Source organism: Microtus oregoni, unplaced genomic scaffold (genome assembly GCF_018167655.1).
Source record: "Microtus oregoni isolate MIOR12 unplaced genomic scaffold, Mior012 000001F_ref0000356, whole genome shotgun sequence".
NCBI lineage: Eukaryota > Metazoa > Chordata > Mammalia > Rodentia > Cricetidae > Microtus > Microtus oregoni.
The window spans coordinates 50,625,903-50,697,273 of NW_024543060.1; the positions used below are offsets into that span (position 1 = coordinate 50,625,903).

The window sequence follows — 71,371 nt, forward strand, 5'->3', positions numbered from 1 at the left end:
CTAGGCAGTTTGGATGCTCAACTTACTAGACCTGGATGGAGGTGGGGGGTTCCTTGGACTTTCCACAGGACAGGGAACCCTGATTGCTTTTCGGGCTGAGGGGGGGGGGGGACTTAATTAGGGGAGGGGGAGGGAAATGGGAGGCGGTGGCTGGGAAGAGACAGAAATCTTTAATAAATAAATAAATTTAAAAAAAGAAATAAATAAAAGGATCAGAAGGAAAAAAAAAAGGGTTTCTCCACTAGACGTTCGATTGTGTATAGGTGTGTGTGTGTATGTGTGTGTGTCAGGGCAGGTGTGTGTGTGTGCATGCCAGGGCAGGGGTGTGTGTGTGTGTGTGTGTGTGTGTGTGTGTGTGTGTGTGTATGTGTGTGTGTCAGGGCAGAGGGGTGTGTGTGTGTGTGTGTGTGTGCGCGCGAGCGCGCGTCAGGGCAGAGGTGTGTGTGTGTGTGCGCGCGCGCGCGCACGCCAGGGTAGGTATGTGAAGTGAAGGACAGAGGGATGACCTCGAGTGTCCTCAGGAACTCTTCGCCTTGTCTTTTAAGACACAGGTAGTCCCTCTCTCACTAGCCTGGAATTCACAGGGAAGACAGATAGGCTGGCTATCCAGAGAGCTTGGGGCTCTATTTGTCTTCACTCCCTCAGCACTGGGAGTGTGAGCACGCATCTCCACACCCAGCTCTTTCCCTTTTTCAGGTAGGTACCAGGGATTGAACTTGGCTCCTTGTACTTGCAAGGCAAGCACTTTAAGAACTGGACCATCTGCCCAGCCCCTACAAGTTTGAGTCTTGCACATGGAGGCCAAGGACATAATGCGACCAAAGGTCTGCCTTCCCCACAGACGTGAATGTTTGAGCCAAAGGACTGTGAAAACCTGTGAGGGCCGCCTCAGGCTGGTCCTCTGAGGGACAAGATCTGCAGAGCTGGCCCTCCATGTTGAAGTATACCATCACAAGCCAGAAGGAGATGCCCACGAATGTGGTCGGGCTAGATTTCAAGTGGCATTTAGAGCCTGCTGATGGAAAATAAATAAAGCCCAGCCAGGTGTGATCCCAGCACCCATGAGACTGACGTAGGAGGGCTGCTTCAAGTGTGAGCCCAGCCTGGGTTAATAGCGAGTTTCAGGACAGCTTACACTGCAGTGTGAGAGGCTGTCTCCAAAGCAAACAAAAGCATTGTATACATGTATAAGAGTCTCAAAGAATAGATAAATACAATTTAAAACTAAGTAAACGAATAAGGAGAAAGTCGTCTTTTATCTGGATGGCGTCAGGTGGTGGTCCAGCTTCCACACTAGCTGAGTGGTCTCACCAGATCTGGGAGGCGGTTTGAAGCCGCACCCCTAAAGAAGAGCCCTGTACTGGTTCTCCTTCTCCGCGGCATCACACTCACAAACGGTGCAGGCGAGGCTGGGGAAAGAGCAAGGCTTCCTGGCCTCCCTTCAGCTCTGTAACGAGCTGTATGTTACTTCATTTAAATGTGAACATTTCAGAACTATTTTTTAGTTATTTTTTAAGTACACGGCTCAACATTCCCTAAAATAAAACCAGTCCTTGCAGGAGGGAGGCAAGCGTGTGCCCGCGTGTGAGTGGGCAGAGGGAAGCAAGCGTGTGCCTGCGTGTGAGTGGGCAGATGTAGCGCTGAGGTCTGGGAGTCTGAGAGGGATCAGGGCCGCTTCAGGGAGAGCCGAAGGACCTCGCCTCAGTTACCGTTCTACTGTGAGGAGACACCAGAACCAATGAAACTCATAAAGGAAAAGCATTTAATTAGTGGCTTGGTTACAGTTTCAGAGACTTAGTCCGTGAATATCATGACAGGGAGGGCAGTGGCAGGAAGGCAGGCAGATGCTGGAGCAGTAGCTGAGAGCTCACATCTGGTTTGCAAGTTTCAAGCAAAGGGAGCAACACTGGGCCCAGCATGGGTTTCTGAAACTTCATAGCCCACTTCCAGTGGCACACCTCCTCCAACAAGGTCACACCCCTCCAACAAAGCCACACCTCCTCCAACAAGGCTTTACCTCCAGTACCTGGAGTTCAAGGCCAGCCGGAGCTACTTGAGACTGCTTACTGAGAAAACAGAAAACTGGCTTTTAAATTCCTTGTAGGATCCTTGAGAAAAATGCCCAGAGGATACCTGCCTAAGAACCAATGTATTAGGAGTGCCTAGGGAGGAAAATGAAGATAAGAGCCGGGCGGTGGTGCGTGCCTGATTTCAGCACTTGAGAGGGCAGAGGCAGGCAGAGCTCCGAGTCTGAGTGAGGTCAGGCTGGTTTACAGAGTGAGTTCCAGGACAGGTTCCAAAGCAACACTGAGAAACCCTGTCTCAAAAAACAAAAACAAAAATGAAGCCGGTAGGTGGTGGCGCACGCCTTTAATCCCAGCACTTGGGAGGCAGAGGCAGGCGGATCTCTGTGAGTTCTAGGCCAGCCTGGTCTACAAGAGCTAGTTCCAGGACAGGCTCCAAAACCACAGAGAAACCCTGTCTCGAAAAAAACCAAAAAAAAAAAAAAAAAAACCAAACAAACAAAAAACAAAAATGAAGCCCGGCGGTGGTGGTGCATGCTTTTAATCCCAGCACTCGGGAGGCAAAAGCAGGCAGATCTCTGTGAGTTTGAGGCCTGCCTGGTCTATAGAGCTAGTTCCAGGACAGACACCAAAGCTACAGAGAAACCTTGTCTCGAAAAAACAAAAACAAACAAACGAAACAAAATAATGAAGATGGGGGACCAAGGAATGGGTGCTGAGAAGTTTTGGGGAGTCCCTTTGGGGGCATATGCCTTACTAAGAAAAAGCAGAAACTCACAGAAAGGATCCGGCAGTCTCCTTCGACAGTGTGAAAGCTGACAACGTACTGTTTAATTCTGAGTTAATAAAGAGAATAGAAAGGCAATAACTGTAGCCGAGTGGGCATTAAGGAAAATATACAACCCAACTGAAGTGCATATGTCATGTAAGAATTTTATTACAGAACCAAGTGTCAGCCTGACTTAATATGGAATTGCCCATTGCTTCCACATAATTTTATATATGTTTGTGAGATTGATGGTGCTTAGAACAGAAGAAAAAGGAGCATTGGAATCCACGGGTAACGAGACTCCTCACAGGGCTCAAAGATGAAGGTGGTGGTGTCTTTGTGCCCCATCCCGATGCCCCTTGACTCCTTGGGTTTTCTTCTCCAGGGCCAGTAGCTTACTTTCCCTTTTATGGGTTCACGTATACTTGCTCTGTATTATCCAAATTAAAGTCCAGGCCCCTGCAGCTGGTGGGTGGGCCAACCCAAATGGCCACTGGTGGCTGACAGGCAGGAGGTCACAATTGCAACCTCATGTCTCCATGGTGACCTCTCTGAGCTGTGAGGTCAGAACTGTGGGGTTAGTGCCATCCTAGGACTGAAGCAAGCCCAGTGCCAAAAACAGCCCTGACTACTGTAAGTAGCCCTCAGGCTCCCTGCAGACAGAGAAGACCGCAGGGCTTCACAGAGGGGAGGTATTCCTGGCTGAGGTCTAGGGGGCGCCTTCGACTCTCCTGTTCCCCGGGGTTGGGGGTGCAGCATCCTGGGGGAGGGGATGTCAGAGGAAGTGGATTTGAAAGTTTAGGGGACAGAAAACAAGGATGAAAGATTGAAGAAGAGGTGCCCACTGTTTCTATGAACTTGACTGATTGATTAAAGCAGTGTTGGCCTCACGACCCGCAGTGTGTCACATCCGGAACCATAAGACATGAGTTTTTTGTCTTACACAGGTGGTTCCGGGGAGAAACCTTACCAGGGCCCATGTATGAGCACAGCCACTTTTCCTGACCAGGATCTTTGCAACACCCACGTAAGTCATCCTTAGGTCCATCGGGCTTCTCTCTGGCCCACTCTCTATCTCCTAAGTGACAGAAAGACCTAGTTTCCTTTATAATTCTGATATTCTTTTTTTTATTTCTTCACTTCATATTTACCAAGTAATTTAAATGAAAGCCACCAGGATGCACTCCCCCATTCCAGAAGGAGAGAGGTACCCCAAGGCAGACTGGCTGTCAGCGGGATGACTTTTCAAGCATCTCACCATGTTCTGTTTGAAGTCTCTGGAGCCCCTGCTTTGGGCTCCCAGACATTATGGTCGTGTCCTTTCGGGAGTGAGCATATTTGTTTGTTGAGTAAATGAGGGGAAATATTTCATCTTCATTGTGGGGAAACCCCATCAAACATTCGGTAGTCAAAAAGGCTTACATAATGAACCACCTACTCAGCCTCTTCCTAGAGAACCGAGTGTCCTCACCAGGGTAAAACCAGTGTCACCTTGCAAAGAAAATGATCAGATACTAGACCCATGCCTCCACTCTATGGAGCTCCCTAAACTGTTCCGTCACCACCTGCGTATGAACGGTGGGTGGCACTGGTGGGAGAGATGGCTTTGGAGTGGGATGTTGTGTGTCTAGAGAGAAGAGAGCACCAGGGCACAGTTATAAGATGGAAAGTTGGGTGGGGCTGGCAGAGTGGCTCTGTGGGTAGAGTCCTAGTCTGGCAGGCTTGGAGCCTTGAGCTCAGTCTCCAGCATCAAATAAAATCCATAAAACCAGATGTGACAGCTCGTGCCTGTGACCCCATTAGGGAAGCAAAGGATTCGAGGCCAACCTGGTCTATATGTTGAATCCCAAACCAGTCAGGGGTATAGAGCAAAACCTTGTCTCAAGAAATCCCCTCTTCCCTCTAACAAACATTCAGTTATCCTCAGCTATGTAAGTCCAAGGCCAGCCTACATGAAACCCTATCTCAAATAGATGAGAGAGAGAGAGAGAGAGAGAGAGAGAGAGAGAGAGAGAGAATATGAATATAAGTGGCCAAATAACAATGTGTGCCCCTTTTCAGGAAATGTGCTCTGCTCGGCACCTATGATCCTTGACTTCCTGGCTTTTAGAACACACAGAAAACCATACAGCATGGAGCTGACGGACCAAGACTGCTGCCATTTTTGTTAGCAGTTACCACAAATGACAGCAGACGATAGAGAAAGACCCCCTCTCAAAACCAGGGAAGATGTAGGGACACGGGTCTGAAAGCCCCAGGGCAAACAGCTCTGAGAAGCTGGCTGCTCTTGAGGATGCTCTGTTACAGCACAATGGATGGCTGACTTGGCAATGCTCTAATGCAGGAAGACACCCCAGGGACCTGGTCTAACCCTACCGAAACACAGATGAGGGCAGCCATGAGAACCAAGATCACAGGCAGTTACGCTGACAGTGAAACAGGAGCAGGGACCCCTGACCCTGAGGCCCAATCTTCTCCTGTCCTTGCCACAGAGGAGGAAGTACTTCATCGCTAAGGATGCTAAAAGCTATAAAGGGCAGGAGGGTGGCTCCGTGCATGAAGCACTCGCCATGTTCTGCTCTGTGTCTGGAGCTCACACGAAGGTGGAAGGACAGAACCCACCCACAGAGCTGTCCTCTGACCTCCACATGTGGGCTGTGTGCCTGTGTGCACACACACACGCACACACACACACACACACCGACACGCACATGCACACATACACACAGTAAAATTTTTTTCAAAAGTTCTCCTAAGCACCCACCCAAGTTTAAAAGTACATTTTCACTTTCTGACTACTTTTCCCAGTGTGTTCCCCAGCATGTCATCGTGGTTACCCCCAAGCTCCACTTCTATCTGATTTTACAAGGCACAGGGACCTGAAAACACATTCTTACTTTCCCTACACCCCGCACACACATTTTTCAAAAGGGCGGGGGCCATTCTCTGAATGCTCAAATAAAATCGTAAGCATGAAGGAAAGAATGTGAATGCTTAAGATTAAAACAAGGGGTGTCCATGTGAACAAGAGCTGTGCAGATGCTTAGATTAAAACGGGAGGTGTCAGCATGTCGAATATCTTCGGTCCCGTTTTGATCTCATTCTTCAGGTGAAGCTTTAACTCCACATTGCTCAGGAAGGGTGGAGCGGATTAGATGTCAGGAGAGCTCCCAGTTAAAGAGAACTGGAGCCACCTTGTAACAGTGGAAGGAGAGAACCCACTCCATAGAGTTGTCCTCTAACCTCGTATTGCCAGGAAACATGTTCGCACATACATACGTCATGCACAAGTGCACACACAATAATAAATGTTAAAAAACACTTTAAAGGAAAATACCTCTCTTGACATGTAAAAAAAAGATTTAAAAAAAAAAACTTTGTCAAAGATAACGGAATGACTCTTGCATCTGCTTGCCCATACAAAGGTTTTCCCAATCATTAGTGAGTTCTAAGTACTAAAGAAATGCTAGCGATCACAAATGGAGAGAAATCCAGGCATGGTGGAGCTCACCTATATAACCCCAACACTTGGCAGGTGGCGGCAGAAGGACCACAGTTCAAGATCATCCTTAGCTACGCAGAGAATGTGAGGTCAGGGTGCTCACAGGCTAAAACTCTCATTCTTTTTCTTTCTTTCTTTTTTTTTTTTTTATTTTTGAGACAGGGTTTCTCAGTAGCTTTTGGTTCCTGTCCTGGACCTAGCTCTTGTAGACCAGGCTGGCCTCGAACTCACAGAGATCCACCTCCCTCTGCCTCCCGAGTGCTGGGATTAAAGGCGTGTGCCACCACCACCCGGCAATAAAACTCTCATTCTTAACATATACAGACCTGAGTTCAAATCACTAGCACCCATATAAAGAGCCAGACATGACTGTGTGGTCTGTAATTTAAATGTTGGTGGGGGGGGGGGATGGGCAGCTGCTGAGAGCTTGTTGGCCAGGTGAGCCAGAAAGTTTCTGTTCTGGTTCAAGAGATCTGATCTCAGGGCAAAGGCAGTGGACACTGGAGGTCATCCTCCGGCCTCCATGTGCACATTGCACATAGTGGCACATGCATGCATGTAACACACAAACACACACACACAAACCCCACATACACCTTCTTATTTATTTAATGCCATCAAACCCCAAGTCCCAAACTTAACCAGAGGAAGATTTAACGTGAATCCCATGAATCTTCTTTAGGGCCTTTCCCTGGCTCAGGACCTATCCAGTTGGGGCTCTCTATTACATTTTGTATTTTTTATTTGTTTATTTATTGTGTTTTTTTATTTGTTTGCTTAATTGTTTATAGAGGATCCTCAAATCATATTTAAGATCACAAAAAAAATTAAATTTGTGTCCAGCTTTATTTTCTTTGTGTTGGTGGGTTTTTTTTTAATTTTTGTTTTTGGTTTTTTTTTTTTTTGTTTTGTTTTTTGCTTTTTGTTTCTCTGTGGCTTTGGAGCCTGTCCCGGAACTAGCTCTTGTAGACCAGGCTGGCCTCAAAGTCACAGAAATCCGCCGGTCTCTGCCTCCTGAGTGCTGGGATTAAAGGTGTGTGTCACCACCTGGCTTTTTCTTTGTTTTTTGAGACAGGGTCTCTGTGTCCTCCTGGAACTTAGAAAGGAGAGCACACCAGACTGGCCTGGAAGTCACTCACAGACGTCCACCTTCCTCTGCCTCCTGAGTGCTGAGATCGAAGGTGTGCTACCATGCTTAGCTGAGATTAAAAAACAAACAAGAAACTTGCTAAAATTCACCATTTTGAGCACTGCTGTTGACTGCCGCCCTAGTAGACCACACCACGTAGCAATGGCCTCCCAAAGCCCCCAGCACCTTGACTTTCCTTCCTTAGAGCTCTGTGGCTTTGTTTTGGCCCTTTGGGAGAGGTCCTGTCTATCCCCACCTGGAGGAACGTAGCTGAAGATGGCCTTGAACTATGGGTCTCTTGCTTTCCACCTCCTGAGTCCTGGGATTACAAATGTCAGCCTCCACACCGGGTGACGCGGTCCAGTGGTTTTCCTTAGAGCAAGTCACAGGGTTAAACTGAGACAATGCCTGGGTGGCGGCCAGGCCCATAGGTGCCTCCCACCCCACCCCCACCCGCCTTGCTTCATCCTGGCTGTATGCTTTCCTCCTCTCTACAATACAATATACATGAATCATTTCCACCTTACAGCTTTGGGCTCTTTTCTCCACACCTCCATTTCTTCTCATTTTTCTTCCTCCTCAGCATAAAATCTCTCAAAGACCGTGACCTTAAGGTAGCCACTGCCCCTCCAATCAGTCTTGACCCTGTCCTTTAGTTATCACAGTGGGAAATTATCTTCTTAGTTCATTTGTCCATTGTTTCATTCTCTTCAAAAGACCGTAAGCCTGAGGGTGTGGTAGGGTATGCCTGTGATCCTACCACTAAGAGGGTGGAGGCATATTGTAATTGTGTGCCCAACCTGATTTCTGTAATAAGGCCTCCTCAGAAAGAAAAAGAAATGGAGGGAGAGGGAGGGAACTCTGTCTTCAACCTCCCCAGCATAGCAACGGGGCCCATCCAATATCCCATACACAAATTTCAAGGATGTTCATTAAATACTAATGTAGTTAAATATGGTACAAAGTGCATAGGGTGGACAGAAGGGTGGACAGAAGGGTGGACAGAAGAGAGTAAAAAAGGACAGAAAGGCCCTGAGGCTGCTAAAAGTCTATCCTGCAGTAGCCAGGAGAGTGAGATATGACGTCACACAGGTACTGCTCCTTGGGTGTGCCATTGCAGGGCTTGGGGCTAAGCATATCCGAGCATCCACCCCATGGTGAGGTTATCCAAGCATCCATTCGATGGTGAGGGTATCCGAGCATCCACCCCATGGTGAGGTTATCCGAGCCTCCATTCGATGGTGAGGGTATCTGAGCATCCATCAGACGGTGAGGGTATCCGAGCATCCATCCGATGGTGAGGGTATCCGAGTATCCATCAGACGGTGAGGGTTTCCAAGCATCCATCTGACGGTGAGGTTTTCTGTGAATAACAAAGAAGGCTGAGTCCTGCTGGAGTCACTCTGTCCTTTCTCTCCCCAAACGCTGGCATAGGAATGTTCAGAGGTTTGAGAATCATGAATGCTGTCATCCATACATTCTGAACACAAGTAAAAATTACAGATAAATGATGGGAAAAGATTCAGTAACTGAGGTCAAGATGAATCGCCTTCAGAGTTGTAATGTATTTTAAAATAACTATTGGAATATGATCGCGTGTCATAAAAATGAACCTTTTTTATTTATTTTTTGCTTTGGGTTTTTTGGGGGCGAGATTTGTTTTTTGCTTTTTTGAGACAGGGTCTCACTGTGGGCCTTGGTTAGCCCTGGTAGACCTGACTGGTCACAAGACAAGCTCATAGAGATCAGCCTGCCTCTGCCTCCGGAGAGCTGGGACTAACGTGTCCCTCTGTGTGTACCACCAGTCTTTAGTTAGTTTAAACTAAACTTTAAAAGTTTAGTTATTGCCGGGCGGTGGTGGCGCACGCCTTTAATCCCAGCACTCGGGAGGCAGAGGCAGGTGGATCTCTGTGAGTTCGAGGCCAGCCTGGTCTACAAGAGCTAGTGCCAGGACAGGCTCCAAAGCTACAGAGAAACCCTGTCTCGAAAAAAAAAAAAAAAGTTTAGTTATTTATTGTATGGGTATGGGTTTGCACATATATGTCGGTGCTCACGTGACTCAGTGCCCGTGGATGTCAGGGGACAATTTTTGGGAGTCAGTTTTCCCTTTCCACCACGTAGGCCACGGGATCAAACTCAGGTTGTTAGAGTTTCTGGCAAGCACCTTTACGGTCTGAACTATCTCCCCAGCCCAAGTTCAACCTTTTAAAGTTTATAGCTGCTAGTTTAGGATATTCAGAATTGTACATCCGTGACCACTGCTGTCTTCATGAACCTCTTCGTCACCTGTAACACCCGATTTTGTGTTACACCCTCGGTACAGTTCGCGTGCCACTGTACCAAACGCGAGTCGGGCAAGAGCCTGGAGATTGAAAAGAACACACAGAGAGACCAGGGTCATTCGAAAGGAGATCAGCCGAATGCCCGTTTATTTAGAATTGGGGGAGTCCTTATCTACCTAACTGCTGCACAAGGATCTCCCGCCCAGGCAGGTGGGAAATTACCATATTAACGATGGAGTAAATGCCCTGCAGCTAACCACCAGGCGGGGCAGGGAGAACACAAAAACACACAGAAAGCTTAGTTGGCTGATCATAAACTGTCCCCACAAATGCACCCCAGGAATAAGGGAGACCAGGGCCCTACAGTCACCCTGGTCCTAGATTGCTTTCTGTTACTCAGAATAACCATGACCAAAAGGAACTTGGAAAGAGTTTACTGTTCTTCCTAAATTATGGTCTATCATAAGAGGGGGACCAAGGTATGAACGAGGCGGGGCCTTGAAGCAGAAACCAAAGGGGGGTGGCTGCTTGAAGGCTTGCTCCACTGGCTTCAACTTTCCCACCACTGGCTGGGCTCTCCCACACCAATCGACAGCCAAGAAAACGCCCCACAGACTTGCCTGCAGGCTGTCTGATCCAGGCAGCTCCTCAGTGACAGCTCGCTCTTCCTTGGTGGCTATGGGCTGTGCCCGTAAGTAGACATTTGAGGTAACTATGGCACCCCTAAAAGAAGCTACATAAGTGTCAGTAGTACCCTACTCCCTCACCTCTTCTCCTCCGTCCCGCCCTCAGGCACACAGCAACCGTGCATTCTGCACATCTCCTAGACTGAGTATTTGTGTCTGATGTCGCTTTGTAGAATGAGCCTAAAGCTCACCCACTCCTGGGATGTGGGTTCATCTGATGGTTCTTATCGGGGCCTCAGATAATTGATGAAAATGAAGACACCTCACGGAGGGTAATCTGTTGGTTAATGACAAATGTTAAATCACATTCCTTATAACCCTTCACAGCAGTGGCCTTGCGTTTTACCAGGCAACTGGGTACCGCAAAGTAGCCAACTTGAAAACAAAACAAAATAAACACTAACCATCACAGGACCTTTGCCAAAACTAGGGAGCTAGGCATGATGGCACAGTCCTGTTATTCCAGCACTGGGGAGATGGCAGCAGGAGAATCGGGAGCCTGGCCTCCCAAGTGCTGGGATTCCTGGAAGGAACCATTCCTCCTAGCATCTTGCTAGGTGTTTACAGCTCTCATTTCCCCGTGAGCGCGGTCATGGCACTCTGTAAGTGTTGCTGTCTGAAGGTTTTACCATTATTCTTTGATCTTGTCTAATTCCTCTTGTGACTCAGTTCATATAGCTGCCCCTGAAGGTTGTACTGGTGAATCTCCACATATATGTCAAGCCCTCTGATTCCTTGTATCTAATCTCAGTCTGTTGTGGTCAGAGAGCAGGTGTTTTACGATCCCAACCTTTTAAAAATAGGATCCGCTCTGGACCGTGCCGTGCATGCCCTGGAGGAAAGTGTGTGTCCATAGCTGTTACTGGGTGGCGTGTCCTGTGCAGATCTAGTAGAGGCCCTGGGTTTGCAGGGCGTCTCCTCTCCACTCTGTCTTTTCACTATACGCCCGCTAACCTGTCAGTTGCTGCAAGTGGGCTCTAAAGTCCCAAACTGCTCTCACTCAATTGTCTCTTTTCAGTGGGTCAGGTTTTACTTTGTGTATTTATTTGGGTCTTAATGCTTCTGTATGTTGAAAACTTCTGTGTCGTGGCTGCCGAAATAGACCAGCCAGGAAAGGCACTCACTTGCCGCGGGAGCAGATCAATCCGAGTTCAATCCCTGAAGACGCACAAGGTGGAAGGAGCGAGCCAGCTTGCTGTGCTCTGACTTCCACACGTGGATCCTTTACCTGCTCCATACAGATGTGCGCATGGTTCCTTTTATATATATATTCACATAAAACTTTAACCTGTATCTTTCTCACTGTAATCGAAATAACCCTTCACACATGACATTTTATTTATTTATTTATTCTTTATTTTTCCATTCAAAAATTTACACTTCCTCCCCTCCTCTTATTCTCCTCTGGCTCCCCCACTCTCCCTCCACCCTCCTCCTCCCTCCATAAGAGAGGGCGTGGAAACCTGCCCTGTGGGAAGTTTAAGCCCCGCCCCCCCATCCCAGCCTAGGAAGCTTTGCATCCAAATAGACTAAGGGACCCAAAAAGCCAGTTAAGTGCAGCAGAAACAAGTCCCAGTGCCTTTATCAATGGCTTCTCAGTCAGCCCCCATTTTCAGCCACATTCAGAAAGTCCGGTTTGATCACATGCTCATTCAGTCCTGGTCCAGCTGGATTTGGTGAGCTCCCATTAGAACAGGCACACTGTCTCAGTGGGTGGACTAACTCCTCACGGTTAAAAAAAATGTGTGATTATGTATGTATGTAGGTGCAAGTGTGCCACACACAGAGTTTTTATTTATTTATTTATTTATTTGGTTTTTCGAGACAGGTTTTCTCTGCGGCTTTGGAGCCTGTCCTGGCATTAGCTTTTGTAGACCAGGCTGGCCTAGAACTCACAGAGATCCGCCTGCCTCTGCTTCCCGAGTGCTGGGATTAAAGGCGTGCGCCACCACCGCCCAGCTATTTTTTGGTTTTTCGAGACAGGGTTTCTCCCTGGCACTAGCTCTTGTAGACCAGGCTGACCTTTAACTCACAGAGATCCACCTGCCTCTGCCTCCCGAGTGCTGGGATTAAAGGCCTGCGCCACCACTGCCAGGCCAAGAGTACAACTCTATGGAAAGTTGGTTCTCTCCTGCCTTCACGTGGGTTCCAAGGATTGAACTCATTTGGCCTTTTCCCCGGCTGACCTGAAACTCAAGGTCCCCAGGCTTCAGGTGCCCACTGCACCCAGCTCTCCAGACACCTTTTGTCCTGGAGATGCCTTTGTGTGCTGCAGAGCCGTCCTGTCAGCCTTCTCGTGGAAACTGTTTATATGATGTGTCTTTTTCCATGCTTTTACATTCAACATGTTTGTGTTCTAAGTAAAAACATTAATGTTAAAATGAAATCCTTCTGTTGAGTCTATTTTTATTTCATGTTTAAAATGCAGCAAAGGGACACTATTTAAACCCATTTGCCACATTTAAATGAAGTCACCATCCAGAAAACTCTATTTTTCTTTAGCTCTTGACCAGTACTTGTTTTAACTTTTTTATACTCTGTGTGTGTGTGTGCGTGTGTTTATCTTTGTGTAGACGTCTACAGACATCTTGGGGGAGTCAGGTTTTTTTTTTTTTCTCGTGTAGGTCCTGGGGTTCAAACTCAGGTCATCCCTAGTGCTGGGACTAATGTATGCACCACCAGGCCCCATGTTCAGGTCATCCCTAGTGCTGGGACTAATGCATGCACCACCAGGCCCCATGTTCAGGTCATCCCTAGTGCTGGGACTAATGCATACACCACCAGGCCCCATGTTCAGTCGTGAGCTTTTATTCTACAAGATCAGATTTGACCTGAGCCAACTGTCTTCTAAAGGTCCCAATTCTGTTTTTGTCAAACCAGCAGGGAAAGAAAATTCCTAAGCAAGGAACACCGCTCAGAAAGTGCTGTGCCATGTCTCCAAATCCCTGAGAATCAAGTCGAAAAACTGGGAGCAACAGAAAACACTGTAGGTAACTGATTTATTCAAGTCCTTTAGTTCATCTAAATGAAAAAATACATAAGGCAGCTTTGTTTTTTACTTATTTTATTCTCTCGCAGGGAGAATTCAATAGTAGAACATAAGCCAAAAATGCAAACCACATATTATTTGAGTTCCTAACCAGTCACACTTTAATAAGAGAAACAGTTGAAATGATCAATATGTGTAATATACTTTGTAAATCCGATTAATAGCCTTTAACCCAATATATTATTTGTACATGCTATCAATATAAAATGTTATTAACGTCCTATTGCCTTTAAATTTTCATGTGTATTTTGCTCTTTTTTGTTGTTGTTTTTTGTTTTTGACACAAGGTTTCTCTGTGGCTTTGGAGCCTGTCCTGGAACTCCTTCTGTAGACCAGGCTGGCCTCGACTCACAGAGATCCTCCTGCCTCCTCTCTTTCAGCAAATCCTACCGGCACATGCCATCACAACCGGCACATTCTGCATTTTAAACTAAAGGCACATCTTCTATTGAACCTGATGCCTTTTGTGTTACCAACAGGTAAACACCTGTAATTCCAGGACTGGGAGACAGACAGTCTGATCTCTGTGAATTCTGGCCCAGCCAGAATTACACAATTCTACCCTGCCGCAACAAACAAGACTAAAACAGATAACACAACTACCACTCCTAGCATAGATCTCTTGACATACAAACTTACACCGGGTATCTATTGCTTAATAACCACTGCATATTTGTTTGGTTGTTTTTGTCAAAGCCTTATGTAGACCAGGCTGCCCTCATCTCTCTCTGTAGCCAAGGATGATACTCCTGCCTCCACATCCGGAGTGCTGGGATTACAGGCATGAATCTTCAGACTTCCTTTAAAGCAGTGTTGTCAAACCCAGGGCCTCATGCATGCTAAGCAAGCATGCTACCAAGTGATTTATATCCCCAATCCCTGCATACGTGCAATGGATAGACTGTCATTTAAATATATATCTATATTTAAAATATACAAGCTAAATATATTTTATATTGTATTTAATTAAATACACTGTATTATGTAATAAATATCTATAATATATTTATAGCAGGTACTAAGCAAAAACTTGAAATCAGGCATAGCCTGGGCAAGCCTCTACATAATTTTTATTTCATTGTTACCCTAGTTAATTAAAAAATCAGTATGTAATTTTCCCAAATTTAAGAACTTGGAATGAGGAAGACGTCTACTCAGAATCAAATCCACTATTCACACACATAAATGTGTATATCAAAATAAATCGACTCCAAATTAATGTTAAGAAATGGTCTGACCTTGAAAAAATAATGTGGCCAAAGAATGAATTCTGAGGAAACCAATTCTACAAAACAGTTGTGCTGGCCTCCTGTGGAGAAAGAACTCTGCCAGCACCAGAGGGTCAATCTTTCTCCAGAAATCAGCCAAATTCCATTGTAAACGTTGTGGCTGGCTCTCACACTTCCAAGTGGATCCAGGGGCCTCTGGCCAGAATCTGCAAGCCCTGGGTCGGGGTGATGCAATCTTTAAAATCACCTAAGAGAAAATATTTAAGATTTTCCAAGAGCAGAATCACCAACAAGAAATAAAAACTTCAAGTTAAATCCTATGAGTTGCTGATCTTACCCGCAGGCCACATGCTGTGAAAACCTGTTCCTTAGGGGAGGTAGTGTCCTTTTGCTCATCTTACCTGCAGGCCACAGGCTGGGAAACCTGTTCCTTAGGACACGATTTCTCTTCACCCACTGTCATCCTCGGCCTAGGCAATGCTTTGGACACACAGTAGGTTCTCAGCAGAGTCTGGGCAATAGCCCTGAAATAATCCTGTAGCTGTGAGAGCCAGCCAAGGTTTTTACAACGGAATCTGATTTCTGGAGAAAGTTCCACAACCCTGATTGGGTTCTTTCTCCACAGGAAGCTAGCACATCTATTTTGTAGAACTAGTTTCCAACTTGAGATAATCTTTTTCTTTTCTTTTTTTTTTCCAATATCAGGCCATTTCATACATTAATCTGGGAGTCGATTCTTTTATTTTGATACGAACATTTGCGATTGTGAATGGTGGTCATTATTCTGAGTAGGCGTCTTCCTCCAGTTCCTTGATTTGAGCTCTGTTCTCTCCGGCTTAGGCAGCTCCAGCTAGAAAGGTAGACCGGGGTTAGTGTCCAAGCATTGGAGTGGAGAGAGGAGAGAGTGGAAGACAGAGAGACAGAGAGATTGAGGGAGGGAGAGAGAAGCTGGGGGGAGGTAGACGGAGAGATGATGACTCTCTCTGGGCCCCTCCATGCTGGCCCGCATCAACTCTCCCTAAGATCAGTTAGTTAGGGGATGTCTCAGGACTTCTCCCAAACTTAGAGAGCCAAGAAGTCCCAAACCCCGGGATTGGTCGCGGGGGCCGCGTGAGAGCCTGTGTGCTGCGATCGCGGGCGGAGGGGTGTGGCGGGAGAGTCCCAGGATGAGCCGTCCCTCTCCGGGGCAGCTCTGGGACGTGAGTCACCGGGCAGCGGCGGTAAGGGGCGGCCTGAGTCACAACCCGGGGGTGGTGGAGATCGTAGGGACAGACTGACGGAGGGGTCTGCAGAGGCTGGAGGCCGGAGGGGCCGGCTGCTGGGGCGATCGGGATGGGAGGACCCAGGAGCTCCAAACCCCGAGGGCGCGTCCCCAGCCCGGGCCACGCGCGGAAGGGACTCCCGGTGGCGGCGCCGAAATCTCCCGCGCTCAGGAGCTGGCCCCTCCTCCCAGGCCCGGCCTCACGCCCTTGCAGGCAGCCTGGCCCGGCCGGCTCCGCCCCACCTGCCCCGCGACTCTCCAGAATCCCCCCCCAAACCAAGCCGCGCAGCCGCCCCGCCGGCCGCCACACACACCCGCCGGCCCCGCCTCCCGGCGCGCGCTGGAGTGACGACACCGCGGGGTGCGTGGCCAATCGGCGCGGCCCTCCGGGAGGGGCGGTCTCGGACACGCCCCTCCCAGAGCCGCGAGCCAATGAGGCGCCGGCGCCGGCGGCCGCGGCGGGGTGAGAGGGCGCGAGGCCCCGCCCCGGCCTCCCCTTGCCCCCCCCCCAGCCCCGCCCTGCCCGCCCGGCCCCTTAGCCCCGCGCCGCCGCTGGTGCCGGTCGCCGCGCTGGGCCCGCCCCCAACCCTCCCGCCGGCCCGCCAGCGCGCCTCACGGCTCCCTCCTTCTCTCTCTCACGCCTAGCGCAATGGCGGCGGCCGCGGCGGAGCAGCAACAGTTCTACCTGCTCCTGGGAAACCTGCTCAGCCCCGACAATGTGGTCCGGAAACAGGCGGAGGTAAGCCAATCGGCGGCCCCGGCCGCCCGGCGAGCCGATCCTTCCTCCCCCGCCACCGCCACCACGTCCTCGGCCGGCTCGGCCCGGTGGCCCTCGGAGCTCGTCGGCCGAGCGGCGCAGGTCGGGCCCGGCTGGGCGGACAGCGGCCCCGCAGCCCACGTGCGCCGCTCCCGCCCGGCCCCGGCCCTTCCGGCTCGTGCAGCGGCGGCGCCGGTTGCCTCCCCGCCGCCCCGCGCACACGTGCCGCCGCGCCTGACGCGCCGCCCCGCCCGCTCGGCCGCCGGCGAGCCCCGCACCCTGTTCCCGCTCTTCCCGCCTGGCCCACCCGAGCGGCCAGACCCCCGCATCCCCGGGCCCGGGCCCGCTTCCCCCACCCGTGTCTCTGCCTTCCTACAGCCCGGCCTTGGGAAACGCGCGTGTCCGTCCTGCCTGTCGCTGCCTGGCGGCGGCTTCCCCTTAAAACCCCTTTCTGGTTTCTAGAACGAACTGCAACAAGCCGGTGACTCCAAGCTCGTGGGAAGTTGCCTTTAAGGGATTCTTGCTAACCACCTCGCTCTGCTCTTCCTTCGAATTTTGTCTGATCTCTAGAGATTAGGGTTTATAAATGGGATGTACTGGGGACTGTGGCCGTCTAACTGGGCCAGTACCGTGTCTTTTCATAGAACCCATACAGTTCTCAGTCTTAGTTGTAAGAGAGTTTCATTTCTGACGCAATTGTCAGCCCATTTGTAAGTCAGATTGTTGGTTCAATAGAAGACGGGTGATACATTGTTAATGTTGAGACCGGGATTTTTGTGAGGTAACTTCTAGGAAAGTCTATACGTGATGTTCTTTGCGACCATGTGCCTGAAGTTTTTTGGAGACTCACTGAAGTGTTTGGATACCTTTGCACAACGAAGATGTATTTTACGTGGAGCTAGTGAAGTTGGCATGTCTTTTATATTTACCGATCTCAAGTTGAGAGCTGTCTTTTGAAGTTAATTCTGCTTTTGAGTAGAAAGGGTATTCCAGTCACACTTAGTAGTTTAGTAAGTAAATGTGTTGGAAATTTAATTCAGTATGAAACAGAGCTTTAAACTGTGTCTTTTTTAAAAAATTAATTTTTGGGGAGGGGAGATGACTGGCTGTAGTTTACACAGACCCTCAAACTTGTGACAGTACCCCTGAGTGTTGTTATGCTTCCTTAGTGTTGGGATTACGGGCATGCGTTCCCATGCCTGCCTTATTCATGAAGTGAAAACAGCGCAGTTTTTAACCCATTCTCCACGTTACTATTTCGTGAGTCTTCCTTGGGAATGTAATAAGCATTCGTGTGCACACCAGTGCTATCTGAGTGGGTTTACAGTACACCTTATTCTGCAATTTGGATTTTCCACTCGGTTCATTTTACATTGTCACCGCGAAGACGTTACATTATATAGATAGGTGCATTGTTTATATCAGCATCTCCTTATAACTGGGTGCTTCTAGTGTCTTCAAAGAGTACTGCTCATAGAAGTCCGCGCATACTTGTCTGTGCATGCTTTGCAAGGTTTATTTGTAAGGTGATGTAGGTATTTAGAAGTAGCGTGCTCATGTTACTTGCAACAGTTTGCACTTGGGATATGATGATACTGAACATTTTGATACTTTCTGCAAACTCGAGGAAATTTTTTTAAACCAAAGCAAATTCTTAATCCCACCCTATAATAGAAACTTCCCTGTGTTGCCGAGCAGAACTGCATTGTAATTAGTAAGCTAGTTTAATTCAGCCCCTTCCCTCCAGTTGCTTAAGTCTCTATTGTCAAGCCTGGTGGGGAATCTCTCTTCTATTGAACTAAATACCAGAGTCTGGTTCAGCTTGAATTCCAATTTGGTGCCTGTTGTAAATCCTTTATCTGTTACATCACTTTAGGGATAGTCAGTAGCACTCAGCACATTTTCTCATAAAGAAATAAGTACTGTGAGTACTCAGTCCGTGTCTGTTCCTAGAGAAAACCTTCATATACTGCGCTTTTGCTTAATAGATCTGAGAAAGTAAGTGCTGTGATACAGAATTTTTCTTAGTTTGACAAAAGAGTAAATCTGGGTTGTGGGGGGCTCCTTGATACCAGATAGTCTACGAAGTTGTAAATATATCTCTCTAGAAAAGCAAATATTGGAGGGAAAATTCCCCCCTTTTGCTTGGGGAAGTAAACCTTTTTATAGGTAGCCTAAACAAAATTGAATACTAAGTCTGATAAAAACAAATATGGAAATGTTTTGCTGCAGCTGAAAAATTGACATGGGCTCTGTGAATATATTTGTAATTTACTCAGCCAAAATAAAAATATAAGAAGTCTTGGTTGAGTTCACTTTTACTCATCTATGAAGTCAGGTACAGTGAAAGTCATACTGTTGTGCTTTGTGAAAGACTTGACATCTTCTAGGCTGTTTCTCCATTTGTACAAGATCTACAAGGTCTTTCCAACTTTACAGACAATGTTTCTCAGATTTAAGGAAATGATTTTGAGCCGGGTGTGGTAGCATACACCTTTAATTCCAGGACTGGGAGGCAGAGGCAGTTTGATCTCTTTTCAAGGCCAGCCTGGGCTGTTGAGTTCCAGTCCTGTCAACAAGGGCTACATAGAGACCCTATTTCAAAGCAAAAAGAAAGAAAAAAGATTTTTGAATTCCCGCATGTCTCAGAATACAATATTTAACACAAATAAGCAATTAAATAAATAATTAACAAGCAATTCAAAGGCACCTATGGTATTCATAACTGAACATTTTTATCTGACATATAATGTATTTCTTAATTGTATGTGAATTTTAATCTTTTTTTTTTTTTTTTTTTTGGTTTTTCGAGACAGGGTTTCTCTGTGGCTTTGGAGCCTGTCCTGGAACTAGCTCTGTAGACCAGGCTGGTCTCGAACTCACAGAGATCCGCCTGCCTCCGCCTCCCGAGTGCTGGGATTAAAGGCGTGCGCCACCAACGCCCGGCTAATTTTAATCTTTTTTATTGTTGTTGTTGGTTTTTTAAGACAGGGTTTCTCTTTAGCTTTGGAGCCTGTCCTGGAACTAGCTCTTGTAGACCAGGCTGGTCTTGAACTCAGAAATCCACCTGCCTCTGCCTCCCAAGTGCTGGGATTAAAGGCATGCGTCACCACAGCCCAGCTGTGAATTTTAATTCTTAATACTCTTCATCACTAATATTTATGTTGAAGAAGGGTAACATTGGAAAATATACATTATTAAGGAGCCAAGGTGTTTATAAAGTAGAAGTTCCTTCCCTCTTGCATTTTTTCATGCAGAGAACTGTCATAAATATTTATGGAGTGACTGAGATACTTCTTAACATCTCTCCATTGTGAGCAGGGAGGGGAGCCAAATATCTTGATGTGTTGTATACACATCATGTCATCCATATACAGGTATATGGAATCATAGGGTCGAAATTTCATTTGCCCCAAGCCTGCAATGAACACTGGGCATGGCAGAGTAATGCTAGGAATAGTTCTTGTATTTCAGTGTCCTGGACACTTGAGATAGAAAAAATGAGCAAACTCGATGCCTGCCTTTGTGTATCTTGGTCTGGGCTAAGAAGATAGGCCTAACCCGGCTTGTTCCTTTGCTCCAAGCCCTTACTCTGCTGCTTCTCTGAAGTGGCTGTAACATGTTTCCTACCGTTGGACATACAATGGACAGACCCTCTTTCACGAGTTCCATGACATTCATACTGAGTTTTCCTGTCATGAATTTATCCTGGAACTGTGACTATTTGACTAATGATCTTCATATTGTGTGAGAACTGACATAGTGGCACCAATATCCCCACCTGGGTAAAGATGGCAATCCTCAAATTATGCTGGGCTTTTCAAGAATGATTGCCCAGGGGAGAAATTGTTTTCAATAACCTATCAGAGCAAGGAGATTTACATGTTAATTGTTGGTAGCCTCTGCAGTGGGTCTGAGTGCTAGGTGCAAGGAATCAAGAGATGGTTATTACATTGTTACTGTTCTGTGGGGCTTTTCAGGGGTGGGGGTGGGTGGGGGATATTTTGTCGCTTGCTTACTATTTGTATTTTTGTTTTTTAGGCATCTTTAAATTTTAGAGTCTCACCCTGTAACCCAGGCTGGCCTTGAACTTCAGGCAGTGTTACCTTCAAATTGGCCTTCCTAGTGCTGTAATTATAAGCATGAGCCACCATAACCAGCTCCATGAGACCTTTCTTTAGTGACAGCTTTGCTGGATTTTTAGTTGCTTTGGTGAAAATTAAGTGAAAAATTTCAAGATACATATCCATTTTTGTAATCAGCCTTATGAATATCTTTTACATGAATTATCTCATTTTTTGTATAAATAAATTCAGCCCAGCTTCTCAGTTGTGCATACCTTTGAGCACAGTTTTCAGCATTAATAAATCCATATTTTATTACAGTGGGGCTGTCTGTAGGCCCACCTTCCCTTGTAAAGATCTGGTTTTCCTCAGACTGAGATGGTCAAGGACTTTAAAGATGGTGTGAGCCTATATAAACAGAGGTCTTTGAGTCGGCTAGTACCCAGAATGAAACCCAGAGCTCTCGGTACCAGACAGATTCAAAGGATGGTTGCCTTGGAAGATGAGCTTTCTGTCATTTTACTTCATCTTGTCACTCAAGGTGTGGAACGTGATCCCTTGTCTGTCAGTTTCTCAGGTGCTGGGAAGCCCTTAGAAGGGCATAAGGGAGACATGCGGGATGCGGGTACTAAGTAGGCAATGGGAAGCCCTTAGAAGTGCATAAGGGAGACACGCCATAGGCTTTGTTGTCCTCCTTCATGAGTTTAAAACCCAGTGACAGTAGGCAAGGTCTCCTCCAGACTTAGACTGCTAAGAACTTAAAATCTCCCTAGTAGACGGGAAGAGGTCATCACAAAAGGCTTTTCCAGGTGAGGTGTTCCAGATATGCTTACATGAACTAGGGTTCCAGGGAAAGAGGCCCATTGTCAGGCAGAGCTCTGCACGTGAATTCTTGCCAACATAAGTTAAGACTTGTTTGTAATCTAGTCCAGCAATTGGCTTATTTTTTATTGTTTGGGATTTTAATGTCATTACGTTTCTCGCTCAACCCACCCATGTACCCTTTCCTGCTTCTCCTTCACATTTGTTCCTGCATGCATATGTGTATGTACATATATTCCTAAATATGACTTGCCCAGTCTCTGTGTTACTTGTATGTATGTTCTCAGGGCTGACTGCTTTTGACTGATGTCGTCTACCTTTTTGATTTTTCGAGACAGGATTTCTCTAGCTTTGGAGCCTTTTAGCTCTTGTAGACCACGCTGGCCTCAAACTCACAGAGATCCGCCTGCCTCTGCCTCCCAAATGCTGGGATTAAAGGCGTGCGCCACCACCATCCGGAATCATCTGCCTTTTTAATTGCCAGCAAGTTTGTTCTGATACTATTAAGAGGAAAAGGAAAGCGTTCTGGTCTCACAAAACCTTTTTAAATAGATCCAGATACAATCCTGGTGTTGGTTGAGTTGGGAGGGGGCAAGTTTCTCTCTGGACTACAATTATTTGATGTTTTTAATTATATAATAAGGTATTAGAATAATCCTTCCCTAAAAACACAGCATCAAGGATTTGGGTGCTTTCCCTATTCTGTTGCTGTATCTAAGGTATGGATTTGATGTTGTCATAACTGATTGGCATCAGCGCTCCATAGTCAACAGTGTTGACAAGACAATGTAGTTCCTTACGGTGATGGCAGAGCACGTATTTTGTGGTGTTCTATTATGCTCAAGCTATAATTGATAGTTTTGGATTTTTGGGTTGGTTTTTTTTGTTTTTGTTTTTTAATTATCTGGATGTTTGGTGTCCATGGAGACTAAAAGAGGATGTTGGATCTCCTGGAACTGGATTTGACTGTTGAGGCCCACAGTGTACATACCGATAATCAAACCCAGGTCTTCTATAAAAGCAGTCTGTGCTCTAACTTCTAAGTTGCCTTCTAGATCCAGACTTGACAATTTTTTTTATGATTGTGGGATGTCAGTTTTTGTTGACCAGACGATGTAAATTTTGAAGACACACGAAATGAAGAGGTGAGTGGAGAGCTCCTGCTCACCTGTCTAGAGAACCTCTCGTCACGAGAAGCTCAGCATCAGTCGACCGTCTGCATCCAGTCTTTATTTCCTCGCTGACTTGCTCATTGGATTCTGACATTATGTTCCAACCTTGCATTATCTCTTGTGCAGGAGACCTATGAGAATATCCCAGGCCAATCCAAGATCACGTTCCTCTTACAAGCCATCAGAAATACAACAGCTGCTGAGGAGGTAACACTTGAATATTTGGTTTGAAAATAATTCTCATGAAGTAAATGGTAGTATTAGGTTATGGTCAGAGTCCTAACAAGAATTTTATGTTATTAAATATGAGAATTTCCTTTTAGCTTTATGCATAATTTTTATTTCAATTTGAAATGGGGATCAGTGTATCCCAGGCTGACCTGCAGAATTCATAATCCTCCTGTCTCTACCTAAGTGCTTGACATTACATACACAGTAAATAATTTCTGTAGCTATAAAAATTGGTTTCTTTCACTGAACTATCTCAAATGAAGGAAGAAAGTTCTATTCACAAAGCATTTGGGAAAGTTTTTCAGATTTATTTTGTGTACACGAGTGTGTTGCATGCGTGTATATTTGTGCACCTCACATGTGCCTATGGATTGCTGCGAACCAACCAGCATGTGGGTGCTAGGAATGGAACCAGGTTTTCCTCAAGAACAGCAAGTGCTCTTAACTGCTGAGCCATCTCCAGCCCCTCACATAGCATTTTAATGTTAATCATATATTTTGAAAGTAAATTTATAAGATGTATGCATATGGCCATCTCTAGATGAAACGTGTGTTGAAGAGAAACATGGGAACAGGTTTTAGGGTCTTTGTAGCCCTGGCTGACCTCGAACTCAGACACCTGCCTCTGTGCCCCTTCTCCCAGTGCTGGGATTAAAGGCGTGTGCCACCACACCCGGCTGTTGATATACACACACATTTAGAAGACCCATTTTGGAGTAGATTTAAGCACAAAAGAGAAGGGTACCCAAAAAGAGACGCCCCAGATCCATGTCTTTACGTGTGTGTGTGTATTTGGAGGCCAGGGGCTGATTTGGGGTTCTTGTCTTTGCAGTATGTGCATTTGGAGGCTCTTTAGAATGCGTGTGTCTTCCTGTGTGTGCATGTGCATTTGGAGGCTCTAGAATGCGTGTGTCTTCCTGTGTGTGCGTGTGCATTTGGAGGCCCTAGAATGCGTGTGTCTTCCTGTGTGTGCGTGTGCATTTGGAGGCTCTAGAATGCGTGTGTCTTCCTGTGTGTGCGTGTGCATTTGGAGGCTCTAGAATGCGTGTGTCTTCCTGTGTGTGTGCATGTACATTTGGAGGCCACAGGCTGACTTCAGGTCTCTTCACAATTTCATCTCACTGTCTTTTGAGATGGAACCTCTCACTGAACCTGGAACTTACTGATTTGGCTAGACTGCCTGGTCAGCAAAGCAAGCCAGTCACTTTCTCCTGGTTGTTTCCCAGTACTGGGATTATAAGCATATGTTACATACCTGGCTTTTTACAAGCACTATGCCAACTGAGCCACCTCTTCTCAGCCCACCTTCTTTTTAAAAAAAAAAAGTCTCCACTGTCGCCAAGGCCAGCTTTAATTGTGACAGTCTTCTGTGTCTGCCTAGGCAGGGACTCTTAGTGAATTATCTGTGTACAAGATCCAGATGTATTGGGATTTTAATGCATTTTCCCTGTGGTAAAATGGAGCTATTAACTGGGCTCTTATAGTTTGCTATTCTTGAGTGGTTAGTACCCAGTTTTCATTGTTTCCTACCATAAAGTAATATCCTTATAGTATTGGATTCCTCTTACTTGGAAAGTATTGATTGACCCCCCTGCCTACACAGCGATCACAGAGGCCTCTCTGGAAAAACACTCCATAAATGCTTCTGGTGATGTTTGTTACACTTAGAAAACGGTATGAGATAGCCTCTCCCCTTCCTACAAAATAGGTGACAGCTAGTGCTTCTACACAGGGTGAGCTTGGTTAACAAGACAGCTCCCTAAGATTGTGAAGCAGACAGTAGCTGTGAACTAGCCTCCACGTCTTGATTGTGGCATTTGTCTCCGCTTTTGTTTGCTAAACTTAGGGAATATTCCACAGAAGCCATCTTAGATAAAAAGCACTCCACAGACTTTAGATGTGAAACTAAGAACGTACACATGAGGTCAATCAGCTTTTCAGTGCTGCAGCCCTGTGGGGTTGCTCACACTAGAGAATCATAGAGATAAGGATTTCATAACATTTTACCAGAGACTAAATGAAGTTTACGTGATGTGAGTACTTCCAAACTGAGCAGAAGGTTGGGTAAGAAAGGCCCGTGCTATAGAGCAAAGTCAGGTTGGGCAGGTGGATGACAGTTCTAGTTAGAGTATCCAGGCAGGGTATTGCACTGAACCCTCACTATTGTGACTGTAGAAAGAGATACATGTGTTCCTAAAAACTAAAAGGTGCCTTGAAATGAACTGTAAAAGTGGGACAGGGAGACCGTCCATGGCAGAGGGTCGGAAATGTTTTCTCTGGTAAGACATTAAGGTTAATAACAGTGTTATCTATTTATAGGCTAGACAAATGGCCGCTGTTCTCCTAAGGCGTCTTTTGTCCTCGGCATTCGATGAAGTCTATCCAACTCTGCCATCAGATGTCCAGACTGCCATCAAGAGTGAACTGCTAATGATTATTCAGATGGAGACACAATCTAGCATGAGGAAGAAAGTCTGTGATATTGCTGCAGAATTGGCCAGGAATTTAATAGGTGTGCACAGTCAGAGAAAGGTGTAGCTGTTGCTTGTGTTGTGTGTTTTTTGAGACAAGATCTTGATTAATCTTAAATTGTTCTAGAACTCCCCTGTAGCTCAGATTGACATATAATACACAGTTCCCTGCCCCTTCTGCATACTGGGTTACAAGTGTGTGCCAACATGCCTGGCCCTTTTTTCTCTTCTTTCCTTTCACCTCTTGAGACAGGATCTGTACAGGCCAGGCAGGCTTCCCACCAGTCCTGCCCATACTCCAAACTGTAATATTTTACAAAATGTATAGATACCAAAGAACTGTTCTATCCAAAATGAGTATGATTATAGACTCTGCATTTAAAGCCAAAAATTACAGATGTTCATGAAATCTAATTCTAATGCCTTTAACAAGTTCTTTTCAAAGTACCAATGTAGGCTTTTTTGTTTTTGTGATTCAGGGTCTCATGTAGCACAGGCTTGTTTTAAACTTGCTAACTGCCTCCTCATTCTAGGTGCTAGGATTCCAGGCATATGTTGCTATGCCGATGTTTTAAGGTTTTTTTCCCCCCCTGAGTTTGGAGTACAACCTTGTACATGTCGGAGAATCATTCTACCACTGAGCTACAACTGAAGCCCCCTGGGAAAAGTTAGTGTGTGCGGGGGGGTGGGGGGGGGATGTCCTGTCTTTGTACCTGTCTTATTATGCGTGTAGTCGTCCTTAGGTTGGTATTGTGTTGTTAGGAGTAGTACTTACTAGGATGTTCTGGGCTTAGGATTTAATGCCTTGGACCACAAATGGAAGGAAGAAACAAGAGCACAGTTCTCTTTTTAATTTCCAGCCTCATACATGCTAGGCAAAACATTCCACTATCTTTTTTTTTTTTTTTTTAAATTTATTTATTTATTATGTATACAATATTCTGTGTGTGTATGTCTGCCGGCCAGAAGAGGGCACCAGACCTCATTACAGATGGTTGTGAGCCACCATGTGGTTGCCGGGAATTGAACTCAGGACCTTTGGAAGAGCAGGCAATGCTCTTAACCACTGAGCCATCTCTCCAGCCCACATTCCACTATCTTTAAACTATCCTTGAACTTGTGGTTTTCCTGTCCTAACCTCTTGAATAGTTAGGATTTTAGACCTGCACCACCAGATCTGGCTTAAAATTTGTATTTTTCAGTCTTGTTAAGTAAACATTGACGGCACCCCATAGCACTTACACTGTACAGTGTATGCTGTCCCCATGACTGTATTAACAGAGGACAAGGCCAGTCTGGGACTGTATAGTGGCCCTGCCAGCAACAAACAACTGTGTCAACTCCCTCCGTGGGCCCTGGGACTCAGTGCTCTCTCCATTTGAAAGTGATAATTACTTTGATTTCAAGTTTGGCTCTGCCTAACTGTATTTATGCTTGGATTTACTACCAAATACTTAAGCAAATGAAAGTCCTGCCTCTCTATCGTCTGAGCATAAGCAGTGGTTTCTCAACATGAACCTTTAAATGCACAGTTGTCTTCTCAACCTACAGTGCTGTTTTTATGGTTAGAGGGCTGCTTTAATGGATTCTTAATAGCACGGGGGCATTTGCACTAGAATGCATTTTGATCCAGACACAATGTTTTGAAGTTTGAGCTGCACACTTCATGCCTGGACTTTGTATTGTAGATGAGGATGGCAACAACCAGTGGCCTGAGGGTTTGAAGTTCCTCTTTGATTCCGTCAGCTCACAGAGCGTGGGACTCCAGGAAGCTGCCCTTCACATATTTTGGTATATAATCTGTTCTAAGATTTTTAAGATTTTAATGTCATTAACACCTAAAACATTTTAGCTCCTTGTTTTTAGCCCAACAGCTTTGAGAGTTGAAATAATTTCCTAAGTTGTATTTGTTTTAGAAACAAGTTTGAAGGAGAAGCAGCTGCCATGTCACACTTGGCAGTTGTGTGTTTCTGACAGTTCTGGATCTTTCCACTCATTCATTTGAACACAGGACCAACTGCAACTTTGGGAAAAGCACTTTGGTGAAGATATTTTGATGGGAATGCTTGGAAACTGTTTCCTGGGTCTTTGTGGTCATGTTTTATAATAAACTGTGTGAAGAAGCAGTGATTAGAGCGCAGCATTTGGTGACTGATTGCTCTGCTGTTACATAGCTCTGTTTAAATACACCCCAACAGCTTTAGAAGCCACATGACTGCTGTAGTTGTGAGTTTACCTTATCCAGATTGAGTAAAAATGTTTCATTTAGTGTTTGCTAAATGTAAAGTAGAACAGCTTACATGCCCTGGGTCCCCAAGACTAGGAGGTCAGAGAGATGGGTGAAAGGATAAATCGAGCACAGGACCCTGGAATGTGCAGCCTCAACCACCATGTTGTTTGCCTTCATTGGGTGCCGAGAGAAGGCCACTTAGAGTGTGTGCAGGCACTCTGACGTGGTTTAATGGATTTAGTCCACACCGCAAAGATATGGTAGGTTTTAAAGACTTATTTGAATCTTTTTAGGAACTTTCCTGGGATTTTTGGGAACCAACAGCAGCACTATTTGGATGTCATCAAGCGGATGTTAGTTCAGTGTATGCAAGATCAAGAGCATCCTTCGGTAAAGAGTTCACTTCCACGGTTACTGCCTGCTTCAGGTCTAAGCTGTGTACTGAGTTAGTGCAGTAAAGGCTGTTTCCACTTTTCTTCCCCTTTTCTTTTCAGTTTTGTTTACTCCTGTGGGTGTGTGAGTGTTGGCATGCCCACGCCAATAAAAAGGGGGCACCTTTGAGGAGTTGATTTTTTTTTTCCCTTCCACCTTTGTGTTGGGGACCAGGCTTGTGCTGCAAACAGTTAACCCCCTTAGCCATCTTGCCAGCACCCCCATTTTTACTTTTGTACCTTAAAAATGTGAATGCTGGGTTCACTGACGGTTCAACTTGAGTCTGACACGTGTTCTCATCTGTGACCTCATACGACCTCCATTTTAGATCCGGATGTTGTCGGCCAGAGCTACAGCCGCCTTCATACTTGCCAACGAGCATAATGTCGCTCTGTTCAAACACTTTGCAGACCTGCTACCTGGGTTCTTACAGGTAAGAGAACACCTTCAAACAGACAATCCTGCCTCATGTGGGTTTCCAAGAGATTCAGTCTTCATTAGTTGTATAGTTGTTGTTTGGTTTCTTCAGTGTTTATTGCCTGTAGTGCTGGCATTAGCAACAGTAGCGAGCACGGAGATGGCTCCCATTCATTGTGCTGTGTTCACCGCCCTCGAAAGGGCTCTGGTGTGTGGGCATCAGGGCAAATGGGGATCCAGTCCTTACCTGCTGAGCCTAGCTTTACCTCAGACTCAAATCCTTTGGATTGTTGTTGATTGTTCCTCGGGGATTTTATGGTTTTGTTTTCTGAGGGAGAATCCAAGGTAGACTCTATGTGCCTCTTACTTGCTAGGTAGTCAAGGATAACTTTGAACATCTGATCACCCTGACTCCTGGATTTACACTGGTTGTATGAGGAGTGAGGGTGGGGCAGGGCTTCCCTGCATACTAGACAAGCACTGGGTGAACTACATCACCAACCCCTAAAAGACTTCTTTAGTCCGTAATAACTGCAGCATTTTCTGTTGTGGAGGTAGTATAAACTCTCCTTACTGAATTACCAGATAGCCTATGAGTACAAGAAGCTAAGGTGGAAAGAGAGCACCTTTTCCTGAGCGCTGTCCTGGAAGTGAGAATATCAGGACTACAGAAGGAATGCTTGCTGGCTCGGCCACACATAAACTATCAAGCTTGTGATTAGTTTGCATTGTTAGCTCCCTGTGACAAGTTATTGTTCTAAGGCTGTCCCAACCTCAGTCACAAATCACTGTGATTCTCAGTCTTGTCCAGTACCAAGCTCCTGCATTTTAGCAAATAGATGATGTCACCCTACAACGAAATGGTGATGCGACACACAAAGTGAGTGCGGGTCTTAAATGCCATGTATGTGCCCAACAAGTGCTTAGTCTGTGAGCAGTGCCCAGAGCAAAAATTTTACAGATAGAGTTGATAGGGCCAGTTGGTGGCGCACACCTTTAATCCCAGCACCTGGGAGGAAGGGGCAGGCGGATCTCTAGTTCAAGGCCAACCATGTCTACAAGACCTAGTCAGGATAGCTAACACTGTTAACGCCAAGAAGCCCTGTCTCGAAAAACCAAAACCAACAAAAAAGTAATGTTGATAAATGAAGCACCACTTTGCTTTTACAGTTGGTAAGATTTCTTGACAGGGCCAGGGCAGAAGGCTCAGCCGGGAAGATGCACCACAGTGCCCCTGAGAAGGTGGAGCTGTGGGGCTCAGTGAGAAATGCTGTCTTAAGGTGGGAAGTGATAAGGGAAGATGCCCAGTGTTGACCTCTGGCCTCCACATATGTGAACCTACGTATAGTAGTACTCCCTGCAGGCCCCAAAGTTCTTTGGGTTAAATGCTGTGGAATTTGCATGTGACCCTGTGTGATCTGGTGCACTGGAAGCAAGTGCTGCATTGCAGTTGTGTTGCTTAGGAAGGAGTGGGAAGAAGCCTGGGCTGGGTTCCTGGCCCACTGCTGCATCTCTGCACTTGGGAGACAAGGCAGAGTCCGTGCATGTCCACCACATAACAGTTTCTCCTCTATTTTTGGCTGTAAACGGCTCAACCTGTGGATACAACGAAAGCTAAAATTAAGTTGCTAGATTCTAGGCTTAGATCATGCGATTTCCCAATTTTAGAGATAGTTGGCATTTGTGATCATGGGAGATCTATGATGAGAAAATCTTGTGAATCCCAGAGGCCCTGTGCCTGTCCTTACTGTTCTTGACACATGGGGAGTGAGAACTGTCTCCTAGAGAGAAATTGCCTTCTGTTCGAGGACCACTGAGTTAGGACTTGGAGAAGTCAGATTTCCACATGACAAAAGGTCACTCACAGGGTTTGGTGACTTTCCTCCCAGATTTTTACACTGAAGACACTTTCAGGAGTATCAAAAACTTTAGCTGTGTAACATGCTATTATTATTTTGGTTATCTGAAATTTCAGGTTACTTCTTGAGCCTGTGAATTTATAGTAAGTGAAGATTATTCAACAGAAATTGATAGTAGATAAGAAATACACACAATTTGAATGAGTGTTACAGGGACCAAACTTTAATGAACTGGGAATCAGATGGTAATGTTTCCATATGCTGTTACTGGTGTCTGTGTCTGTGTATACTTGTGCGTGTGAAGGCCAAGTATAGATTGAGAACTGCTTCTCTCCTGGCTTGTCAGACCTGACATCAGACATCTTTGTCTACTGAGACATCTCTGACCTGGGTACTTGAATTGTTTCAGGGAAACTAGCTTTTGTGTGTATGAGAAAGATTACGACACGGGATAAGGAAAAGACAGACTGAGAAGAATTCCATGGCCGTCTTCGGTTTCATTGTGGTTTTACTTTTCACCTAGCTTGACACAGATGCTCATGCTACAGTGTGCCGCTTCCGTGCGTGCGCACAGTTAGATTCAGGCAGAGTAGCTGGCACACTGGTACTATTACTTCTCTGTAGTAGGGACCTTGAAAATCTATCTTCGTTGCTAGCTGTTTTAAACTAACAGATGTCATCAATTTGTTAACCAGTTTCCCTGCCATCACTCTGTAGAACCTGGAAGTTAATCCTTCTGCCCAGTGATAGGCACTGCCCATTAGTCACTGCCCCATCCACCCCTACACAGCTTTCAGGCTCTGACAACCACTGTTGTACTCTGTACTTCTGAGAAGTGAGAAGGTAGTGTTTTTATTTTTTTGCTTTATTTTTAGGCAGGAGTCTGTGTGTGTGTATGTGTGTGTAAAAGGATAATATCATATGGGTCCCAATACATAGCCCTGGCTGGCCCATAACCGTCCACATCAGTAGTTCTCAACCTCCCTAAGGTTGTAGTGAACCCTAGCCCTAGTATTATTTTCATTGCTATTTCATAACTGTATTTCGCTACTCTTATCTTAAATGTCAATATTTTGGGGGTTCACCCAAGGGGTCACCACCCACAGGTTAAGGACCACAGCTGCCTTGGAACTCAGAGATCCGTCTGCTCCTGCGTCTTGACTGTTGTGACTGAAATCTATATAAGATTTATTTCATTTTCTTTGCATGTGCTCACAGAAGGCACGAGTGTTTGTGACTCCCAGTGCAGGCTCTAGGGTTCAAGCTCTAGTACCAAGGATTAAACACCGTGTGCCTTTCGTCACCAAGCCACATCTTCAACCCTCGCCGTGGAAATGACAGCCTCAGTCCTAGCTGTTGAGTAGTAACCGTGCGGTGCAGACAGCAGTCTGCACACTGACTTGTTGAGACTGGAGGTGCTGGTGCACTGCAGAGGGCATCCTAGGCGTCCCTCCTCAGGCACAGTCCTCCAGTAGTTTGTTGATTTTGAAAGATGAGGTCTCTGTAGCTGTGGCTGGCCTTGAACTCTTTATCCTCCTGCTTCTGTCTCCACTGTGCTAGGATTATGAGCCACGCCTTAATCACACTGATGCTTAATTTCTTTATATATACATATACATACATACACACACGCACCCACACACACACACATGCATGCCTAGTGGTAGCGTTGCTACACTGTAATGGGGTAGTGCTAGTGTTGTGGTTTTTGGTTTTGTGTTTTGAGAAAACTCCACAAGTCCCAACCAGTGTCTTATGGTTGTTAAGTCTTTTTACACAGTGAAGATGCTGTTTTCGTATGATTTTGGTTTGCTTTTCCCATGACTTGGGCTTCAGTCTATTTTGTGAATGTGCCTAACATTCCTGAAAAGCTATCCTTTTGACTCCAGGTGGAATATTTGTATTTGCGTAATTGCATTGGTCAAATACTCAGTGCTTCCCAGGAATGTTGTGGCTGATGAGGCGTCCTTTCACACCGTGCTTTCTGTCTTGTCATTTAGGCTGTCAATGACTCATGCTACCAGAATGATGACTCGGTCCTCAAGTCTCTTGTGGAGATAGCGGACACTGTTCCAAAGTATTTGCGTCCTCATTTAGAAGCAACTCTACAGCTAAGTCTGAAGGCAAGTTAAACCCTCAATAAATGTTGGTAGATGTGAATGATTGTCTGAACTACTGAATGTGTACAAATTTGTCCTTGTAGTTGTGTGGAGATACCAACCTCAACAATATGCAGCGCCAACTTGCCCTCGAAGTGATCGTGACCCTGTCTGAGACTGCAGCTGCCATGTTAAGAAAGCATACCAATATTATTGCGCAGACTAGTAAGTCAAAACTCTCCAAATACTTCAGTAACGAGGCAAAAATGTTGAGTAAATTTGCTAGGGTTTGTGTGGTTTCTCAGATTTATTCAGAATATGAGACTGTGTTGAGGATTAGATGGATCTGGGAAGTATTCTGTCCATGTTTGCGTGAACCTAATCTTGTGGATCTGCCTTTAGGACTTTGCAGATCCCTGAATCCTGGTGTTAGGATTAAAACTGGTGTTCTCAAATCATCTCCACAAGTGCTCGAGTGACAGGCAGTGCAGAGAGGCAGGACCACAGCACACGGAGGGAGGGGGAGCTGCCTGTGCCCTTAGCGTGGCTTTGCTCACACACAGCCTCATAGGAGAGGCACACATGTCCGTAGTTATGCTGTGGATATCGTCTTGCTAGAGACAGCCTGGTCCTTTCTTCATAAACTAGTAGGTGTTTGAGCTAGACTCAGGAAGTGACTGTACCCGAGACGTTTGCAGTTTCTACACTGGGTGATGAGTTTTAAAATCTTGTAGGAACAAGGAAAGAACCTCACTGTTAGTGTTTGTATTGACAATTCCAGACGAAGTGTAACATACTCAGGTTGTTATGTGGTGTCAGAACTGATCCTAGGTCACTGCTGTGAGAACACTAAACACAATTAGAGATAATCCCTTAGTGGATGAGAACCAGTTGGTCACCATTCCAAGACGAACCATCCTCAGGTCGATCTGAACACTACACTGTCTCAGTCAGAATTCTAACAGCCCATGCTGATAGACCTGATCAGAGGTACTTGGAGGAACACAGTCCTGAGTAGCCAGAATGGTTTAGATGAACATAAAGGATTTTTTTTCACTTTAAATCTTTTTATTGTTTTTATTGGGCTATGCATTTTTCTCTGCTCCACTCCCTTCCTCCTCCCTCCTACCCTCACCTATGACCGACCCCCATGCTCCCAATTTATTCAGAAGATCTTATCTTTTTCTCCTTCCTATTTAGATCCATATGTGTATCTCTTAGAGTCCTCATTGTTGTCTAGGTTCTCTGGGATTGTGAATTGTAGGCTGGCTTTCTTTGCTTTATGTCTAAAAGCTGCTTACGAATGTGTACATATGGTATTTGTCTTTCTGGGTTTAGGTTACCTCGCTCAAAATGTTTTTTTCTAGATCCATCCATTTGACTGCAAATTTCAAGATATCGTTATTTTTTTCTGTTGTATAGTACTCCATCGTGTAAATGTACCACATTTTCCTTATCCATTCTTCATTTGAGGGGCATTTAGGTTGTTCCCAGGTTCTGGTTATTAGAAATAATGCTGCTATGAACATAGTTGAGCACATATCCTTGTGGTATGATTGAGAATCTTTTGGGTATATACCCACTAGCGATATTGCTTAGTCTTGAGGTAGATTGATTTCTAATTTTCTGAGAAATTGCCATGCTGATTTCCAAAGGGCAGCACAAGTTTGCACTCCCACCAACAATGCAGAAGTGTTTCCCTTACCCCACATCCTTTCCAACATAAATTGTCATCAGTGTTTTTGATCTTGGCTATTCTCACAGGTGTAAGATTTCTCTGATGGCTAGGGATGTTGAGCATTTCCTTAAGTGTCTTTCAGCCATTTGAGATTCATCTGTTGCGTTCTCTGTTTTGCTCTGTACCCCATTTTTTTTGTTGTTGTTGTTGTTGTTGAATTATTTCTCCTTTTGACGTCAAGTTTCTTGAGTTCCTTGTATATTTTGGAGATCAGCCCTCCGTCCGATGTGGGGTTGGTGTACCCTTTCGGTAAGCTGCCATTTTGTCTTGTTGACCCTGTCCTTGGCTTTATAGAAGCTTCTCAGTTTCAGGAGTTCCCATCCATTTATTAATTGTTTCACTCAGTGTCTACTCTGTGCTACTGGGGTTATATTTAGGAAGTAGTCTTATGTGCCAATGCATTCAAGTGTACTTCCCACCTTCTCTTCTATGAGGTTCAGTGTGGTTGGTTTTATGTTGAGGTCTTTGATGCATTGGACTTGAGTTGAATGTAGGATTTATTGGTGGAGGTATAGGAACCAATGGGTGAGATAGGAAGAGCAGAGTATGTGGCTCACATGGAAGCAGATCTGACCTGGGAGATAATTCATTGGGGGTACTGGGACAACTGTTTGTAGAAGAATCTCAACCTCAGATATGCTTTAAAAATGTTCAGGGTTGATGAAAGGCCTAAATATAGATAGGTTTTATAAGTAAATGTTTAATGGGAGTAAGATTTAGAAATACAGACATTGCTATATTTGTAAAATCTAAGAAAAAATTTTTGATCAACCATCTGTCAAAAGACAAGGTTCAAAACTAGCATATTGCAGGCCTACCTGGTCTACCTGAGACCCTCTCTCAACATCAACAAAACCATAAGCTAAGTTAACAAACAAAAAAGCTTTAATTTCTAGAAATATAAATTCATAAGACAAGATTCTGGCTTAGCACTGCTAAGTCTCAATACAAACAAGAATGATTATGAAGTATGTCTTAAGAGTTGATGATGATGATGGTGGAAAGGGAGGGAGCTAGGAGCACAAGTCTCTTCAACTTCCGTCTGTGAACTGGGGAAGTTCCGAGGAAAGTTTGATTATCCTTACAGCCTCTTAAAAAAAAATAAAAGAATTAGCTAGGCAGTGATAGCACATGCCTTTAATCCCAACACTCGGGAGGCAGAGACAGGCAGATCTCTGTGAGTTCGAGACCAGCCTGGTCTACAAGAACTAGTTTCAGGACAGGCTCCAAAGCTACAGAGAAACCCTGTCTTGAAAAACAAAACAAAAAAGTCAAATAAAGAATTAAAACAGTTATTGCCAAAAGTTAAAATTGGAGGGCAAAACCAAACCTATTTTGGGGACGCATGCTGTTGTACCGCGGTAGTCACGAAAGTGATTTACAGCACTCACAGGCACTCGAGGCCCCCGTGGGACAGCTGCATGGCCAGCCCTTTTGTGTCCTCTTAGCTAAAGCACTACTGGACAACCCACTGTCACTGGGCAAACACCTCTCCCCCAGCAGTCTCGCCAGCTCATCATGAGCATTCCTGACTGAGTTTGCTTACACACAAGCATGTGAAACCTGTGTTTATGGAGAGATGGCTGGAAATGTGTTCCCTTGGAGAAAGTCAGTCTCATTTAAAATTAAAGTTCAGTCTTGATCTACAAATTCTTGACTTTAGTTCCTCAGATGCTGGCCATGATGGTTGATCTAGAAGAAGACGAGGACTGGGCAAATGCTGATGAGCTAGAAGATGATGACTTCGATAGGTAAGCACACACCAGACCCTGGGCTGGAGGAGGCTCAGAGTGAGGCCTGGGGGCTCTGAGGCTAGGCCTAGTTCTTTTTCTCTCCTTGCTGCAGCTGAGTGAAGATTTGCCGTTTGTTTGTGTTTGTGTTAATAAAGTTTACATTTTTAATGGGTTTTCAGAAAACTAGTAAATAGAAATTTAAAAGAAACCTATTTTTTCATCATGAAAAATATCCATGGCAACAGAAGTGTTTGTATTAGTCTGGGCTTCTCTTCAAGACTTAAGTTTAAGATTGAGAGGGTGGGGTGGGGTTGGAGGTATAGGTGTTGTAATAAAGCTAGTGCTCACTTACAATAGTTTCAGCAGAATTCCCCAGGAAGTGCCATAGTTCCCATTATAAGGTAAGGTTAATTTCATAGTGATGCAGGGGTGACCAGATTTGCCGTGATTTATTTTGGCTTTGGATGCCACCAAGAATAGATTCATATGGCGAAGTCAGACCAAAATGGGAAGTCAGTGCTGAGAGGTTTGTTTAGGGTCACATAGCCATTTTTCTTGTTCTTTCTAGTTCATCATTCAGTATAAGCTGCCAATTTAACAGAACCGGAGCTCTGCACGTCTGACTCACAGAGTGTGCTGTGTTAGGAGCATGGCTGGGAAGCAGCACCAAGGCTCGGCTGTGTTGCTCTCGGTGTCTGACGTGTTGCTGCTGGCCTCTACCTGCGCTATGAGCAGCACTTAGGTTCAGTTGATTTAAGAAACTACTTTGTAAAATTGGTTTTGGCTTTTTGGGACAGGGTTTCCTTTTGAAACCACCCTGGCTTATCCTGGAATTTACTCTATAGACCAGGCTGGTGTTGAACTCACAGAGATCCGCCTACCTCTGCCTCCCAAGTGCTGGGATTAAAGGCATGTGCCACCACCACCCAACTTTAAAAAAAAATTATTCTTGTTTATTTGTTTTCAAGATAGGGATTGTCTTTATAGTCCTGGCTGTCCTGGAACTCTGTAGTGGCCTCAGTCTCAGAGATCCACCTGCTTTTATCCTGGGAGAAAAGCCTGGCACCACCAAACTGCTTTTTCTGGAAATGATAAAATTGTTTTTTTTTATTTTTATTTCTGTTTGTTCTTTGTTGTTGTTGGTTTGGTTTGGTTTTTCATGATGAAGTATCTCTGTAGCTTTGGAGCCTGTCTTGGAACTAGCTCTTGTAGACCAGGCTGACCTCAAACTCACAGAGCTCCACCTGGGATTAATGGGTGCGCCCCCAACACCCGGCTCCATAAGATATTCTCTCTCTCTCTCTCTCTCTCTCTCTCTCTCTCTGTCTCTCGTGTCTGTACAGAGACTTAGTTTTGAATTAGCTAACTCTTTTAACTTAACCTGTTTTCTCTTTACCTACCCTTTACCTTGGGGCTTTTTACTTTTTCTTCCATATATCTTAATTTCACTTCTTTTAGTGTTTGCTTCTAGCCCCAGGCATCACTCTCATTCTTTCCTCCTTTTCTTGTTCCTCATTTCCAAACCTAGATTTCTCCTATTTATTCTCTGCCCTCCAGCCTTGCCTAGCCCTCTACTGTGTAGCATGTTGGCCGTTCATGTGCCTTATGCAGGCAAGCTGAGATAAATGGCAACCCATCTTTACATAATTGAACAAATGCAGCATAAACAACTGTAACACACCTTTACCCAGCTAAAACAATATTCCACAGCACTTGCATTCATGTGTTGAAAATGTGTAGTGCCCCAGTCAGCACTTGAGCTTGTGGGAGGAGTGTCCCTGTGGTCTGTTAGTGGTGTGCATCCTGGGAATACCCAAGACCTCCGTGGAGCCCGAGTCTCACTCCTGCTTAGTTATTTGCCCTCTGCCGCAGGTGAGCTGAATGTGTTTTTAGGAAGAGAAACACGACTTTCCTCAGTTGCTTTTGCTTAAATCTTGAAAAATGAGCACTAAAAATAGACGGCTAGAGGTGCACAGGTCAGCGTCAGATGCCTACCTTGTGCACACAGTGCCTCAGCATCCGTCCCCAATTTAGAACACAAAGTTTTTATTTACCTGAGTTTTGCCTTCGCTACCTAAAGGATTTTCTGCTCACAATTTTACATACAAAGGCTTAATTCTTCTCGGCTTTGGTCTGATAACATGTTTAGAAGTATTGATTCTGTACTTTTTTGTGCTTATTCTATTGGTGTTGAACACATTGTTTTGCTGTGTGTTTAGCAATGCAGTTGCTGGTGAGAGTGCCTTGGACCGGATGGCCTGTGGACTTGGTGGAAAGCTTGTTTTGCCAATGATCAAGGAACACATTATGCAGATGCTTCAAAACCGTAAGCTCCGTGTGCTCAGATGATGCCGTGGTGATGTTCCCTCTAAAGCTTAGACAGTCTCTGACAGTGTCTGTACTGTTGAGTTAATCTGCTTGTTCATGGAATGCTTAACCTAATTATATTCTACTGATGAGATTCTTCCCAGTCTAAAGCTAAAGAATATCTTTACAGGAGCTGGGAACCTGTTAGGAGCTCTTAAGTTCAGTGCCAAATTAAACTATATAATAAGACTGTCTCAAAGTTTACCTCTAGAATTAGTAACATAACACAGGGAGAGAAATTATAGATCCTAAAAAAAAAAAACACCCTTAAAGCCGTTAAGTGATGTGATCCTCAACCTCTCCCAACCTGTACTTTGATGAACTGAGTGTGTACATAGTGTACCTGCACATGCGCACTATTGTGTGTGGAGGTTCTCTCCATCATGTGTGCCCAGGTTCAAGCTCAGGTTATCAGGCCTGGCACCTTTGACTCACTTAGCCATCTGCTAGTTCCAACCCTAAACTGTTTTATTTAAGGTGCTAGGATCTAGCTGTGAATCCCTGGCTGGCCTGGAACTCAGATCTGCCTATCTCTGCCTCCTGGGCGCTAGGATGAAAGGACACCTGACCACACTGTCACTATATTTAACCAAGTTGGATGTGGTAGCACACTCCTTATCTATTTATGGAAATAACTGTGTGTTTGAGTTAGGGTCTTACTGTGCACTCTTGACAAGCCTGGATCTTGCTAGTAGACCAGGCTGATTGACCTTGAATTTAGAGTAATCCCTCTGCCTCTGGAAGTAAAGGATTCAACACTAGGCCTTGCTAGAAATACTATTATTGTAAAGAATAACTTAATAAAGCAAAGGGAGTGTTGCAAAAATTACTGCATTTACGTGAATACTCTTAAATACTTTAGGTGAGTTCTCTTGTTCCTTACCATAGCTGTCTGGTCATCGGGTTTTACATATAATCTCTGGAATGTTGTATTTTGTTTCTCAAAGGGAGAGCAAAAAGATAAGGAAATAGGTTTGACCTTGTAAAACCACTTGAGAAAGAACTTAGGGGTTCTTTGGCACTGAACCATCCTCAGCATTGCTATAATCGTACTATTTATGTGTACCTTACTTTCTTCTACAAAGAATTTGAAGCTACATAAGCCTGTATTGTATAATGTAATAAACAGGAGTGTTTAGAAATGGACCAGGGTGTATCTTAGGGTAGAGAGCACTTAGCATATGTAGCACTTACTGACCTAGTTATACCGTGTGTTAAACTGTTGTACAGCTTCCCTGCCCTCCATTGCTCAATAGTTTTTAAAATTCAATTCCACTTACTTAGTTAAGTATCAGATGGTTAATTCTTTTTTGGGTGAATATGTGCCTCCTATGTAGGCACAAAGAGCACTTTAGTGGGAGTCTTTTCTTCTATCATGTGGGCTCAAGGAACCGAACTTAGGTCGATTGGGCTTGGTGGCAGGCCATTATCTGGTGAACCATCTTGTTGGACCATCATTGTATCTTTGAGATAGGCCTTGGTATAGCTAAGGCTGGCTAATTAAATTCCTGATCCCATCTCTGCCTCTGGAAGACTGGGGTTGAAGTTGTGTACCACAGTGCCCAGCTACAATTCGTATTTAATAAACCCCAGAAACAAACATGTGGGTCCACTAAAATAAACAGTGCTGAGTTAATGTTCTGTTAACCAAAAAGCAGCTAGCCATAATTACAATAAGATTTATCCAATAGCAATTTTTGGAGAAAGAGTATCTTTCCCCTTGGAGTCTCTTAGTTAGTAAACATGGCAGCTCGTTACATGGAAGTCCCAGTGTTTGTTGTTTACAGTGAATCTTGTAGGAAAAATTGTTTTTGCATTGTTTTGCATTTTTGTTTATTTGGTCTCTGAGTTGGAACCCAGAGCCTCTGTCTGGTGTGTAAGCATTCTACCACTGAGGAAGCTGTAGCCCCACCCCAGGAGAAGTCAGACAGTAAGGTGGGCGCCATGGTATACCTGTCTTCCCAGCATTAGCTAGAGTGAGGTGGGATGGTGGCCAGTTCCAGGCTGACAGTGGCAGTAGGAAAGAGAAGCAGCCAGTTAGGCCAAAGTCCCTTTCTCTGATTTATATATGTATGTGACATTGTTCTAAGCAGGCCCAGCCCTGCTTAGTCTCTGAAGACAAACAAGACGGGGCTCCTTCAGGGTGGTGTGGCCATAGGAAAGATTTTAATATTTTTTTCCAAGTACAAATAATTTTTTACACTTGTGTCTATCAGAATTAGAACGAGTGTCTAATTACTGTTGTTTTGTGTTTAATTCTTTTTCACAGCTGACTGGAAGTACCGGCATGCAGGATTGATGGCCTTATCTGCCATCGGAGAAGGATGCCATCAGCAAATGGAGGGAATTCTGAATGAGATTGTGAACTTTGTCTTGCTTTTTCTCCAGGATCCTGTAAGTACCAATAGTTTTGTACAAACCTTGTTTTAGTTTCCTGTTGAAACTAAGTAATGTTGCCATTACTAACACGGGGAATCATGTTCCAGCACCCAAGAGTCCGGTATGCAGCCTGCAACGCTGTGGGTCAGATGGCTACGGATTTTGCACCTGGTTTTCAAAAGAAATTCCATGAGAAGGTACGTAACAAGTCCTTAGCTACCCTTTAAAGGGAGGGCTTGCATCTCAAAACACTTTCAATTTTCTAGGTGATTGCAGCTTTGCTTCAAACCATGGAAGATCAAGGCAACCAAAGGGTGCAGGCCCATGCGGCGGCTGCTCTCATTAATTTCACTGAAGACTGTCCCAAGTCGCTGCTCATCCCGTACTTGGATAACCTGGTGAAGCACCTGCATTCAATTATGGTCCTCAAACTTCAGGAGGTAAGTCTCCAGATCGTCAGAGCCTCTTCACGTGAGATGAGATTACCTAGATGGGTAAGACCCGAGACAGGGCTTCCAACAAGACCACGGGGCAGAGAGCTAGCGTTCGAGGAAGGCACTCCAGGGTGTTTTCCATGAAGTACTTTTGGTTTGGTAGAGGCATTGGTAAGTACTAAAGTTTAATCAATGTGTGGATTTGGGTTGGGGGGCAGAGAGAAAATGGTGACTAACCAGAGTGCCAGAAATGGCAAACATTTGGACCACAATGCCCTTTTTTTCTTATGATTTTTTTTTTTTTTTTTTTTTTTGCGTCACTGAATCAAGTCCAGGATGGCCTCAAGTTAGCTTCTGTGGCCAACAATAATTTCTGGTCTTCGTGCGCCCGCCTCACAATCTCTAGGATTATAGGAGTGGCCAGTTTTGGAGGTGGTTAGAGTGGCTGCAGCAGCGTGAGAACAGCTGAGAGAGGGCATCGCTGCCTGCTGTTGGCTGTGAGGGGCAAGCTAGAAAAGATGGGCTGGATGCTGAAGAGCCAGGCATGGGCTGGAATGGACTCCTTTGCTCTGTTGGGCTCAGCAGACCTGAACTCACTGTCACACAAGGTTACACAATTCAACTTTTGTACTTAGAATGGACCACCTGTGACACACCCACCATAGGCAGCAGCGTACATGTGGGGCGACAAGTTAGAGAACAGGTATGGGAAGAATCAAAGTCTCAGCCGCCTTAGCAGAGGAGCTTAAAAAAGGGCCTACGCGTTCCTTGTCGGATCACAGTGGACAGATACAAAGATGGGAGAAAGATGAAGTCTCAGTGCTGATGAACAAGCTGCTGCTAAAATCAGTAATAAATAGATCCAACATGGCTTTGGAAGTGGGTGTGAATAGAACTTGAGCGCGAAGATGAACGGCCTTGTCAGTCCCCAGAGGGCCCACGTGCTGGGCATATAAGGACTCTGCTGAAGAGTTAGTTAAGGGGTACTCGGAGGAGGACCGTGTTCAGAGGTACTGGGGGTGGCCTAGGAGAAAGACTGTTGCCATTGACAAGAGAAATAAAGAGACTCTCAAGACCTGCCGTAGAATATTGCCAGTAGACAGGGTGAGCTCTCTGGTTAGGTCTCTGGTGCAAGCAGAATGTCATTTTTCTTCAAGAAAGAAACGTGGAGGAGGAAAAGCAAGCCTTCCCTTGAGGGATCAGAACAATAAGGAATGGGCCTGGTGCAGTCGCTGCAGCTCTAGGATGGGATGGTAGAGGGCAGCACAAAATAGAATACTTAACTCAGTGAGGGAAAGCTGGCTTCTGTCTGCGGCAGAGCAGAGCTGTGACCCCGACATCTGGAGTTGCTGAAGTGACTCGTGTCTTCCTGCAGCTGATCCAGAAAGGCACCAAGTTAGTCCTGGAGCAGGTTGTGACGTCCATCGCATCGGTTGCAGATACCGCAGAAGAGAAGTTTGTTCCCTACTATGACCTGTTCATGCCGTCCCTAAAGCACATCGTGGAGAATGCAGTCCAGAAGGAGCTGAGGCTCCTGAGAGGGAAGACGATCGAGTGTGTCAGCCTTATCGGCTTGGCCGTGGGGAAGGAGAAGGTGGGTGGTCTGTGTTGTTAGATTGGCTGGCAGTGGTTCTCTCTGAATGCTGGATTGTTATTGTTTGTTATTCTATTAGGGATTCTTTCTTGTTTGATCGTTTATTTTTTAAGACAATTTCTCTGTATAGTACTGGCTATCCTGGCACTCTGTAAACCAGTCTGGACTCAAACTCAGAGCTCCACCTACCTCTGCCTCGAGTGCTGGGATTAAAGGTGTGCACCACTGTTGCCCGGCTCACTATTAAGGATTCTTGGCCTGTTCCCTTCCACAGTGCAGCCTGTGTCATGAGTTATTTAGAGGCCATACCCATATGCTTTATTTTGCTTACATATGTGCTGAGAAACAAGCCAGTTGCTTGGTAGTCCAAAGTCAGATACCATAAGACGGGAAGGCTGTGTGCACTTAACATGACCCGAGTACAGGCTGACCTCGGACCTGAGTGCTGGGATTCTGGGCATGTCCGCACCACACCACCTCGTTGTCCTTCTCACTCACTGTGTTAACCTTTCCAAAGCCCATAGCATTAATTACCTTGTGGGTTGTTCTCTAAGGGACTCAGCCCAATCAGACATTGTTTGTGTCTCATATTCTGCATATCTGACTTTAAACACTGCGTGATTGATTACAGTGAAGATTGCCAAAGCTATAGTCAAATAGAAATCATACAAAATCTTTATGCAAGCCGGGTGGTGGTGGCGCACGCCTTTAATCCCAGCACTCGGGAGGCAGAGGCAGGTGGATCTCTGTGAGTTCGAGACCAGCCTGGTCTACAAGAGCTAGTTCCAGGACAGGCTCCAAAACCACAGAGAAACCCTGTCTCGAAAAAACCAAAAAAAAAAAATCTTTATGCAGTGGCTTCTATAAAGCGATCTATAATTTTCTCCCTAGATTTGAATTAAATTTTACTTCTTAAAATAACATTATCTGTAAATTAAATTTTAATGCCATTAGAATTTTCTTGCTTGAAGTAATTCTTTCTTAGAACATTATGCTAGTTATATAATACAGATAAGAATTTTTCTGAATAATTTTGTCTGCAAAACTAATCTAAAAGGAACATACAGATTTTTTAAAAAATTAATCTTTATTTTTTGGGGTGGATGGGATTATCACAATATGCATATGAAGGTCAGAGGCAAACTTTTGGGGTCAGTGTTCTCCTTCCATCCTGTGGACTCTTGAGGATTGAACTCAGGTTGTCGGGCTTGGCTGCAAGCTTCTACGGAACCATCTTGCTGGCCCTGAGTACAGGTTTGTTTGGTGTCTGTGGTTTTAGGGAGTATAGGGGGCAACAGTTACTGCTTTGCCTTTCTAATATTATAGAAGAAGCAAAATTGAGTGGCAAGAATAAGTGTGTCTCTGGGATATGCATTGATAACATGGATGTTTTCCCTCATATTCTAGTTCATGCAGGATGCTTCAGATGTGATGCAGCTCTTGCTGAAGACCCAGACAGACTTCAGTGACATGGAAGACGACGACCCTCAGGTGAGCAGGACACTGAATGCCTCATACGGTGTGTGGTGGTTGGTTGGTTGGTTGGTTTTGTGTTTGTGTGTTTTGTGTTACGTATTTTGTCTGTACGTATGCATGCCTGTTGAAGGTTGTGAGTCACCATGTGGGTGCTGAGAATTGAACCCAGGTATTCTGCAAGAACAACAAGTGCTCTTAACCACTGAGCCCTATTTCCAGCCCAATTATTTGTAATTTTTAAATGAGTGACAGCTTCATACAGACGCTCTTAATTTAGTCTCTGGTCCCAAAGACACTGCCACAGCCTGTTCTGGAGCCAGGCTTCTCCGTCCTTTGTTGGTTGCTCCTGATTTCTCTGATTCTCGGGTTTGTTGCTTTTGATTGTGCTGTAGATTCTCCTACAGACTTAGGACTCAGATCTTTCTCAACTACCTCACTGAAATTTTTCTGTTGGGTGTCTTTGGCTATTTGCCATTGACTTATTCCCCTTGTTGGAAGAGGCACGAAAACCCAGCAGTCTCAGCCCTCGGTGCGCACGTGACCCACACCCATGTGAGCAGGTGTATATTCACACACCTGTGTGCACACTCCTGGTTGAGTCACTTTGGAAAGCTTTCTTGTGTGTTTCTCAGTGGTACTTACATTACCATAGTGGCATGACTAGTGTTTATCCTAGTTGTAATGGCGCTGACAGCGTCTATCTGATGTGGCACTGAATGACCTACACTGGCTTCCTTGACTGGAGAGCACCATGTGCAAAGGCACAGCACCCCTCTTCCTTTCTTCATTGAGTGGGAGCCTGCAGATACATAGTAGACAGCTTAGGGACTATGAGGAACTGAGGAAGTTGTAAGGACCATGGCTGTGCGTTTCTTACTGGAATTGTGGAGTGCGGATGAACTAGTTCATTTCTACCCCCGGGCAGAGTGGTTGTCATTCAAGAAAACAAATGACAGCCTGCTAGATTACAGTAGCCTCGAGGATGTGGAGAGTTGGGAGTCCTTCCTCATCCATTTTGGATGGTAAATGGTGCAGCCACTATGGAAATGGAAATAAGTGTGAAGGTTTCTGAAAAGACTAAGCTTGGGCAGGCAGTAGTGGCACACTAATCCCAGCACTCAGGAGGCAGAGACAAGCAGACCTCTGAGTTCCAGGACAGCCAGGACTGAACAGAGAAAGTCTGTCTGAAAATCTGTCATGGTCACCCACGCCCTGACTTTAATCCCAGCACTGGGAGGCAGGGCAGACTAGTCTACATAAAGGGTTCCAGGGAAGCCGGGGCTACCCAGTGAGACCCTGTCTCAAAAAAAGAAGGAAAAAAAAATAGCGCTGCTATATTGCTGTATGAACTGACCTACCTATATGCTCCTCCTGGGCATATACCCAAAGGGCTTCATGTCATAGATAATTCATACATCCATGTTTACCATATCGCTAGTAACACTAGCAAGGAGAAACAGAACCAGCCTGGCTGTGCATCAGCATCCCAGTGGGTGATGACAATGAGTGCCAAACAGGATTTTACTAAGTTGGGAAGAGATGACAGGAATGGAGGGTACAGGTGACAGACCTGGGGGAAGTGAAGGCCACCACTGGACAGCATGAAGATGACGTAATGAAACCTGTTCCTTATGCTGGTGTTAAACATGGGGTGGTGTGTTGGGTTTCAGTAGGATGTCCATGAGTCCGTGTTTCCTCAAGATGGAAAAATAGCTCTAGCTGTCTTAGTTACCATTGCCTTACAGCCTGTTTGGAATTTCCTCCCAGATCTCTTACATGATCTCCGCATGGGCCAGAATGTGCAAAATCCTTGGGAAAGAGTTCCAGCAGTACCTTCCCGTGGTCATGGGGCCGCTGATGAAGACCGCTTCGATAAAGCCCGAAGTAGCCCTTCTCGACACCCAGGACATGGAGAATATGAGTGATGATGATGGTTGGGAATTTGTGAACCTCGGAGATCAGCAAAGTTTTGGTATTAAAACTGCAGGACTAGAAGAAAAGTCAACTGCTTGCCAGATGTTGGTATGATACTGTAATATAATCTTCACTAAGATCTTTCCTTTCCACCATACAATCTAAGAGGACCTCAGTCATTAGCCTTGCATAGCAAGTGCTTGCACCCAGAGCCATCCCCATGTTTGGGAATGAAGGAATTTTGTGGATTTTGTCTATTTTGGGCAATTCTATAGTACGTGGCTGAGAATATCACTGGAATAAATTAACAGTAATGTGCTTATGGTATTAAAAGAAAAGCTAAGCTAGTCTGGTTTCAGTTGTGTAAAACAACATGGTCAGAGGATCAGTGTTATCCTTTTGAAACCCTATAACTGGGGCCTTGATTTCTTCTCTTCCAGGTTTGCTATGCTAAGGAGTTAAAGGAAGGTTTTGTGGAGTACACTGAACAGGTTGTCAAACTAATGGTCCCTCTGCTCAAGTTTTACTTCCACGATGATATCCTTCATCCTACATGTAGTAGGGCTGTAGTGTTGAGTGTAAAGAGTCTGGGTGTAGTAGGCTGTAGTGTTGAGTGTAAAGAGTCTGGGTGTAGTAGGCTGTAGTGTTGAGTGTAAAGAGTCTGGGTGTAGTAGGGCTGTAGTGTTGAGTGTAAAGAGTCTGGGTGTAGTAGGGCTGTAGTGTTGAGTGTAAAGAGTCTGGGTGTAGTAGGGCTGTAGTGTTGAGTGTAAAGAGTCTGGGTGTAGTAGGGCTGTAGTGTTGAGTGTAAAGAGTCTGGGTGTAGTAGGCTGTAGTGTTGAGTGTAAAGAGTCTGGGTGTAGTAGGGCTGTAGTGTTGAGTGTAAAGAGTCTGGGTGTAGTAGGCTGTAGTGTTGAGTGTAAAGCCCGTGTGGATGTCATAGGCTGTAGTGCTGTGACCTGAACTGCGATCTCATCACTGCTCCTTTGCTGTGGTCAGCTCTCTGCTTCTGCCCTCCATGTGCCTCCATTTCTTTCACCTTTTACCAAAGGCATGAAAGAGTCAGCTTCCTGTGACCTTTATGAGAACTGCACCGACTGACATTTTATGAGCAGATGTCCACAGTACTTGTTGGATACCTCCTGGTGTATCTAAGAGACTCCTATCACACTAATGTGGGTAACACTGCTGAGGGCCTCTTGGTAAATTTGCAATAGATGTCCTCATCCTCGAGTTCCTGATAGATTAATTAATGCATAAAGTAGGTAAAAGAAAACCACACCAACCCGAAAGCCCTTTTTCTATCTGGTGTCCTCCACAGAGTGGTGTGCCAGCAGGTCCCTGTCATTCATGCAGAGGAGGAAGTAGTCACCCTTATGATATTAGTGTGGGTGCTTCTGTGCACTGCGTGTGTGCTTATCCAGAAGAGGCCAGACGGTGGCATCAGATCCCCTAGAACTGGAGTTAACAGATGGTTGTGAGCCTCCATGTGGGTGCTGAGAGTCAAACCTAGGGGTTCTGAAGGCCAGTGCTCTGAACCACTTAGACATCCAGCTTAGATAAGCTGGGCTTGCCCCCAGTCTCTGCTAACGTGTTCCTTAGCATGTAAGAGGTCCCTTGGTGGTGTAGAATTTTTTTAAAAAACTTATTTGTTTTATATTTAAAATTGAATGAATGTGGCCATGTGTTCTGGTGCCTGGGGAGATCAGAAGAAGACATTAGATTCCCTAGAGCTGGAGTTAGGGATGGTTATGAATCATCATGTGGATTTGGGGCACTGAACCCCAGTCCTCTGTAAAAGTAACGAATACTTTAATCAACTGAGCTATCTCTCCAGCTTTTAGGAGATTGCTTTTAGGAGGGGGTTACCAGGGCTTTTTATTTTATAAATGATAATAGAAAAGTGTGCTTCTGTTGAAACCAGGGTGATCTGTGTAGGAGTCCTTAGTAGTTCTTAGGAAAGCTGCAGATTCCATTGCATGCTGTACAGAGAAGCAGTGAGAGGACCCCTCACTCCGTTAACCGACAGACTACTGTGCTGTGGACACAGGGAGAGTAGTGAGAGGACCCCCACTCCGTTAGCAGACAGACTACAGTGGACACAGGGAGAGCAGTGAGAGGACCCCTCACTCCGTTAGCGGACAGACTACAGTGGACACAGGTTGGGGAAGCCTGGGCTGTTTTGTGCCCACTCCACATTAACACCGACATCCAGCTTAGATAAGCTGGGCTTGCCCCCAGTCTCTGCTAACGTGTTCCTTAGCATGTAAGAGGTCCCTTGATGGTATAGTTCCTTAACGACAGAACGGGTCCGAGTGGCAGCCGCGGAGTCTATGCCCCTTCTGCTGGAGTGTGCGCGAGTCCGGGGTCCCGAGTACCTCACGCAGATGTGGCACTTCATGTGCGACGCGCTCATCAAAGCTATCGGCACGGAGCCTGACTCAGATGTGCTCTCAGAGATCATGCACTCGTTCGCGAAGGTGAGTGTTCTCGGAGTGTCTGTCCCCTCCACTTTATAAGGCATGTTTGTGTAATTCTCTGCTGAGAGATTAGGGGCGTTAAAGGGGTTTTCCATATATTAGACAGCAATCATTTTTTGCTGAAAATGTTGAAGTTTTTTGTTCTGAAATATTTTTGCTGTTTAGGAAGTAAGCTTTTGAGAAATAGGGAGACCAGACAGGGAGGACTGTAACAGGTGGAGGAGAGGTGGCCTTTGTGGGATCACACTGGGAGCACGGTTACGGGGGGAGGTGGACTTTGTCATCACACTGGGAGCACGGTTACAGGGGGAGGAGAGATGAGTTACACAGGGGACTTTAAATCATTCTTGGACAGTTGTAGCTTCCGTCACTTCAAGCAGTTGGTGTACATTCCAGGATCACGGAAGAAAGGCTGATGCTTCTAACTGCCAATGTTGTGCCTTTTTGTGTAGGTCCTGTGAAGGCCTAAGTCCTCTCCCCCTTTCATCTATCAGTACCAGAAGTGTATGGGTGTGGTAGGAGGTGATGGTGTCTCTTGGCTTTGACCCCTCAGCATGACACATGAGTCCCACTCCTGTTGGAAGTCCCCGCTGAAGTGTGCACCGAGTCATTGGTCCTAGTCTCGGGGTGACGTTGTTACAATTTCTCACACCTCGGGTGTTTTCTTTCCCTCAGTGCATAGAAGTCATGGGAGACGGATGTCTGAACAATGAGCACTTTGAGGAGCTGGGAGGTATATTGAAAGCCAAACTTGAAGAACATTTCAAAAATCAAGAATTGCGGCAAGGTAAATTTTCAGTACTTTTCATTTCTGAGCAAAGTACTGACCTCAATGTGATCGCTTAAAAACGTGTGTTTGGGTATGTTTTAGTTAAAAGACAAGATGAAGACTATGATGAGCAGGTTGAGGAGTCACTACAGGATGAGGTAATTCTTCCTTCAGAAGCTCGGTTGTGGCCATTTGCATCTTACATATTTTTAAATGCTTCAGTTTCTCGTTCATCTTCCCTATTCTGATAGAATCTGGTGTTTTGAGCAGAAGAATCTGGTGTTTATTAAACAAGTCTTTTGAAATGAACTTTTCCCCCAGTATCTCACACATCAAATGCCATGGGTTAAAAGCTGTTGTTTGCGAATGCCATTTGTGGTTAATGGTGTTTTTCCATGTTCACTGGTGTCCAGAATGCCTGGTGACTGACCAAGGCTCAGTGCTCTGTGGGCAAGCATTCTACCCCCAGGTGGCTGATAGCCCCTAAAGTTTTGTTGCCCAGATTGGAGTCTTGCCTCCCAAGTGTTTGGGATCAGAAGGCTACCTCGTTAGCAGGCTCGGCTGTGGCTTTCTCTACCATGTTTCTCAGTTATCTCCTCCATTCTAATCTGTTAAGATGGGCAGAGCCAGCCCTCGAGAGTGCGCGCGCGCGTGTGTGTGCGCCTCCAGTGCGTAGATCTGCATTGCCCTGTCCCTGTGTCCCCACCATCACACCCCAAAGTAAGGTGACATTCTTCTAAAAGTAAGTCAGGCCAAGGCCGCTCCAGCAAGCCCAGCCTTGCCTTCTCAATGCCTCCTTTCCAGGCAGCGGCCTGGAGTCAGACCGCGGGTCCCTTCGGCCCCAGGTTCTCAGGGGTCTTAAAGGGAAGATGGTCATTTCCTGGGTTTGTAGGTTTACTGCTGCTCACGGAGATGGTTTCTAACCATGTGCCTGTGTTCTGCCTCTGTTTTAGGATGATAATGATGTCTATATTCTGACCAAAGTGTCAGATATTTTACACTCAATATTCAGCAGCTACAAAGAAAAGGTGTTGCCATGGTTTGAACAGCTGCTTCCATTGATTGTCAACCTGATTGTAAGTGTTAACCTGGAACTCTGATTGCTGTGTGTAATGATGTCGTTCTTGTCAACCTGATTGTAAGTGTTAACCTGGAACTCTGATTGCTGTGTGTAATGAAGTCGTTCTTGCACTCGCATCATACTTTGTTAACTCTCTGTGGTGCATTGCGCTGTGTCTGTCTTCCTGTAACAATGGCGTTACATCATACTTTGTTAACTCTCTGTGGTGCATTGCGCTCTGTGTCTGTCTTCCTGTGACAATGGCGTTACTGTCACGGTCTGCAGTAGTGACCGTGGCTGATAACTTATCTACTTGACATTTAAATATCTTACAGACATTGCATTTTGGAACACTTTGAGATTAACAGAGTAAACACAAGTAGATTTCACCTACGTCCGCTCCCGCACAGGCACAGCTTCCTGTCCCCCGGCAGCTACAGTCGGATGGTAGGGTGTAGAGTGCAGGACTGTACACGCACCTGGAAAGCACTCAGCTGCCAGGCTCTGTTGCCAGCCCCTCTTCCTCCTGCCTCCTACACAGACACACACAGACACACACACACACACATCACCTTGTCACTCTGTTCTGAGATAGTCTTGCTACATAGCCCAGACTGGTGTGAAACTTGGGATCCTCTTGTTCCATCCTAAGTAGCTGGGTCTGCAGGCCTTTGCCACCAGGCCCAGTGGAGGGTCAGTAACTACTGGGCTAGAGTGATCTCTTGACCTAACCTCCTGGGTATCAGGGATTGCATGGTACTCTGTACTTGACTGCTCCCTCTACCCCCACCTCTTTTCTTAGAAGTAAGTGTATGAGCACCTCTTCCCTGTCAGTTCCTCCTGCATACGTGGTCATAGGTGGGATTCTGTAACAAATCACACAAGTCTTGTATTGTGAAGTTACTTTAAATGTGTGTTCCCTTCTGATGCTGTCACTGTGAGAAGTTCCTATGTTTCCATTTCCTGTATTGGGTACAGTCTGTAAGCAGGTAGTTCATAGTGAATTGCTTACATCTATTGTACCAGTATTTAGTACTTACAGGGAATCTCTCTTCTAGTGTCCACATAGACCATGGCCAGACAGACAGTGGGGATTGTGTATCTTCGATGATGTCATAGAACACTGTAGTCCAGCGTCATTTAAGTATGCAGAATATTTCTTAAGGCCAATGCTCCAGTATGTGTGTGACAACAGCCCAGAAGTCAGGCAAGCTGCGGCATACGGCCTTGGCGTCATGGCACAGTACGGTGGAGACAACTACCGCCCTTTCTGTACAGGTATGGTGTTTCGCTTGTGTGTGTCATTCCAGCAGCCTTTCTGTCACCACGCCAGTAAGCATTCTGTTGTGGTTGCTGCTTTATTCTCCTCCACCCATGCACCCCTATCTTGTTTTTTAATTCCTTTTGGATTTTATTCCCCCTCCCTCATCTATAACACAAACTGCATCGTGCTTATTCTCATAGAGATGGGAACGAGAGCGAAGTAGAATCTAAATAAGCATGGGATGGAGGCCTAGGCCCTTGGGTGTCGGCAGTAACTGTGAAGACTGCAGGCGTGTGCAGGCTCTCTGCTGTAGCTCTGCAGCTCCTGCCCGTGCTCGCTGTCCCTCCCATCACAGCTCTGTCCAGTGAATCCAAGAGTGTAGACTGCTTACACTTGAGCATTAGTGACTGTCCATCTGCATCAGCGTGAGATTTAGCTGATCTGTTTTTGTGTGTTTATTTTAGAAGCACTCCCACTGCTTGTAAGAGTTATTCAGTCTGCAGATTCTAAGACCAAAGAAAACGTCAATGCTACAGAGAACTGCATCTCTGCGGTGGGGAAAATCATGAAGTTCAAGCCTGACTGTGTAAACGTTGAAGAAGTCTTACCACACTGGTTGTCTTGGCTTCCACTACACGAAGATAAAGAAGAAGCTGTCCAGACCTTCAGTTACCTGTGTGACCTGATTGAAAGGTACGCGAAAACCAGCTGGTTTTATCTCTTTCCTTGTCACTCAAACAAGGTGAACCTCACTCTTGGCCAGTCGGGGGTTATGTATATTTGAAGTAATGCTTGCTTGTAAGGCATGTTAGCCCCGTCACTCTTTAGCTCTTGTATAAAAATCTAACTTGGATAGCGGACAATGAGGACTACTGAGAACTCAAGAACAATGGCAATAGGTTTTTGATCCTACTGCACGTACTGACTTTGTGGGAGCCTAGGCAGTTTGGATGCTCACCTTACTAGACCTGGATGGAGGTGGGGGTTCCTTGGACTTCCCACAGGTCAGGGAACCCTGATTGCTCTTTGGGCTGACGAGGGAGGGGGACTTGATTCGGGGAGGGGGAGGGAAATGGGAGGCAGTGGCGGGGAAGAGACAGAAATCTTTAATAAATAAATAAATTTAAAAAAAAATAAAAAATCTAACTTGGAGTTCTTTGTGGAATCATGTTAGCATTTATTATATTAGGAGAGTTACCATCAACTGTTTTGCTGCCCACCACATTTACCGTGGAGCAAGAGTCAGTGGTAGCCAGGTATGGTAGCGCATAGAATCTCAGCACCGTGGAGCTTGAGGGGCCAAGAGGGCTAAAGTTCAAGGCCATCCTTGCCTACATAACAAGATCACCTGTCTCAAGAAGAAAATGGGGGCTAACAGATGTGCTCTAAGAGGAGTCCACCAGGCAGCCATTGGGATCTGGCCCTGAGCTGTGATGTCACTGATTCTGTTTTGTGCCCTGGGTATTTAAACTGCAGCATCATAGTGGCCTTAGAAACGTCAGGATCGAAGAAATTCCCTGGTGTCTTTCTTACTCCACAGCCTTTAACCATGACTTTTATCTTGGCTTTCACTGTTAATTATATGTTTAGTTATAGTGTATAGTTTATTCATTCATAAATCCAACAGAATTCCTGGAATTTTTTAGGGTATTCCTTCATGCCTACTTGATTCAGATTCATACTGTGTATGTGTCCCTACCGAGGTGGTGTCCCCCTCAGACTGCACTGCCCTGGGTCTGAAGTGACAACTGCCAGTGGCTTCCATTCAGATCCCATTAAGCCTGCCTGAAGTTTATCCCTAGTTCACTCTTGAAACACACAAGTAACCCCCCTGAAGCTGTGGTGCATCAGAAAACAGACCCAGCAGATTTGCGTGTGCTGGCAGGAGCTCCAGGATCTTTGAATCAAAGTCTCACTAAGTTGCCCAACCTGACCTTGGCAGTCCTCCTCCCTCAGTCTCCTCTTAGCTCGGTTTTCAGACTTGAAACAAGACTGTCTTGGGACTTGTTTGTTTTGTGTTTGACACAATGCAGATTGTTTTAATACTGAGCATTTAGTTCTTGTTTGACCCTAAAAAAGAATTCTGAAAGATGAGTGTTTTTTCCTGAGTTACATAGGAAGAGATTGCAGGCCTGCTGAGTCTACTAAACATTGGGCCATTCATTCTCTATGAACATGACTGTTGTGTGCAAAAGAACAGGGAAGTGAAGTGTGGTCGGGAATAATTCATCTTTTTTGTTTTTGTCAGTAATCACCCAGTTGTTCTTGGCCCAAACAATACCAATCTACCCAAAATATTCAGTATAATTGCGGAAGGAGAAATGCATGAGGCCATTAAACATGAAGACCCCTGTGCCAAGCGCCTGGCCAATGTAGTTCGCCAAGTACAGGTAAGCTGCTTTTGTTGAACTGGAAAAGGGCAGGGGACAAGTAAATCACAATGTCAGGGGCTCTGCTGGCTTTTAATAGACAGTAGGAACTTAGATTTAATGAGCTGTGGAGATTTGTTTTTAAATCAGAATCTCTGAAATGGGTTATTAACATGCCTGCCCATGTGTTCCACTGTCAGGTACCAGGAGCATATCAAGTCCTGGTGTTTAGAGATGGTTGTTACTCTCAGAATATCTGATAGAGTTTAATAATGTGTCAGAACCAAAAAAAAAAATGCTAGAAATGACTTACTTTGACTTCATGTAGTATATAGATTGATTTGATTTAAGGTGCCAGCTGATGGGATAGTTTTATTGATTTAGAAACAGAATTTTCTGTAAATGAAATGGACTTTGAAGAAATGAACAGATTTCTTAGTGGTTTTACGATAATATCAGACTAAGCAGTAGAGTCTAGGCATTGTTGGCAGTCTGTGTGTGCAGTTTATACTCAGAGTGATGACTGTCTGAATGTCTGTCCTTTCCCCCTAGACTTCTGGAGGATTGTGGACCGAGTGCATAGCACAGCTCAGTCCGGAGCAGCAGGCCGCCATACAGGAGCTCCTGAACTCTGCCTGACCGGCCTTAGTACCACCTGCCAGAAAACTAACTCCAAATAAACGTTTACCCTTTTGTTTAGGTTTCTTTGTTTTGTTTTTGAGCAAGAGAGCAGTAGTGTTGTGTGTAGGCCATTCTTCCGGAGCCGCAGCAAAAGCAGCCCTGTGGTCAGAGTGAACTGCCATGGATCTTATCTGACCCACAGAAGAGGTCCCCGTAAGTCCCACAGTAGCACTGCAGGGTATTTTTCTATTGCTGTGCCCACCGTGTGAAGGGACAGAGGAGACGATTACTTTTTCTCGGTAGACCTACACCTACAGAAATGTAAGGAGATCGACTTTCAGATCAGTTAATCCACATAGATGTGTGCTAAAGAGACTGGGAGACAACCTAGTGTTCATTGTGTATTGGAGTGAGAGTGTGGAGACAGTAAGAAGCCTTTGCCCGCCAACCGGCTGAGAACAAGTGGTGACCAGCATGAGGCTGTCACCTGATGTCACTGCTGGTTCCTCCCCAAAGGCTCCTGCAGTGACCCGGTGTGGAGCCTGCCCCACGTCCGGCCCTTGAATGTGAAGTACCGTTGGCATGTCTGCAGTAGTCTCGTTCACTCCTCAATAAACAGCATTGAAATACCAAGAGGCTTGTGTAAAACTTCAGTACTGTCTGTCTTTGGTTCCTTTCATGTTTTAATATAAGAGGGATCTGATATTTTTTTAAGGAGATAGTTCTGGCCCTGAATGTTTTACCTCTACATTTTATCTCTGCATCGCAGCCTTGGGAGTGTCCTCACCGTCTCCACCTTTATTTAAGCTCAGTTACGACGCCTCTATTCTGTTCAAGTTCTCAAATTCAATCAGCTTTTAAAACTAGAATTGTTCTGATAGATCAAAAAGATTTCGGCTTAGTATTTTCATTGCAGATTGTAATTGCTTTAGAGGAACACACAGCATTTGAATTTTTAATTTTACAAGTATTATGGCTAAAATTATTTACTGAAAATTTCAGTAAAATGTGTGAAATTTTTTCCTTTATGTATTAATCTCAGAACAGTAAGTGACTAGCTGTTGTTTCTTTAAATAATTTTCTAAGGGATCTTAATAGATTTCTGTGGAAACCTCAGTGTTAACATTTTCATAGTTTGTACTAAAATTAACTGTGATGCAAAAATGAGTTTTATGCATAAATCAGAATTTAAAATTAAACATTTCTTTCTTTAAATGATTTGCATTACTTCATTAAAACAAAATTTGGAATGAAATGGAAGATAATGGATTCTATGTATGGTTAGCACGTGTCCTTAGGATATATGTTCAGCCTCTAACCACCACATGGTTAGTCAGGATGCTTGCAGATCTGGAAATATGTCAGTGACTTTGGCAGCAATCAGTGCTTTTGTCTGGTGTATTGGGCCTCATGGCAGAGGGACAACACAGCATCTCTACTCCAGTCTGGAGCAGCACTCGGTGCCCGTACTTTCAGAAAAGGGACTCCTGAAAAACTTGCCACCTGCCAAGTTGAGGTGGTAGTGAGGTCAGGGATGTTTGGGGAGAGTTAGTGAACTCGCTGGGTAAGTACTTGTGACAACAAGCTCCTCGCCATTAAAGTTAAGCAATAGCAAGGCCCACAAGCCCTGAGAAGTACATTGGCGGCACACGTGCCGACTGGCAAGCAGAAGACTAAAATTGATTTGAGGTATGGGGAGGCAGATGCCAGGGACCACTGTCTGCATGTGAAGCACCACCAACTTAAGATGCCCCAGGAACTTAAGTTCTTCATTGTAGTGAGCTGCGTGGTTTCACACCTGATGGAGATGTATAATCAACTCCTGAGATGGCTAAGGCCTGACCTATCAGCTGCCTGCATATGCGTGAAACCTATGGGCAGTGCCCACCTGGCAGTTTGGGGTTGGCAGCCCATGCCTACTTAAGGGCTGGGAGAGGGTTTGCCCAGAGAGAGAGGTGAAAGAGAGAGGAGAGAAAGAGAAGGAGATGAATTGCTGTGAATAAAGTCCTGAAAACTGCTGCAAGAAGAGCTCTGGTGGTGGCGTCATCCTTGCGGTTGAGGGTGGCCGTGACACTTTTTACTGTCTGGATACGCACTTGGACTATGAGAATCGGCAGTTTCCCTGTCTGGACCACTGTAGGTGGCCTTGCATGCCAGTGAGTGATACATTCTATGAATTCAAACTTTTAGAGGGAGAAAGCTTATGCCCCCCCCCTGGAAATTTTGTAACGGTACACACTCAGTATAACTCACTTTTGAGTATTTTTAATGCTCTCAGTGGTAACTGGATGGATTACGTGAGTCACCATCACAACTCAGGTTGTAGCGGAAATAAATTGGGGGAGGAGCACTCTAGATCTTATGACCTATTTATCTTACAGGATTATCCATTTGAAGTTACAAGTAGATTATTCAAAAGGCCGAGTAGCCACCTAAATGTTTTCTCAATTAGCCCTGCCACATCTACCTAGATTATTCCGTTAGTTTCCTCTTCTCTTGACAGGGTTAGTTTGCCTTGCGTGTCTGGGTCCCATTTGTGTGCAAGTCCTGAGGAGGCCAGAAGAGGGCGTCAGATCCCAGGAACTGGAGATGGTCGTGAGCTCCAGGTGGTTGCTGGGAACTAAATTCCAGTCCTCTGTAGGAGCAATACAACTGCTGAGCCAGTTTTGTTTTTTAATTAAATGTATTAATATGCATGTTCTGTGGTTCGAATGGAGGTCAGGATAAGTTGCTAGAGTTTGTTTTTTAGTTATTCTAGTACATGTATTAGTATGCATTTTGTATGGAAAGCAGAGGGCAAGTTGCTAGAGCTGGTTCTCTGCTTTCACTGTGTAAGTTCTAGGCTCAAGTTCAGGCTGTCACACTTGGCAGCAGGCACCTTTACCCACGTGGCTCAGCCGGCTTAGTGCTTGTCTAGCGTGCCTGAATCCTGGCTTCAGTCCCCAGCATCTTGTAAACCAGCATATTACCACATGCCTGCAGTCGGAAGACAGGAGGATCAGAAATTTAAGATCGCCCTTGGCTACATAGCAGATTGGAAGGTAGCCTGAGCTACATGAGATCCTGCCTCCATACTCAAAAGGAGAAGGGCTGGCACTACAGTCTAGTAATGCTTGTCTAGCAAGTGTGGAGTTTAGTCTTCGGGAACAGGAAGAGATGAAACTTCCTGAGCAGGTGTGGTCCAAGTGAAAGGGTCAGTGCCACAGATGTCCTTCCTGCAGGGTATTTCAGCGGTGGCACGTGCAAGACCCTGGGTGTAATCCCAGTGATGGTAAAATACAGATCATCAGTAGTCTCTGAACTGTTTATCCTGGGGAAAGGTTGCCACAACAAATACAGCAAAAGCCAGATGCCTGCATTGTTATAAATGGCTGAAGATAATGACGATGAGCCAGGAAAAAATGGAAATTAACTGAGGGGAGAAGCTCTAAGGAGCAGTGCCTGACTGGACTGCGAGAGTGGAGGATCCTGGGCATGTCTGCTGGCTGCCACAGCTCCCCTCTGCTTCACGAGGGACAGAGCCTGGCCCTCTCATCCACAGGAAGCCAAGTGAAGTGCCCAGCTGGCTGGTGGCCTGCCAATCTCCGCTAAAAGGTAAACTCCATGAAGTCCGGCAAAGGAACACAAAGCAAGAGGGGTGGCATGTGGGGTCCTGGTTGTCTCATCCAGTTGTAGTTAGACATTGTCCCATGACTGCGGATGAAGGAACTCTGCTCCCAGCTCAGGGGCTCTCTGCTCCTCCCAAAGCTGCCTAGACAACACCCCACCACAGCCATACTTCCTCCTGTGGGATCCAGGGCAGTTCTCCCCTACCGGGGCCTCCAAAGGTTCCCTGGTCACCATGTGTGGCAGAGTTGATAACTGGGGATGATTTAGCTCAGGTACTGAATTGGGCACAACCAGTGATTTATCTTGATTGCTGGAGAGAGAGCTCGGAGGTTAAGGGCACTGGTTCCTCTTTCAGAGGATCTGGGTTCAATTCCCAAATGGCAGTCATAACTGTAACTCTAGTTCCTGTAGATCTGACACCTTCACACCAATGCACGTAAAAAGGTTCTGATGTTCTACAGATTTCCTACACCAGTTGGCAGCCCTTCTTGGCAGGCATCCTATGACTGACATCTCTCATATCACAGTCTCCAGTACAACCAGGCTTACCCTTCCCAGCTTTGTACAATGGCCTCTCTGGGTCTTCATGCAGGGACTGCCCTGCCAACTGGTTGGCCTTGGTTTTCATTAACAACAGGAAGGTCAACCTGTGACCCTTAGGCAGGACTGTGAGGCCAAAGCTGCTAAGTTCAGCTCACTGTGGCTGGAACCTGGGCCCCTCCCTGCATTACATTTCATAACCTTTATGTTCTTGCTGGGTCTTTGTTTTGTTTTGGTTTTGCTACTTAAGCTTTCCTTTAATTCCCTTTCTCAATTTGGAAGCTTAGCTGGCAGGGTCTTCTTTATTCCATTTAGCATCAGACTTTTCTTTAAACTTTATTTCCTTGAGTACAGGACTTGGCACCAGTATACTTCCTGCTCCTTTTCCCCTCAAACTGAACATCACTACTTGTCCCACTCGTCCTTTTTCATTAGAGATCTGCATAAAAGTGATAACTAGTAACCACAGGACCGTCGATACTAGTGATGACTAGTAACCACAGGACAGTCAATACTAGTGACAACGAGTAACCACAGGACAGTCAATACTAGTGACAACTAGTAACCACATGACAGTCAATACTAGTGATAACTAGTAACCTCATGACACAGTCAATAGTAGGCTGTCTGGAAATCTCTGCCAACACCATGAATCCAGAATTTTCCAATTTAACCTCAGGCAGATCTTTACAGCAATGGCAAAAAGCAGCCATTCTTTGCCAAAATATAACAAGGATGGTCTCTTAAGCCAGCTGCTAGTATTTTTCCCTCTTAAACTTCTTGAGCTGGGCCACCCCAGTTCACATGGCCCTCGGCACGACTGCCCATGCTCCACTAGGATAGCCTACTCGACCCTGCTTGAATCAGTCAACTGCTTTTCCAGGGTCTTCCACGTCCCTCCAACAAGCAGCACAGTCAGCTCTAGCACAGCAACATGCCACGCCCTGGTGCCAACTTGTGTCTTAGAGTTCCATTGCCATAGATAGGCACTATGGCCAAGGCAGCTCATTTTTAAAGGTTTCAGAATGTGTGCTCTATGTGCATGTACACCTGCCAGCCAGAAGAGGGCATCAGATCCACTACGGATGGTTGTGAGCTATCATGTGGGTGCTGGGAATTGAACTCAGGACCTCTGGAAAAGCAGCCAGTGCTCTCAACTGCTGAGCCATCTCCCCAGCCCCCAAGGCAACTTGAATAAAGGGAATGGTTTCATTGGGGCTTGCTCACAGTTTCAGAGGCTCAGTCCATTATTATCATGGTGGGAAATGTGGAGGCATGAAAGCGGACATAGTGCTGGAGAGGTCGCTGAGAGTTCTGTATCCTGATCCCCAGGCAGTAAGAGACTGGGTCTCGTAGGACTCTTGAAACCTCAGTGGTCACATTCCTCCAATAGGGCTACATTTGCTCAAACAAGGCTGCACCTCCTAGTCTTTTTAATCTTCCACTCCCTGGTGACTCAGCTTACAAATGTATGAGCCTATGGGAGCCGTTCTCATTCATTCCCCTCCACAGACCTCTGTACAATAAGTGGCCGAGGTGTGCCGAAAATGTCTCTTGCCGAGATTACATCACTGCACAGTCTGCACCTGTACCAAAGCACCACACTGCAGCCCAGAAAGGAACACAAGCACATGATGGCTGAGAGGTAAAAATAGTGAAATAAATGTCAGCAGATTGGTTTTATAAAATTCTAATGTAAACAGCCACAGTTCTGGGGGTGAGACAGAAATGTGCAGATGGGAAAAGCTAACTTAACCCAGCCTAACCACTAGGGAAGTAGAGGCAAGAGGATTAGAAGTCCAAGACCTGCCTGGACAACTTGGTGGGACCCTGTGTTAGAGGAGAAAGAGGGTTTGGGGTCGTTCATTTTCCTACCATGCAGAAGTTCTGAGTTCATTCTCTTAGTGCCCCCCAAATCAGGAAGCTAGCTTAAGCTCCCCTCCCAGGCTGCCTATTTAGATTTGGGGATTTTGTTTGTTTTGTCTTGAAACTGTCTCATGCAGCCTAGGCAGGCCTCAAATTCCTCAGTGACTATGTAGCTGAGGCTGGCCCTTAACTCCGGGCACTCCTGCCTCCAAGGCCCAAGTGCTGCGTTGGCAGGTGTGGCTGATTTCCCCGACCTGCTCTCCTCCCCTCACGGGAGTCCTCCTGGCAACCCTGCAGATGAAATGTCCCCCCTTTGTCCAGGGAGCAGCAGGAAGGAGTCTTATACTAACTGAGACCTTTACAGAATCTCGTCAGTCATATCTCCACAAATTCAGTAGAGAGGTTAGTGGTAAATACAGTAAAATAATGGGACTTGTCATTTATATTGTGGTTACCCTTGTTCTTGACTGTGGTTATATTTTTTACTTTTTTAATGTGCACATGAGTGTGTGTATATGTGGGGAGTGTGCACATGAATGCAGGAGCCCACAGAGACCAGAAGAGAGCATCAGATCCCCTGGAGCTGGAGGCCTGTGAGAGCATGCAAAAATAGTAAATGCTCTTAATGTACAACTTGATTTCTTTATGAAGTGACCAATCACAGCCAACAGAAGACTTTTATTGTTCGTATTTCTTTTTTATTCCTTAAAACTGCCAATATGCTGGGTGGTAGTGGCACACACCTTCAATCCCAGCACTCAGGAGGCAGAGGCAGACGGATCTCTGTGAGTTTGAGGTCAGCCTAGTATACAGAGAGAGTTCTAGATCAGCCAGGACTATACAGAGAGACCCTGTCCCACAAAACCAAAAATAAATAGATAAATCTGCTAATATTATAGGTTTTTTTTATCAATAAAATGTAAAATGTATATAAAATACATATAATAAAATGTATTCTTTTTCATCTATAAAATAATACATTCATGTACACATACCCTCCACATATGCACATATCCATACACATATTTAAATAAATATAAATGATAAGTAGATTGTTTTTCCCTACAAAATTATGCTCACTGAGTTTTCTATCTTATTGGTGATAAACCTTACAGGTGCACAATTTGTAAACTAAATGCCTTAAAATAATCAAGCAGGAATTTGCATATCATTTTTACACAGGGGCCACGCTGCTCTCTATTGGTCCAGATTTGTGTGTGTGTGGCTGAGAGCAGCAGTGTTGGGATTTAAAACCTTAGAATTATGTCTAAGGGAAGATTTTTGCTCCTTTCTATTAATATGTAGGCAAAGTATTTTTGTTGTGTATTGAAGGATTCAAAAGTCCTTGAGTAATAGGTTTTCTCAGTTATGTGTATTTGTTCGTGGGGGTTTGTGCATGTGAGCGCAGTGCCTACAGAGGCCAGAAGAGGGCATCAGATCCAGAGCTGGAGTTACAGCTTGTGAGCCACCCTGCATGGGTGTGCAGATGCTGGGAACTCAACTAGTTTCTCTGAAAGAGGAGCAAGCTCTCTTAACCACAGAACCACCTCTCCAGCCCCACCCCCAAATGATCTTACTGGAACATAAACAGTTACCCTCACAACAAGGCTATGGTGGTTTGAAGGAAAATGCACCCCCAAAGGGAGTGGCACTATTAGAAGGTGTGGCCTTGTTTGGGAAAGTGCGTCATGTGGAAGCAGGCTTTGGGGTCTCATATATGCTCAAGCCATGCCTAGTATTTCAGACCACTTCCTGTTGTCTGTGAGTAAGAACTCTCAGCTCCTTCTCTAGCACCATGTCTGCCTGCATGCTGCCTTGCTTCCCACCAAGATGGTAATGGACTAAACCTCTGAACTGTAAGCCAGCCCCAATTAAATATTTTTCCTTTATAAGAGTTGCTATGGACATGGTGTGTTGACTGAGGTTTTCTGTCCCACCAGGTCCCACAGCCATTTAGTCCCAAATAAACACACAGAGGTCTACATTATTCATAAGCTGGTTGGCCTAGTAGCTCAGGGTTCTTATTAATTCTTACATCTTACATTAATCCATTATTCTTGGCTGTGTTAGCCACGTGGCTTGGTACTTTTTTGGCAAGGCAGCCACATGCTGCTTCCTCTGTGTCTGGGTGACAACTGCAGACTATCTTCCCAGAATCCTCTTGTTCTCTTTGCCCCGCCTCTACTTCCTGCCTGGTCACCCTGTCTCTACTTCCTGCCTGGTCACCCGGTCTATACTTCCTGCCTGGCTACTGGCCAATCAGCGTTTTAGTAAACAAGTACAAGAAACAAATCTTTGCAGAGTAAAACCATTGTCCCACAGCAATGGTGTCTTCACAGCCATAGAAATCCTACCTGAGATAAAGGTAATGTCGCTGAAGTTCTTTAAAAGGCGAAGGGCCACAGTTTACATGATGAGCAGCTTAGGTTTAAAGAGGCTATTTGGGTGATTTCAAGTTTTGTTAATGGAGAAAGCTGTGAAAACCTTGAGAGGGCAGTAGAGGAACATCGCTGCTTTAATAAATTTGGGAACAATAGCACTTAGAATTTTCCCATTTGGGGAAAAAAAAAACACCACTAACTCATGCTAAGGCTAGGCTGTTTCTGAAAAATCTGTTACAGATTATACTGCAATACTGCAAAGCTAAAGCCCACTTCTCAGCCCTGACCAGGTGTGCTAAGCAAGGCCAAGAGAAGGGCTGCAGAGATGGTTCAGCAGGTAAGAGCCCGCACTGTTCCCGGGGAAAGCCAGAATTCAGTTCCCAGCACCCATGTCAGGCACGGTTGCTACAACTGTCTAGCTCCTTCTCCAGGAGATCTGATGTCTCCTGGCTCCCAAGGGTGCTGCTCTCGTGTCCACATACCCACACCATACACATCCTTAAAAATAAATCTTTTTAAATTTTTCAAAGCGGTGTAGAAAAACCTGTGGTGTCTCTGGGAGCAGCAGAGGCTTTCTCAGCTTGTGGAGCCTCGCGTGGCGGGTTAGCATCGTGGAAACCACAGCCTTCGGGGCTCCTCTGAACCAGTCTCATGTCAGGGAATGTTATTTTAAGATGTGTGACTTTTGTTCGGGCTGCGTTAGTTTAACTCTGTGAAGCTGTGACTCTTGGCCCGTCTAAAACACCTGATAAAGAGCGGAACGGCCAACAGCAAGGCAAGGACAGGCAGGGCTGGCGGGCAGAGAGGATAAACTTTTTAAAGATTCAAGTAAAATGCCCTGTGTTTGCCAGCAGTGGAGTGGGGGAGGGGCGGAGTACTTCCAAATTTCACCAAGGAAACTGTTGTAGCTTGTGGCTTTGTGACCACACAGATGTGTACACGCCTGCTTCTGGCCCAGCTGCTCGCGGTAGTTGCCTGTTTGTATTGTATCCACTGATCCTCTACATCCGGCAGAAGTGTTCTAATTGGGAAAGAAGCTAAAGGTGGTGAGCTGGGGACTGAATTTGCATATAGCCATCAGGAGAGTTGTAAAAATGGCCTTTTCCTCTACCCAGTGTCTGGTAAGTGGCAGCTTCTTTGGCTATGTGTCAAAATACTCGTGCTATTTGATGACCTAATGTTACTCGGTTAGTGTGTGTGTGTGTGTGTGCTTTACCTGCGTGTATGTCTGTGCACCATGTGTATTCCCGTCGCCCACAGCATCCAGAAGAGGGCATCAGATCCCCTGGAACAGGGGTTGCAGTCAGGTCCACCTCTCATGGGTGCTGGAAACAAACCCAGGTCCTCTGTGAATGCAGCACTGCTCTCTGTTGGAATAAGATTGGAGGGCTGCGTCCCTGGCACCCGGCCGCCTACACGGCTAGATTTACCCGAAATAATTACACGGAAACTGTATTCTTTTAAATATTGCTTGGCTCCATTAGTTCCAGCCTCTTATTGGCTAGCTCTTACATATTGAGCTAACCCATTTCTATTAATCTGTGTAGCCCACGAGCTGGCTTACCAGGAAAGATCTTAGCCTGCGTCTGCCTGGAGTGGGAGAATCATGGCGACTCTTTGACTCAGCTTCTTTCTCCCAGCATTCTGTTCTGTTTACTCTTCCCACCTATGTTTTAACCTATGAGGGCCAAGCAGTTTCTTTATTGCTTAACCAATGAAATCAACAGATTGATATATGACACTCCCCCATCAGCTCTCAACCCTAAGCTGCCCCACCCTCTCCTGTTGCCTGGAAGGCAATGTGTCATTCTCATCAGAGTTTTGGTCTGGAGTGGTATGGCTAAGCAAAGAAGTAAGCGGAATTGGGACGAATCATGAGTGTTCTCGTGGCAAAACAGTAATAAAATACTAGAAAGTTCAAAGAAAGCATCAAAGCGAAACATTAGAAGATGCAACAAATGTAGAAACTAGCTCTATCTGCTGAACAGGGTCTCGCTCTAGCCAAGGCTAGCCTCCTTCAACAGCCCCCCCAGACAAGGCTAGCCTCCAACTCCAGCCATTCCCCCTTCAACATCACCCCCCCACACAAGGCTAGCCCCCTTCAACAGCCCCCCCAGACAAGGCTAGCCTCCAACTCCAGCCATTCCCCTTCATCAGCCCCACCCCCACCCCGAGACAGATGTGAGCCAGCCCACCCAGCGTGGAACACATTTCTGCAAAGGAATCGTGTACCGTCTGGAGAAAGGGTTTCACGTGGTTAGAAATCCAACATATGCCTGTTTAAAAAAATCAACTTTTACGATAAAAATATGTGATTTTTGACACGATGCTAGACTTAACTTAGAGCCTGTCTGAATGCGTGCACTTCTACTACACAAAGCACACAGTAAGAGCACTCAACCTGCTGCCTCCTGGGTAGTCAAATCATGTGTGTGCTAAAATATACGGTGATTGTCTTTGCGAGCAAAGATAATCCCCTGAGTGAACGTGGAACTTTCCTCCCAGCTTGAGCATTTTTGTCTCTGCCGTCTAGGGAAGAGGTGGATCCTGGATTGGGGATGGGGAACTGGACCAACAGGTTTCTAACTGGAGGATAATGGTCTTTATAGTTGTGTCGCTTCATTGGTTCCTTTTCCCTTCGGGAATTATGCACCAATAGCAAGACCAAGCACTGCCTGGATGTTTGAGGAAGCCTTTGTTCTTGGCCAAGAACACAAGAAGCAGAGGCTAGGGAGATGACCTGGCAGATAAAGCGCTTGCCATGCAGCAGGAGAACTGGATTGAATGCCCCGAACTTGCCTAAGAAACTGAGCAGGTGTGCTCAGGTGATTTCAGTGATCAGGAAGCAGAAACAGAGAATCTTCCAGAAAACTGGCAGTGCTCAGTCAGTAGCCCCTGGATTCAGAGAGAGACCCTGACTCAGTAGCAATCATTTGGGTGTGGAGGACCCCAAAATGGACGTCTGGCCTTCACACACGCCGACTACACACTAGAACTCAAAATTGGGTGTGTGGGGTATGAACCCTCTGATTCTGTCTCTCATTTAAAAGAGGGCCTGGACAACTCAAAAATCAATAAGTCATAAAAAAAAAATCAATAAGTCATGTACATTTAAATTGTTTTCAGTTGTGATCAACAATATACCATATTATCCCATCAGGTCCTCTGAGTGATGTGGGAAGTCCTTCTGTATATGTGTTGCTTTTATTGGTTAATAAAGAAGCTGCCTTCAACCAATGGCTTAACAGAATATAGGTAGGCTGGAAGAGAAATATATATAGAGAGAGTAGGCCAAGTCAGAGAGAAGCCATGTAGCCCTGCTGGAGACAGATGCCGGATAGAACTTTACCCGGTAAGCCACAGCCACGTGGTGATACACAGATGAATAGAAATGGGTTAATTTAAGATATAAGAGCAAGCTAGAAATATGCTTAAGCTATTGGCCAAACAATATAGCAAATAATATAGTTTCTGAGTGATTATTTGGGGTCTGAGCAGCCAGGAATGAATGAACAGCCTCCCCCGACATTTCTGCACCCTGGGACACTGAAGTCAAAGAGCTCCTTACAGCAATGTTAGGAGCCAAGGTCACTTCTCCACGTGAGAACAGCCCAGGCCTCGGCCTCATCACTACAGCTCTCCAGCTGAGGAGACAACCAAAGCCTGGAAATAATTAGCTGTACAGCCAGGCTCCCTTCTCCCAGGGGCCTTGCTAACCAAGACTGTCTCCGGAAGCAAATAAAAGATTCTCTTTCTATATTTTAATGGAATCGGCTTTCCTTGGTTTCCTCCAAGATAAGACATTAGTGGTGGAATTGCTGGGTTCACAGGGCACCTACACAGTAAGGACATCAGGAAGCCATTTGCTTTTGTGTTCATTGAAATCACTTCCAGCTGGAGCCGCTTCCTGAGGTGCCTGCAGCCTGCAAGCAGGCTCCTCTTCGGTTTACAGGCCTAGATGCCAACACCACGTTCTCCATCCCAGGAAGCGCCAGTCACCATCGCTGCTCTAAGAGAAGAATGGGCTTTGATAATGAGCTCTGAGCCTCGGCCAAGTTTCTGTAACCCTCAGTTCCAGAGCTGAGCCCTGGTGTCACAGGGGGCTCCGCGGGCCCACGGGCTTCTTCAGTGCATGGAAAGCTCTGTTTATCAAAGGTGGGAAACAATCTATATTTGTTTTTATCAGGGGAAGGTCCAGATTTTGAGGGGGGTTGAAATCTAAGGAAGGAAGGGAGGAAGGAAGGGAGGGAGGGAGGGAAGGAGGGAAGGAAGGAAGGAAGAAAGGAAGGAAGGAAGGAAGGAAGGAAGGAAAAGGAAAGTACACTGAAGCAGGAGGATTATGAAGGTCAACCTAGTGCACGCCAAGTTCCAAGGCTACACAGTGGGACATGTACGTGAGCTTGCAGTGCCCCGTGATACAGAACCAACATACCCAAACATGACAGATGCCGGAACACACATCAACATTTTTATTTATCTTTGAAACATTCACAATTAATTAATTTCTTGTTGGTGATAGTTTGTTTTTATTTTTTATTTATTTTTAAAAGTAATTTTACTTATATATGTAAGTTCATGTGTGTGTGGGTGCCCTCCCAAAGCTGGAGTTACATGGCGTTGTAAGTCACCCAAAGAGGATGCTGGGAACTGATATCCTGTCTTCTACGAGACCAGCCAGTGCTCTCAATTGCTGGGTTGTCTCTCCAGGAATGTCTTAGCTTTTTATTTTCAGTGGTGTGTATGTGTATACACTGTATAAATGTGTAAGTACAGACATATAAGCCAATTATTAAATGTGTCTGAGTTGACCGAGCCATTTTACATTTTTAAAATCTTTAAAAATGTATTTGCTTTTATGTGTACATGTGTTTGTCTGCATGTATGCATGTGTACTTGTGTTGATATCTTGTTTGTGCAAACAAGGCTTGCCTGAAGATCCGAGGGCAGAGCTAGCCACTAGCTAACCATAGAGGTCTGGAGGTCTGTAGAGACAGGAAGGGATAGGCAGGAGAAGTCTCAGTCTCCTTTCAGCTGCGAAGTTGACAGGTAAGGTGGCTGTGGTTTTGCGCCTTTGTCTCCATGATCTCTCAGCAGTTTCCCCTGTATCTGACTCCAGGCTGTTATTATTAAGACCCTATTAGAACTCATGCTACATGTGAGTTCACACGTGTAGTGCCCACAAAGGCCGGAATGGAATATCAGATCTCCTGGTGGGAGTTACGGGATTGTAAAGCGCCGTGACTCTTACGGTGTTGACTACCAGGAGCAGGAGCTAACACCAGGACATTGCAGGCAGGAATGTGTTCATGGCTGGGTCTAACTTGGAGCAGGAGAATCCAAGCAGCCCTCGGCTGCGGTGGAGAATCTTACACAGGTCTTTCGTGACCTTTGCAGGCCAGCGAAGCTTCAGCAAAAGCAGAACGTCTTCCTGTTGCCATTTAGCACAAATACATTGTTAAAGCTTTTGACGTCATTGCGACTGGCCAGTTCCAGAAAGCCTGGTCAGGTCGACCTGGTTTTTCAGACGGTCTTTGTGGTCTCTTGGTTGAGAAGAGTCTACACAATAGGAGTGTGAGTCTCATTTCACCCAGAAACACAAGTACAGACATCAGGATTCTGGAAGCAAGCCTGGGAGCTGAATAATGGGGGAACGGAGGCTCTGTGGCTTGTTTTTTTTTTACCAGATGAAGTCAATAGTGAAGGCAGAAAAGGGGGTGCCAGCCTCTAACAGGACCCAAACTTAGGACCTCTGCAAGAGCGGCAAACACTCTTAATCACCAAGCCATCTCGCCAGCACCCCACCCCTTGATTTTTCATTATGAAAAAATTTAAAGACGCCAAAAGAGGCGTGTCTAGTCTGCTGCCCTCACGTGAGCGTACACACACACACACGTACACAGTGTTTAATCGTTTAATGAAGCAAAGCATTTTTATTTGGTTAGAGTGCTTGAAAGAGGGCGTGGCTATCTGGCCTGACGTCACTCTGCTTCACCCTCCTGAGCTCCGGGGCCACCATGCCTCGCATGCGCCACCCTGTGTGCACACAAACGTGTACTGCGCCGCCCTACTCGGAGGCAACGGGAGGGATAAACCTACTAAGTGATGTTGGCTTGGGAGTAACAGTTTTCTGCGGTGCTCAGTGAATTTTCTCTGGCCTTTCCCGGTGGCACTCTTGATGTGGGGAAGGTGGATGAGTTTGTCACTAACTTTAGGGAGAGCTGATATTCTTTTTTTTTTAAATATTTATTTATTTATTATGTATACAATATTCTGTCTGTATGCCTGAAGGCCAGAAGAGGGTGCCAGACCTCTTTACAGATGGTTGTGAGCCACCATGTGGTTGCTGGGAATTGAACTCAGGACCTTTGGAAGAGCAGGCAATGCTCTTAACCACTGAGCCATCTCTCCAGCCCCGAGAGCTGATATTCTTTTTTTAAATTATTTTTACTGAGCTATATATTTTTCTCTGCCCCCCTCCCTCCCCCTTTCCCCTTCTACCCACTCTAAGGTCCCCATGTTCCCCAATATACCCAGGAGATCTTGTCTTTTTCTACTTCCCATATAGATAAATCCATGTATGTCTCTCTTAGGGTCCTCATTGTTGTCTAGGTTCTCTGGGATTGTGATTTGTAGGCTGGTTTTCTTTGCTTTATGTCTAAAAGCCACTTATGAGTGAGTACATATGATAATTGTCTTTCTGAGTTTGGGTTACCTCCCTCAATATGATGTTTTCTAGCTCCATCCATTTGCCTGCAAATTTCAAGATGTCACTATTTTTTCCGCTGTGTAGTACTCCATTGTAAATGTACCATATTTTCCTTATCCATTCTTCGGTCGAGGGGCATCTAGGTTGTTACCCAGGTTCTGGCTATGACAAACAATGCTGTTATGAACATGTCCTTGTGGTATGATTGAGCTTCCTTTGGGTATATACCCAAAAGTAGTATTGCTGGGTCTTGAGGTAGGTTGTTTCCTATTTTTCTGAGAAATCGCCATACTGATAAGAACCGAAATTCTTAAAATATTCAGTCAGCCAAATGTGAGAGCAAGTGTCTGTAATTCCAGAACTCGGAAGGTGAGGTCAGAGGGATCAGGAGTTCAAGGTCATATTTGGCTACCTGAAGAGTTTGAGGCCAGCCCGGGATCCATGAGACCATAAATTGGGCTGGAGTGATGACGTAGCAGTTACGAGCGCTTGTTATTGCAGAAGACCTGGGCTCAGTTCCCAGCATCCGCATGGCAGCTTATAATCATCTAACTTCGGTTTCAGGGTATCCAGTGCCCTCCCGAATTCTGTGGGTACTGCATGCACGCAACACACATGCACAGACATTCAAGCAAAACACTCATACACATGAAATGAAAAATTAATATGTTAGCCTGGCAGTGGTGGTGGCTCACACCTTTAGTCCCAGCACTCAGGAGGCAGAGGCAGGTGGATCTTTGAGAATTCGAGGCCAGCCTGGTCTACAATGCAAGTTCCAAGACAGCTAGGACTGTTTCACAGAGGAAACCCTGTCTCAAAAAAAAAAAAACAAAAACAAAAAAAAAAAACAAAAAAAAAACAAACAAACCCACAAAAACCCTAAAATGTCGAATTATCCAAAGAATATCTTGTTTAAGTCTACTCGTATGTATTTTGGGAATAATTAAAAAGTTTGGTTTTCTTTCTCTTTTTCACTTATTGTTTTAGACATGTCACCCTGTCTGGCCTGAACTCACATTCAAGCGTCCCCTTGCCGTAGCCTCTGCCAGGTGCTGAGGTTATTGCAAGCACCACCATGCCAGTCTGAAATCTCTCCTGTCTGAGTTTTGCACTTGTCTGCCCTTCTGCCTGTTGTTCACTGTTCTAAAAGAGATGGTCCCCACGCTAGGCAGCACATGACAGTGGCCAGCAGAGGTGGACACACCCATCACACTCACTCGGGGACTCACAGCAGGCAACCACGGCTCCAGCCCAGTGACCCAGGCGGAGTTCCAGGAGACTGGGTGTGCGGGACGTGTGAGCTGCCCTGGCCCTTGCTCTCCAGTGTGACTGTTTTGTCTGAACAAAGATGAGACGAAAAAATGGGAAATGGAAACAGACGAATAACATTAATAAAAAGTTGGGAGGAGCTTTCCTGTGGGGCTCAAGGAGTCTCAGAGGTGAGCACGGAGTGGAGCACTGTGGGGTTCCAGGAGATCAAGGCAAGGTCTGGGGGTGTGGCTCCTTTGGCAGAGTCCTGCAGGAAGCCCGGGTTCCATCCTTAGGGATACCTAAGACTGCGTGTGTGTCGCTTGCCTAGCATTCCAGAG

At 45.6% G+C, this 71,371-nt stretch overlaps 1 protein-coding gene across 1 annotated transcript; it reads left to right on the top strand.

Moving 5' to 3' along the window:
- Positions 1 to 16,465: 16,465 nt before the first annotated feature.
- Ipo5 (importin 5) lies at positions 16,466 to 54,754 on the top strand. Its single transcript, XM_041671638.1, has 25 exons — positions 16,466 to 16,670; positions 22,873 to 22,953; positions 25,297 to 25,489; positions 27,137 to 27,239; positions 27,972 to 28,068; positions 28,439 to 28,543; positions 32,387 to 32,509; positions 32,590 to 32,710; positions 35,887 to 35,974; positions 38,176 to 38,282; positions 40,593 to 40,717; positions 40,810 to 40,899; positions 40,969 to 41,142; positions 42,512 to 42,730; positions 44,138 to 44,221; positions 45,974 to 46,228; positions 46,561 to 46,657; positions 48,425 to 48,597; positions 49,273 to 49,384; positions 49,469 to 49,524; positions 50,320 to 50,442; positions 51,485 to 51,704; positions 52,155 to 52,383; positions 53,939 to 54,080; positions 54,612 to 54,754. Exons 1-25 carry the CDS (start codon positions 16,581 to 16,583, stop codon positions 54,696 to 54,698), a joined length of 3,294 nt encoding a protein of 1,097 aa, XP_041527572.1. The 5' UTR covers positions 16,466 to 16,580; the 3' UTR covers positions 54,699 to 54,754.
- The last annotated feature ends 16,617 nt before the right edge of the window (positions 54,755 to 71,371 follow it).

What these genes read in the sequence shown, in the direction of transcription:
- Ipo5 (XM_041671638.1), top strand. Translation starts at nt 16,581, where the DNA reads ATGGCGGCGGCCGCGGCGGAGCAGCAACAGTTCTACCTGCTCCTGGGA. An exon ending in TCATGCACTCGTTCGCGAAG is followed by an intron (nt 48,598 to 49,272) that starts GTGAGTGTTCTC and finishes TCTTTCCCTCAG; the next exon opens with TGCATAGAAGTCATGGGAGA. An exon ending in ATGTAGTTCGCCAAGTACAG is followed by an intron (nt 54,081 to 54,611) that starts GTAAGCTGCTTT and finishes CTTTCCCCCTAG; the next exon opens with ACTTCTGGAGGATTGTGGAC.